The sequence below is a fragment of the Dreissena polymorpha genome, chromosome 11 (assembly GCF_020536995.1).
Source record: "Dreissena polymorpha isolate Duluth1 chromosome 11, UMN_Dpol_1.0, whole genome shotgun sequence".
Classification (NCBI taxonomy): domain Eukaryota; kingdom Metazoa; phylum Mollusca; class Bivalvia; order Myida; family Dreissenidae; genus Dreissena; species Dreissena polymorpha.
The window spans coordinates 65,889,037-65,961,125 of NC_068365.1; the positions used below are offsets into that span (position 1 = coordinate 65,889,037).

The window sequence follows — 72,089 nt, forward strand, 5'->3', positions numbered from 1 at the left end:
CCCCCCCACCCCCCACCCCCCCAATTTTTTTACACATCTTATAAATTACCCCACCCCACATTATACCTCACAGTGATTTTTTTTGCTTTTTTTTGGTACAGCCTGTGCCATATGGATTGGGAAAATTAGCGCGATAAACCATGAAATTTGGAAAAATAGCGCGATTAACCATGAAATTGGGAAACATTATAAATATGATTATAAGAACAGAATAAAAATCGCTAAGTTCATGTTTGACAGCATTTTTATATTATAAAGTGTTGCGTTCATGTCTTCTTACAACGTTTAGTTAATATCCTTCCACATGCATATTAAACTTGCAATAATCTATAGATTCTTCAATATACATGTACATGTACCATTATGAAAATTCATCATAATCTCTTTAAGGGTATGAATTTAATTCAGGATGTTTTTAAAAGTAAAATATGATATGGTGAAAACATTAACAAATATTAACAAACACGCTTTTGTGTTCTTGCTGTGTTAATGTTGTATTAAATGGAGCTAAAATAATACATTTTATTTGTTTACCTTTTAATATCTTGCACAAATGACATCCTCAGTTCAATGCTATTTCACCAAACTATACAGAGTGACAAACATAATAAAGCAGAATATGCATATGAATCTGAATATACACAGATCCACTGACATATAAATAAAATCATGTTTGTCTATTTCCATTTTCGAACGGTTCTCGTCTTAAATGCTTTAACTTTGTGAACTCCAATTTCCCAACACAGTTTTCCGTGACGCACATTCACTGTGATTATTTCTAATAAATATGTGTTGTTGTTTATCTCAAACATAGTATTTTGCGTTAATTGACACACACATTAAATTATCTCCTAATAACCATGTGATATCCGCTGTTAATTTAAGTGTTATTTATCATTTTCGCTGCTCATCGCAAACTTCTCGTCTGCTTGCCGCCATCTTGGACGTGTGTAAAAACAGGCGTTAACAATCAGGATACATCGACTATCGTCGGTATCCTCCGCAATATAGAGAGAGAGATGTGTGGATAGCAACGTAAAATCGTATTCGGCTACATCCGCGAACATTCGTAAGTCAGTTGTAATTCGTCGAAGACTCGACAAGCTCGATCGGCACTCGTTCTACGAAATTAACGCTAAATGACATTGTAATCTTATTGGCTTAATTGGGAAAATCTGGTCATTTTTGGGAAAATTTTGGTCAGATTTTTGGGAAAAAACGTCATTTTTTGCAATTGGGAAGCAGCCGAATATCGGCGGTAATTTTGGGCAAAAAAATCACTGCCCCCCTCTCACCCCCCACCAAACCCTACCCCACCCCCACTTTTTTTAAACATCTTATAAATTACCACACCCCACATTATACCCCCTCTCACCCCACCCCCCTACCCCCTCACCCCCATCCCCCTCCAAAAAAAATATTTTTTTTAAACATGTAGTAAATTACCACACCCCACATTATATCCCCCTCTCAACAACCCACCCCCCATACCCCCTACCCCCCCAATTTTTTTTTAAACATCTTATAAATTACCCTACCCTACATTATACCCCCTCTCACCCCCACCCCCTACCCCCCATCCCCCCTCAATTTTTTTTAGACATATCATAATCTAATAATTACCCCACCTCACAATGTACACCCCTCTCACTTCCCCCCCTACCCCAACAGCCCCCCTCCAAAAAAAACAAAAAACCCTTCTCTCACTCCCCCTTGATCATGACTGGCAGATGACCCCTATTGATTTTCAGGTCACTAGGTCAAAGGTCAAGGTCACAGTGACTCGAAATAGTACAATAGTTTCCGGATGATAACTTACATTAGGTCAAAGGTCAAGGTCACAGTAACAAAAAACGTATTCACACAATGGCTGCCACTACAACTGACAGCCCATATGGGGGGCATGCATGTTTTACAAGCAGCCCTTGTTTAATTGAGTTGTTTTCATCCAAGATGGTCGGTAAGATGGTTGTTAGAAACAATAGTTGTTCAAAATCTGAATTAATTAGATGTTCCGGACAATTGATTGAAATCGCACGAAATCTACGTAAAAGTAACATGTAGTGTCTATGTCTTTAAAACAACCGTGTTTAGTCAAGACAATGCATATTTTATATTTTTCAGGAAAATACACCTCAGAATGGCTACGGCATCGGATGTATGTGGGTTTTGCTTTAAAGAACCCGTATTTGGATTCTGTGAAAACTGTAATATTTCGCTTGGTGTAAGTTGCTTCTCAAATCACACTAAGATACATTTATTTACTAGTCATATTGTGTTTCCGTTGGATAACTCAGACAACGAGACATGCTTATCGGTACCCATAGAAAAAGACATACATGAACAAAAATGCCAAAAGCACGAAACAGACCCTCAGTCGATCTATTGTGGAAGGCATGACGCAACCATATGTGGTCGATGTATACTGGCTGACCACATGACTTGTAAAGATGAAATCGTTGATCTACACATAACAAAGTTTGATGAACAAAAGGCGAATTCCCTTCTGGTCTCTTTGAACGAAATCAAAGGCGAAATAAAAGACCTTCAGGTCCATGTAGACAGAAATGTTAAACTGAATGACGAGTGTAGAGCCTCATCTATTGACGCAATTAAAGATTTTCGAAAGAAGATTGATTTAAGGCTTAACCAGTTACAGTTCGAAGCAGAACAATCCACAGAGAGGAAACACAAAGAAAATATGAACAGTCTGGTTGAACTTGCAAAAATCTGCAAAGACGTTTCTCTTCGAATTCAAATGCGTGGAGAAAAAATCGAGGAGTTATCGAAGAAAAAACAAGAACGGCATTTGTTTGTATATTCTAAAAAACTGGCCATTGAAATTGATGAAATAAGAACAGCTATTAAGCAGTCAAACAACAAAAACCATGTTACAAAATTCACATTTAAAGAACACCCAACATTGGAAAATATTCTTCAGAAAACAATTATTGAAATTGGAACACTTCAAGAAGCTTGCGATGGAAGCGAAGAATTAGTTGACGATACACATGCTTCATTAACGGTAAGAGTTCATCTGTCACAGGACAAAACCGTTCAGGATGCAACCTTCATATACAACAACAATGAAACACCGGAAATATCACCAGTTCTGAACCTCCTGTAACGACCCTCTATTTGTTTATATAAGGCAACTAATTTACCGACATTCAACGCACAACGTATGCGCAGAGATTTGACTGGAACCATCTTAGCTGGATCAAATCCCTGCCTTCAACACCAACCACTTGATGTATAAGCTTTAATTAAAATCCCGTTTGGGCCCCATGACTTCATAAATTACACAATTCAAACAGTACACACATGACTTATCGATAAACAGAAATACATAACGGAAGGACGGACAACACGGTATCCAATAACTTCAGGTAACTATTATTTGAACGGTCTATGCTAAGCAAGGAGTGTTTAAAACAAAACGTAAGTGTCAATGAAAAATTCATCGCATAACGTAAATGAAAACAAATTTAAAACATCTTTTTTGTCTTTTCAGCGATTTTGAATTCCATGCATGTAGTTTCTGTTTAAACGTTATATATTTTAGAGGACTCCTGAACATGCAGATGAAAGCTGTGCGCGGAAAATAACACAACCGAAGAATTTTGCGTCCGGTAACATTTTATGTACAAACAGAATTGATCAATCGATTAAAATTAATCCATGTTGCCCAGCATTCGTGAAACCCACGGGTTAGGGCTGAGACCTTTTAAAGGGACCTTTTCACGTTTAGGTAAATTGAAAAAATTGAAAATTATTGTTTCAGATTCGCACATTTTCGTTCTGGTTATGATATTTTTGAGGAAACGGAAATACTGAAAATTAACCATGCTCTTAACTATCCATTATATGCATCTTATGACTATTTAAAAACATGAAAATTATAAAGCGTTGCAACACGAATCGATTGAATAATTTGGAGAGTTCTGTTGTTGTCGTTATATTATGTTACACTGCGAGGATTGCTTATATTAAGTATAAACTACATCAATTCTCTATGAGCACGGATGGCCGAGTCTTCCAAGCGTTAGACTTTTACTCCAGAGGTCATTGGTTCGAGCCCAGTTGAGGGTTACTGTTTTATATCTTTAATCTTATTCTTATTTGTACTGGAGCTTTTTAGATCCTATGTGTGCGTGTATCAATATAAAGCATTTAATGACAAACTTCAATACATGCCAAAATCTTTAAAAGTCCCTTTAATAGCTTTGTTACAAAATTAGTTATTTAAATATTGAGATGTTGTCGATATAAGTTAAAAATGCAGTGCAATTATTATATAACTTTGGTACAAGTAAATCTCATTTTGACAGAAATGCAAAATATGTAAAATATTATTTTAGGTAATCAACCTCCTGGAAAGATGACGGTTGAATTATACTTCGGGATTGTTCGCATTGAGTACGAGTTTTTAAATGGACAACAATCGGTATGTATAAGTCACGTTTACTAAACTACATTGCAGTGTACGTACATTTTATTTTTGTCATGCCCCGAAAGGTGGACATGTTAAAGGCGAACCTCCTGATTTCCAAAGAACCAGTTGAGGAATAAAATTTAAAATTGTGTGTTCATAATTTTCAATTATTTATTTTGTGATGCTTATATAGATTGTGTTAGAAATAAACCAGGGGTCGTATTCCAGAAGAATCTTACGTTAAATTTTATTCTTATCCTTGAATTGGGAAAATTTCTTAAGTGTTTTATTTCATATTTCAATAGTTTGGCATCAGGATTTACAAGAAAATAACATCATTAGGTGTTTCCTTTTTAAGTAAAGAAATACAAAACATTGTAATTTTGACCTTAAGTAAAATTATCTAAGAAATGACTTAAGATGTTTATGGAATACCACCCCAGACCAGAAAGAGTTTACTAGTATTTCGGCGCGCGACGCTTATTTCAAAAACATGTTTTTATCACACAAATGGCAAATGTATCGACTTAACTGTTTTTTTGTTAGCGCGAGCTTGGAATGCTCACAATTATAACATAATGAACTTAAGCTGATTTACTTTGCACACTTGGAAACTTTTCTGATGTACCACGTATTCAAATCGATATACTGTGAAACCATTTATTTTCGACAGCACAGAATTTCGTCATTTTTATAAAAATGACGATTTCGTCAGCACTTAAATTCGCCGATTTCTGATTTTGCATTAAAAAAAATGCGTCAGTCAATATCCGATTTGTGTGTTAAACATATTCGCGATCAATCGCAGTTGCGAAAAATCGTGGTACGAATGCGGGAACACACTTGAGAATCACTGCAGGAGGTGGGGCCTGTTTGTCACATGCCAATTAACTAATCTTTTGTTATCAAGGGACAGTAATGGACCCTCTTAATGTATGCCATTCACACGTTCATTGTTATGATTAGCGGACAAGTGGGATCGAATAACCGTTAACAAGTGTTTGTAACAACGAAGCCAATTGTGAATTAGTCTTATTCTATTATTATAATTGCCAAAAGTAAACTAACGGTATATAAATCAATAATGTCAATAATTTAAAAATAAATAAATTGATACATATAAAATAGTAATAAGTGTGGTTAAACGCAAAAAATCAAACAACAAACAGCAATTAAAATATATTCTTTATTAATTTGTGATAAATACGCATGTTGATCACACATCGTCATCTTTTCATTTGGTTTATTGTCTTTCATCGGCATTCGCTGCGTGATGGCTAATATGGAACACCCCTGAAAAACACAATGCACCTAATGGGTAATAAAGTTATAAACAATTAGCGCTAATTCATTACCATTCTATATAAACGAAGTCAACGCATTCGATACAGCTGTACTGCACACGCGTTTTAAAGAAGTGTAACGTGTCAGTTAAGTACCTTGTGTAATATACATCCCTTTGTGTCAAAACCGGATTAATCTTGATTACGAAACAGCAGTGAATGTGTGCATGGATTATGTTGGAATTTAATGCCTCATGTCTACGGTAAATTGAAAATATTGTTCAATTTAGTGTTTGTTTTTGTTCAAACATAGAGCATGATTGTTCGTTAGGATCTTAAATTCGCCGATCGGTCGACTTACGAAATTTATGAAAATTAATGCCTGACGATTAATAATGGTTTCACAGTATCGGTATAATGTGGGGTGTGGTAATTTATAAGATAGATTTTGTTAAAATTTAGACTCAGACTAATTCAACAAATATCGAATACTTCATGTAAATTTAATTGAAATTGATCAACAACAAAATATCAAAAATAACAAATTAAAACAATCGCTAAGCAAGTAAAATTCTCAAAATCGTACATCGTAAAATAATAATGTGACAAGTAAAACGCATTATCTTACACGTCTTAAAGACCGACCGGCTTGCAACATTGTGCTAATGAATATTCATAGGAGCCATATTATTTGTATAATGAATGTTATGTTTTCTTGGTAAAAACCCACCAAGAATCATGAAATTGAAATTAAATTGAAATTATATAGCGTTGTACCACACCAATTTTTTTTTTAATGCAGCATGTTTCAAACTTAAACATTTTAGTTATTGGTAAATATGTTTTATGTAAAATTGTAGATGCGATCATTCGATTACAGTATGTGCATGCAAACGATTAAATCATTCATCCGTGACGATCGGATGCTTCAGCAAGTAGGGAAGATATCCTATGATGTGCCGATTGCGCTGTTGCGCTCCGGAAATTTGATACGAGAAATATTGATTTTTAAATTAATTTTATTTTTTCCTGGTGGTTTAATCCTCCTTAAATTTAGAACTTGAAATAAAAGTAGAATCATATAAAGTTTTACCATTTTCACGTGCAAAAGGATGAAACCACACCTACCACTCGTGCAAAAGCGCCCGATTGTTACGAATTAATTATTGTATCGTTATCTTGCACGAAATATAGGCAAATGATTACATGTGCAATTTTAAATTAAAATCTTAACTCATCACTGAGATATTTAAGTTTGAAAAGTGTTGATTTAGTAAAGTCTCCAAGTGTAAATGTGAGTTTATGCGTGCCGTTTAAGAATATATATTATAATGTCTACTTTTATGTGATTTGTGAAAATATATAATTACCATGCCCAAGCATTGTGCAAGCGAACAACTTAAAACAAGAAGGCATATACTGGCTTTAATTAAGGAAAATTAATCAATTTTGTTTCCCGGAGTTATCAAACACGTTTTTGAAGTTTTGAAGGTTGCTTACAACCAAGAGTTTACATGTTTCTCGTTGTAAATGATCCAATTGAATTGTATTGTAGTTATAGAAACACACTATAATAACAAGTTATGAATGCAATGATTTTTTGTAACGACACGAGTGAAACAAATATTCGACAAATCACCAAAAGCAAAACATTAGTCAAGTTTATAAACTTATGCGCGCATACAGTACTTGTTATTGTTTCTTCTAGGATGGCAAAATGTATAAGGCTTTAACTCAGAAGTTGAGACTCCCTAACTCGGTCAACGGAAGAAACGTTTGCAGAATGCTTAAACTAGCCTTTCAAAGGAAATTGCTGTTTACCATTAACAGTGATGGCGCCATTGTATATAACGGCATAAAGCCTCGGAGCTCAGACTACGTAATGAAAGAGTATGTATTAACTGTATTGTGCATGCAAAGATACAAGTATGTGTAGCACAGGTACATATAACAAGAACAAATATGAAGTTAAAAATACTAAATGTTTTAGATAATATTCATTATTTAAATACTACTAAAGCATAATGGGGTTTATAGTCAATTACTTCATCGCACGTGTGGATGTGGACAATACTCTACATTGAAACAAAAGTAACAATAAGATGACGGGGACAAACCATTCATGGTGTGCGTAAAGAAACTCATTTTCCTTTCTGGTTAACTGAACCTATTTCAAATTGAACAAAATACTGGATTCATGCATACATTATCAATTTGATATAATTGAAATACACGATCAGTTTTGATGTCATAGATGCTGCGTACTCGCAATTATTATTGAGTCGTCAATCAAGGCATGTCGCTGACATACGCAAATATTTAAATATGTAATAGCAATATATGTATAAGTAAGTTTCATTACAATAAAACAATTTAGACGGAGAAAAATAAGATTATTCAAGATACCGTTGAAATTCGTACATCCGCACATTTTTCCTTATTTTTTATGTGGAGAAAACATTCTGTTACACTGGAAGCTCGTATTATATTGTCTTTATTTCAGATTCGAATGTACCAGAGTAACCACACAGTTGAAAGATAAGGGCATCACGATGGCTGACATTGACACAAACGATGACTTCATGGGAACAGTGATTGTGGACTAATTAGATAAAACAACGTGTTAAATGTTTGTTGAAAAAGCCTGTACAATATTTCAAAAAGCAACCACGAATATACTTTTATCAGATAAAAGACCAATTAAAAAATGGGTAAATATTGAACTAAACAATTCGAGGGAGCATACAAAGTAAACCAATCATTTAAAAGAAAGTGGGAAACCTTCGCTGACATTGACTTGTAATGACTTATTATAGAGATGTATGAGATAAGACTAAGCATGAATGCTTGTCGTGGCTTTGGATGAGTTTTTGTCGAGTGTATGGGCTTGAGCACGTGCTTTAGTACGTCGAAGATTGTCCGTAATTCAATTTCGCCATTAACCATGCGATTTTTTACACAACTTTCTTCAAGTGTAATCATGAGATGTTTCATCGCGTGTAAAACTCTACCTCAATAATTATGGTCACTCTTACAGGTCGAAGGTTAAATTTGTACCAAAGTCAATGACAAATTGGCATGTGCTGTGTGTTGCGCGTATCATTTATTAACCTTCCTCCAAAGTCAAGGTCACTCTGAGAGTTTACATGTTGAATTCGGGCATAGTATAGCTTTTCAGACTGAAAATTCGTCATTCAATATATAAGCTCACATCACCATGTAGTGTTAAGGGGATCTGTTGGGATATGAATATGTGTGACAAAGGTCCAAAGTCGTGTCTATCTTAAGAATCGTTTACAGAACCGTCTTTTAAACTTGAAAGTTTGAGCGCCACCGATAGAGAAGTAAACGAAAAGTTGAAAACACAAGCTTCGGGACGCCGAAATAGATAAATGACCATACTCCTCCAAAACTCCTCACATCCAACATGTCTTTCTTTACGACCATCTTCACGTAATGGTTATTCAGCGGTGAACATTATAGATATTTCCACCAGGCAGTTAAAGGGGAATTGAAACCCGTGCTTCAGGACGTAAAGACGTATGAACGGTCGAACGTACAGAAATACGTGCGGACGGACGGACAAGTGCAAAACCAATGCATCGCGCTCAGTGGGACAGAAATAAATAACTCAAAAACACCAATTGTGCAATAGTGCTTTAAATATGACTGTGTTTCATAAACATACATGCACACTTTAAGTTATGCCCCCGGATCGAATGATCGGAGGTATATTATTTTTGGCCTGTATGTCTGTCAGTCTCTCTGTCTGTTATTCTGTCTGTCATTCATTCTGTCCCAAAACTTTTACCTTGGTCAAATCTTTTGCAAAATTGAAGATAGCAATTCTGGCATGCATGTGTTGCACATTGAGCTGAACATTTTGAGTAGTGAAAGGTAAAGGTCAAGGTCATCATTCAAGGTCAAAGGTCATCCTTGAAGGTCAAAGGTCAAATATATGGATTCAAATAGGGGCGATTGTGTTTCACAAATACAGCTCTTATTTTATTTTAAAACAATACATAATTTAAACATGTTTAAAAATGGACAAATATGTTAAAGAAAAAGAGAAAATGACATACAAGCACACACAAGATGAAACCAAGAGTGAAAAAAATAACAATAGAACAGAACATAATTATGTGACTATGACCATATGGGTCGTAAAATGCCGTCCAAGGTTAGTCAGTGAAGTCCGCACAGGCTAATCAGGCACGACAATGTCCTCTTTTATGATATTTTTCGTTAAGAGAGAGTATATTCTTAGCAAAAAATTCGAGTTGGGGCTGAAAGTGTCGTCCCTGAATAAGCTTGTCCGGACTGCACAGGCTAATCTATGACGACACGTAACGCGCATGCATTAAACCCCCTATTCACAGAGCACGGTCCATATGTAGTAACAAAAACCTGTACAAAAGGTGGTTTATTTATTATTATTGCATAAACTCAATCTATAATGCCCTCTGGCGAGGTGCAGAAACTTGGCAAAAGGAGTGCTTGAACGGGAGAAATCGTGTATTAACAAGGCGATTCACGTGCCGTTCAAGCCCTGTTATGTGTTTTTCATTATCCCTATAAAGAAACAGGTGATATACATGTGAATAAATGAGTGAGCTAACAAAGTAGTTAAATTTGGGTAGAGTTTATAATAATTATAATCATTTTCTGATATATTACGTTTAACCAATCAACAAAATATATACATTGTAACACAATAATTACTCTATGCGTACACTTAAGTTGTTAAATTATTTTAACCATGAAGCTGGAAATACTTACTAAAATAAAGGTTTAAACTCAAATAGTATCTTTCTCTAAGCGGCAACGAAATAGATTATCTCTGTTCTAGATACCGTTTTTGTTCGAAGACATTATTTAATTTATGTGCTTATGCCTTTAAAAAACAGAATATTAAAAAATACATATACAAAATATTGTTTCATAATTATAGATATTCGTAAAATAATAAAACGTCGTTTATAACGACAGTATGTACAACGTCATTTTAGATTCCAAAACATTGATACATTATTATTCTACATGCGGTGTTAAGAGACGTTCACAGATGTAATAGTTTAGTCAAGTCTCCTCACCTTAGAATTATTGTACTTATGTTTTCGTAATCTAATATGAATATTACATCACGTTATGTGAATATTACATTAATATATGTCTATTCAAGTCTCATCACATTAGAATTATTGTACTTATGTTTTCGTAATATAATATGAATATTACATCATGTCATGTGATTATTACATTATTATATGTGAAGAACATACAGTTTGTCCAAAAAATATTGATTTTGAAACTGTTATTTTTATTAACACTTTTAATAGACCATTTTTTTCAAATAGAAATATTGAACTATCAAATTAATATATGCTGTGTACATACTGTATGTTTCTTTAGAAAATTGATTTTGAATCTCGGGTGGATGCGATATGTAGTATTTGTATCAGAACATTATCGTTTATTCAACCATAACGTTTTTTATGCAACACCATGTATTATGAATATATGAATGATATGCTATATGTTGATCAACGACCATAACGGCCTATTTCAACTGTGTAAATATGTATATGTATTTGTCGAAATAAAAGTTCTTCTTCATGTAGTTGGACTATATATTTCCCGCAATATTGATGAAAGCGTAATGCAGGCACATGTAGTGGGACTAAATATTTCCCGCAATATTGATGAAAGCGTAATGCAGGCACATGTAGTGGGACTAAATATTTCCCGCAATATTGATGAGTGCACATGTAGTGGGACTATATATTTCCCGCAATATTGATGAAAGCGTAATGCAGGCACATGTAGTGGGACTATATATTTCCCGCAATATTAATGAGTGCACATGTAGTGGGACTATATATTTCCCGCAATATTGATGAAAGCGTAATGCACATGTAGTGGGACTATATATTTCCCGCAATATTGATGAGTGCACATGTAGTGGGACTATATATTTCCCGCAATATTGATGAAAGCGTAATGCATGTAGTGGGACTATATATTTCCCGCAATATTGATGAAAGCGTAATGCACATATAGTGGGACTATATATCTCCCGCAATATTGATGAAAGCGTAATGCAGGCACCTTAGTAAAAACAGAAAAATATAAATATTCGACCTAAATGTAAAATCAATGAGCGTATAAAACATCAACATTGTTATAAAGCAAGGAATAACGGTTTAAAACATTTTTTCCCGAAAAAAAACAACATCAAGTTTCCAATTGGTTGAGATCGCATAGTTTTGATCGGTAACGGTTAACTGTACGACCCCGGAAGTGGCTTCTTCCTAGGTAGCTCACCTCTTAATTCAAGCTCCTCCTCCATGCACATTTGCTTCCGGTGGGTTGCGTCAAAGTCTGTGTCGTCGTTAGGACGCCGTCCCGTCGACTTGTCTATCGGATGTCGTCCTGTCGTTCCTGTCGGCTTGTCGTCATCGGTAGACATCATGCTGATGTTGCGGCCGACACACATGAGGATGCCGGCGACTATATTGATGATCATTCCTTCTATTTTAACTGAACTGAAATAAAGAAGAACAATACTAATGATTATAAGAAAATGTGAGCTTTATATGTCTAATTACTACAAGGAATTAAATGATATAAAACTGCATTCTTCGAATAAAATCAACCCTCAGTCAATTAAATTGTTTGTAAGCACATCTTCAGAAAACCTGATGTTCACGTAAGCCATATATCAAAATAATTGGACAAAGTATAAATTGGGCTAGACAGATAACAATTGAACAGTTAATAGCAAATCCCAGTTCCTTTGTTTTAATCACCGTGATGTTGGCTTTGCTATTGATTGTGCAACTGTATAGATCAGCCCATACAAAAAACATTGGAAATGCTGAAACCTATCTCTAAATAAGGGTAAGATACACTTAATGATGATGTTCATCATGTTTATGAATCAGACAACCGCGGTCAGAATGGCGATGTCATTGAGGACAGCGGTCTCAGATAATGCATGCACGTAATTGTAATACTATCTGTGTAAGTGTTCGCATCCTGTGTTCCGTTACTATACTGAGCTTATGGCATTTATCATCACATCTTTAAAGGTATTTAATAATAAAGCGCCTCTATCATTTATTTATTACTGAGACACAATATTTTGTTTTAAATAATAAAGTAACCAAGCACCATAGTCTTTCTTACTGTACCATACGGATTGGCCTGGAAATGCTAATAAGTATCATAGCAAGTCTCGTTTATCGTCGGGCATGCCATGAAGAGGCCAGCATGCGTGACGTAGCCGTCGTCCGTCCTTTCCGCCCAGTGGAAAGACGCCACGGCGGTGGTGTAGAAGACAAGCGCCAAAAGATTGACGACAGTTGCGACGACACTCCAATTAATCTTTTCACACATATTTTTTAAGTTTTCTTCTGACAATTCCGGTTCGAGGTTCAAGGCTTACTATCTCCTAATTTAAATTCTGTAAAAAGCCAGTGTGAGAATCGTGTTGGGATTCGAAGTAAAAATACAAGTAATTTTTTTGATTACATTTCTAGCAATATGTATACACTATCAAGCATTCATAGAAAAAAGGAGTATGTGTGAAGCATACAAAATAATTTTATACATGGTTTAAAGTTCCTTTAAAGATAATTTATGATGTAATGTTCCGAAACCGCAAATAGCGCGTTGCACACGTTAAAATTTATACTTATTAAATTAACAATTTAAATCAAATATGTGCAAATAAACTGTTCTGTACCTCCTTATCCACCTCACATTCAGGTCTCACTTTAAATATGTCTAAATATTCATCATACTTAATACAATTATCAACTTTTTATTATGGCCGCTTAATTATTTAGAATATTTATCGACTTTCATTAACATGTCCCTTATAATTAGAAAAGATCTGTCAAACACACCGCTAGCAAAATCTTACATGAAACGTCATTAGGTTTTAAATTTCAAATTTTCGTTCTAATTCATTAGGTTTACACTGGTTCGTTATTGTTTATCGTATTCGCGTCATTATCTACGTATATATATTTAAGCGTATAAGCCACATGCACAATTTATATTATGGAAAGGTACTCATTATGCAAAATGAATAATAACTATAATGAAACAATCGATATTCAATAATATTTATAAAAGTTGGAGTCTTGAAAAACGCATGTTTGGATGGAAGTGGTGAACAGTTGGACAGACAAAGTTGTAGTTTTGTTAGTTTGAAGCATTGTCCATTCCAAATCCTGTAACCTATTTATGTATCTAGATTTATCAACAGGAATAGTAATGTTATGTAGTCGGATTACACTGTGTGTGTATATTGTTTGATTTGTTTGTATTTGTTTTTCAGGGTGCATGATCAACGACGTTTACAAACGGGCTGGACAGAATTAAAACACACCGTTCAGAACTTTATTTTTTGCAAATATCTCAAGTTATTGAAATATCGTTGCTCGATTGCTATAGTGCTCTAAATACCAATTTCATTTTTTGGAGAAAAACGCATTTAAAGGTTTAACCTTTATTTTATCACTTATTTATGCACGTATGTGGACAAAAATATACCAGAGTGTTTATCAATAAACGGGGATTATGAATATAATTAAATATTTACTTTAGTAAAGTATATGCAAATGTTATTTGCAATTTTATGTATGGAAATAGCATTTTGCTATTTTTTTTAAATAAAAATCGTTAATTACTTTGCTCTAAGTCCCGGAGATGGTGCAGTACAGCATTCACCCGTTTGTAAAAATGTGGGAGATGGAGCAAAATAGAATCGAAAAACTTCTTCTGTTTTCTAAACAAAATGTGGGAGATAGAGCAAAATGGAATCGAACAACTTCTTATGTGACGACTGAATCTTGAATCCGATTACGGCATATAAAAGATCTCGTTCTCACGATAACAGCGATATAAAAAATTCATTTTTGAAAAAAAATGGAGATACAGCACTATAGCAATAAAGCGACGATATGTGTGCAAAAATCTTTGGTGCATAAAAGACAGTCTTTTTTGTGAAATTTTGGCACCGATTTCAGAGGTAGTCAATAATTAATTCTTAGATCTTAAGATATCCATACACACTTTTATTCACTAAAGATGTTTGCAAATGTATTTTAATAAGTGTAAATATTTGAAAACAAAATCACGTTCTTAACGGTGTTTTTACATTCCGTCAAGCCCTGATCCAGCACCCTGGTTATGTAAAACATTGACTGTCAGAATGCGAAATAAATGATACTCCTTTCGCTATCTATTAACATAACATTGTTGCAGCATACAACAGGCCTAGAGAGAGAGATATTGAGAGCACGAGCGCGCCGTCCTCAAGAGGACTAAACACGTTGAAGTTGTTGTCCCTTGTTTAGTGGTTTCAAGCAAAATGCCAATGTATATTTAGTTTCATATACGATTCAATGATCACGTTGACTTTCTATTGTTTTCATGTTAAAAATACGGGGTTGACATTAAAGGTCAAGCAAAGTATATTATTACTACTTTAATAATGTAAAACATAAAGTATGTGTATGTTTTTAATAAAAATTTTTTGACTGCGTACGTTGTAAGTTTGAATTTATGCTATATGTTACTGTTCGTTATTTTAGGACGGAATCCGAAGCTCTGAAATTGTCCTATGCGGGTAACATACAAATGAATTATGAGATATATGAAGGATGCTAAAGTGAATGACTTACAAAAAGTTTAAATACTGACGCCATGTAATAGAGTAATTTCAAATTTGACATCGTACATGTGAGTGTAAAAGTGAGAGAAATACCGTTAGTTTTTCTCTAAAAAGATGCCTCCAAACAGGCGAAAAAACAGCATCATACAACACGGAAAGAGAGGAAAGCTGGTAAAACAGCCACACATGTGGCAGGTCATTCGACAGATGAACATGAATTCTCAGTGAGACTTTCACTTGCTCTTGATTACTTAGCAATCAATGAACACGTAATCAAGTTTAGAAAGGAAAGAATGTTCTCTTATGAACGAGAAATAACACTGGTACAACAAGCATTTTGGCGTAACATACGGGCTTATATATTTGGAGTCAAATAGAGGGCACTGCAACTATTAGAATGATGTCTGACGTAGACCACTTACAACGTTTTAATATGTTTCTTTTGTTTCTTGATTCAGAAAGTCCGCCTCGTCAGTCGCATGACCATCAAGTCGTTCTTAAGGTGAGCACAAACGGTTGTGTTTCACAATAATGTGTTTTAACAACTATTGAACCATCAACACAGGCAAATCTTTTTAAACAAATAGATCCGGATCAGTTTAATGTTGATTTCGAAAGCTTTTTTCGAAGGGATTAGACGAAAACAGACGGCATGATTCCACAAACAGTTATGTTCGATACTATAAACAAACATCCCGTTATACTTAAGATAGCAAAACGACACGGTCCTACAGAAAGTATTGGGAATACAGACAGTGTTTATGCGTGTTTCTGTAAAAGTCTTCTTAAGCAATGCAAGTTCGTTTTCGAAAAGCCTCGCCCCGGTCACTGGCCTTTAGAGAAGACGTTGAAAAAGGCCAGAAATATTGCGTTTTTATAGTTCCGCAGGGACCCCCCCCCCCCAAAAAAAAAAAATACGAACATATGTACGTACTATTATTTGATTACTATTGGCGAATTTCCACAAATCTAACAAAGCGGCTATTTATGTTCAGTTTAAACAAAATACATCTGAAAGCATATGCTCTTACAAAAATAATAAGAAAGGAGTTGTTTGTGCCAGAATATCGCGACAGGCTGAATACATTTCATTTTAAAACAGACTCCTTTTTTGCGGTCGAGAACAACCGGCCTGATGTGTGGAGGGAAAACAATCTTTTCAATTGTGTTAATTACATTTGTTCAACTTTGAGGTGCTTCTGGACACGCCGCAATTGTCCAAACCTTACCGTAGAGAATGTTAACCTATTTGATGCGAAAATTAAAATAAACGAGTTCCAGAAATTGTCGGATCAAATCATATATGTTATTAATTCACTACGAATACAAATCGATCATATACATATGGAAAACATTTGAAAGTGGCTGCATGTGCGCATGCGTAACAATCAACGCCACAGATATTGTACGACTGGTCCAGCACTATTTAATGATGTATTCAATATGTGTCAGTGAACGACGCATTTTTGTACGGATTTGAATGGTTAGAAGTACCGTCAAAACAGGAAAACTGTACTTGAACACCAATATACACAATTAGAAACTCATTATCGCGCCGCGTTGAAGAGATAAGGAAAATATGACTATGCATTGCATAGCGTTATGTCAACTCTGGCTAGTTTGGTTGCTTCGGCGTATTTAGAACTGAAGGCAGAAAGACGTGAATATAATGAGGATAGCATCAATAAAGCTAGACAAATGTTTAAATAATCTCTAGAGTTTGATATTATTGGCAACTACATGAGATACGCTTCATTCCTTTTCTTCAAGGGAGAATATGATGAAGCTTGTAAATATTATGACTTGATAGAAGACAAAATAGAAGACGATAAACACTCTAATCTCATTTACCAGTTATTCAAATCCCTTTCGGAGTTATTAGCATTGCCGACTGCACAGCAATCATTTGGAAACTCTTTCAAATAAAGATGGTCTGTAGTTTTGATATTTATACAACCAGAGGTGATGTGTGTTCCTGAATTCTTGTGGTGCGAAATGTACCGAGGAAATATCGGCACCTCCAATTCATCTGGTTGTATGTTGCCATTTGATGGAATGTATGACTGCATTTGTTTGCAAATCGAACCCTATCTCTACTATCTACAATACCTTACATACAGGGAACTCAATCAAGAACCCAAACCGTTGGAAACTTCGAAGAAGTTATCGAAATTCACTGAAATCATGAAATCCGCAAGATTTAAATCATCTAAAGGCGAGGCCTTTGTATCATGTGGCCATCTTGATACCTCTTTGAACATGCTAGGGCACTGCTATGAACTAGAGCAGAAGTGGGAATCGGCTCGGAAGTCTTACGAAACTTCTTTACGTATGCAACCTCAAAGAAATGCGGCCGTTTTGCATATAACTAGACTTCAAACTACTTTGCCTCAAACAAGAAGAAACACTGATGGGGATTAACTCCCCGACATACCGTTTTGACAATGATGATGAGCTTTTTTTCCAATAAATGCTATTTTTATTAACATCTCAATAGCCCCTTTGATGTGGATGCTGAGGTTTACAAGTGCGTATGTACGCTTTGAGTCACGTGAGCGCCAATTTCACGTGATTTCCTCTTCCGCGCATTTCAAAACAAAGAAGAACTACTAAATAACACTAGCAATTTACCAACGAATTAAGTCGAATTAGCCCTACCAAAGTGATAATAAAACCTGTTTTTGTCTAAATGGTTAAACGAGGTTCATTGTGTAGTGAATATCATGTTCGTAAAAAGTCAGAATGCAAGCTGATTGCATAAAACGATTTCTCAGATCACTGCAAATTCAATAAGGCCGATTTGTTGATTGAACACATAAGGAGTTTGTAACAAGCTTAATGAAAGTTTATTGAAATTCGTCGAGTAATATGCATAAATATTGACAAAAAATCACGCTGCAAAAAACATTACGCTGCCATGTCATGTCTGTTTGCTTGTCGGATTGTAAACGGGTAATGACATGATTATTCATCGTTCATGCAAATGGCGTTGTAAACAATGATGCAATGGTCACGTGGTTTTACATGTAACCCGCGCCTGTTTGAATTTAGATTATTTCTGTGCATGCACAGAAATTGAAAAGGCCTATCTTTGTAATGAATTTAAGCATTTATTGACCGATTTTGACCAACTTTTATGCACATCTGAAATAAATACAAACACATTTGACGCATAATCACTTGTTTGCGACACATTAAACAAATGGGAAAATATACCAACATCAACTCGGGCGACTTTAATGCCGAAATATTGTGGTTCAAACCCTCTTTCTGGAATTGATATTCTTATAAGCACAGTTTGTTATAAATAAAATGGTTTTGACTAACACATTTCTTTAGCTAATTCGATATATTTTATTTTAGATAAATTGAAAATAATTCTTTATATTTTGTATAAAATAGTGTAATATTCAAATAATCCATGAATTCTCAGTAGATCACAAACACTGTTAATAAAAAAATAAAATTCATTTGTGTAAGGTTTATACAAATAATTCTATTATTATGTATATCCTTTACACATATATGCACATCCTATTGTTTCCAAAGGGAAAATTTAAAATACTCATATTGGTTCTTTATGAATAAATAAAACACATAACAGAGTAGATTATATACCTTATAAATTTATAGAAATAAGGAAACTAAGGAGATAAATTCTTGTCGGCTAGACTTGAACTTGAGGCAATTGGCTATACCATGCAAGACGATACACACACTTAGCCCAGAGATAATGACTTAAAAGGGAAGGTTAACTATTGGATTGTTGACTGTACATTAGTGTAACTAAACTAAATATGATCTTCATGACATTATATTACAATATGTTCATAGAAAACGATGCAAAGTAAGAGACACAAATATGTTAAAAGCCATTGGAACAAAGATGACACGTTTTTGTTGAAAATTTCTAAGGATAACGAAATACTATTTTTAAGTAAAGAGTAACTATTTTTATAACATTGTTGTCATAATTTAGGTTAAGGTTGGTCGTTTGAGTAGTTCAGACAGCATCTGCTTGCAATAAAGGAGTGATCTGGGTACGTGGAAACAACCTGTAATAAAATAAGGTGTATATTATAGTGTCCGTTTAATTATATATTAATTTCAAAAACTCTATACAAGTGTTGTTTCGTTATATGTATGACCGAAGTGCAATCATTTAGAGTTAGTTGTGCAATGTCATTGAATCGAAGTTGCAATGTAAACAGTGACATAATAAAACATATGTTCTAGTTAAATATAATGTGTTTGTTGATTGTTTTTCGTTTACTTATATTCTCATTTTATATGATTTATAAATATTTAGTTTTGTTATTGATAGTTGATTTCGTGATGCAATTACATCGAAGTTGAAGTTTAAAAGGCGACATATTTAAACATATGTTCTCGTTACAATTTTCATTATTCTCTTTCTTTACAGTTCGTATACTATCAATGCTGTTATCATGATAAAATAGAGATTTAATATTTTATATATTATATAACAAAAGGTGAAATACCTTATATTTAATTAATTTGTTATACCTTAAAACTTATTTAACTTTTTTGCTTAAGTAAAACTTCTAATGTACACGCTTGTTAAGAAATGACAAACGTGTCATACGTATGACTAATTAATTTAAAGGTGCCTGCTTTTGAAGGCCAATACCTTTCCATGGTCCACCTTTAAACCTCATTGACACAGACCCGTCCCTGTTCAGATATCCGAACCATTCTCCTCGCTTCTTGTCAACGTGCTGAAAACGTGAACCACACGATTAAAAAAGCAAATAACAGGAAATTGTCCAGGTACCGAAAAAAGGGTACAAAATAACAGGTACTTGTCAACGTGCCTAAAACTAAAAAGTAAACCAAACGTTCTGAATTTGTTTTGGTATTTTGGTTAATTGCAATATAATTTTTTCTGCTGCTGCGACTATTACTGTGGCTGCTAATGCTGCTGCTGCTACTACTACTGCTACGACGACTACAACTTCTTCTACTACTACTACTACTACTACTACTACTACTACTACTACTACTTCTACTACTACGACTACGACGACTACGAAGACGACTACTACTACTACTACGACTACTACTACTATACTACTACTACTCTACTCTACTACTACTACTACACTACTACTACTACTACTAAGATACTTACTACTACTACTACTACTACTACTACTACTGCTACTACTACTACTACTACTACTACTACTACTACTACTACTACTACTTCTTCTACAACTTTTACTTCAAGAACTACCTAATAATAATATAATAATAATAATAATAATAATAATAATAATAATAATAATAATCATCATCATACCAATAATAAAAAAAAAATAATAATAATAATAATAATAATATTAATAATAATAATAATAATAATAATAATAATAATAATAATAATAATAATGATTATGATAATAATAATATCAACAAAATTAAAATACTATTAATACTACTAATAATAATAATAAGTATAATAATAATAATAAAAATAATGATAATAAGAATAATTATTATAATAATAATTACTATTATTTAGGGATGCAAGAGGTTAACCGGTTAACCGGTTAACCTACCGAACGACCAGTTAACCGGTTACATTTTCGTCAAAAGGTTAACCTGAGAACAAAATTGATTGTGTTTTTTTTATCGAATAACTTTTACATTTTTACTTTTTTCGCGTGACATACTGCCAAATTGCGCTGGCGACTAGTTAAAACAACATGCCGCACAGTCGACGGTAATAAATAACGTGTCAACAAACACAGCAATAAAGCAATAAATCAATACCTTTATGATATAAAATAGGCGTTAGTTTTGATAATTTGCACCATTGTTTTGTTTGACTCGCGAAAATTTAACTAGCGAACTGCGGGGAGTGGGGGCTATTAGCGAAGACGTAATTGTCACGTTTATCGAACTCGCGATAAAAAAACAGTTTAGACAATGCACGGCTTTTTGATGTTTTGTTAACCAATATCCAACACTGATTGCTCGCGAAAATACCGTGTTTAATAAGTAACAATTTTATTAGGAATGCATTCGTAGTTAAAATCTTGTCGAGTTAACGTCGAATTTGTTTCTGAGAAAGTATTACCATTATTGTAATTTACGTCACCAACGATGCCACCATTACCGTCCGAGGTATGGAAACACTTCAGAAAATCGGCAGACAAGAGCACTGCATCTTGTCTGTTATGCAGTGCAACAATTCAACTGCATGGCGGCACCTCAAATCTTCGAAATCATATAAAATTTAAGCAACCGTCCGTTGATAACAACAAGGCCAGTCCGGATGTGGCAAAGCAACAGACGTTACACCAGGTTTATGGCCCCCGTCTTGCTTCGAGCGACGCGATCAATCAGGCCCTTGCAAATTTCGTGGTCCAGGCATACGTGCCCATGAAAATCGTGGAACACGAGAGTTTTCGTCATCTGATGCAACTTCTGAATCCGCAGTACGAGGTGCCTTCTAGAACAACCGTCAGGGCGCGCATTGACCAGCAGTATAATGACGCAAAGAAGTCTCTGCTGTCCAATCTTCAGGGAAGCACGTCAGTCTCCCTCACAACTGACTCCTGGACATCCAATGCCACAGAAGCATACCTCACAGTAACCGTACACTACATCAAAGATGACTGGTCAATGGAGTCGCGCATACTTATGATCCGCGCCAAGCCAGAGCGACACACCGGCGAAAACCTTGCAATTCGCCTTAAGGATTGTGTGGATGAGTTTGGTCTGAAGGGACGTGTTGAAGCATGTGTTCACGACAATGCCAGAAATATTGACTTAGCAATTGTGTGAGCGATATGACGCGAACGTAATATAAGCGGCCCAATCAAAAATAAAATAATGACGCAAGCGATCTCAAATTAGAAATTACTTTCGTTTCTATAGAGCGGTTCGAGCAGTATGACATTTTTATGTACTCTAACATTGAAACTACCTAACGCGTTTCGGTTAACCGGTTAATAACCGGTTACGGCAAAAGGTTAACCGGTTACTGATTTTTGTAACCTCTTGCATCCCTACTATTATTATTATTATTAATATTATTATTATTATTATTATTATTATTAGTTTTATACCAACAGTAATAATACAACTATTACAAATAATAATAACAGTTTTAATAATAACAATAATAGAAAATCATGAAATATATCGGAAACATATATAATATAAATACAGCGTAGTAACTTGTGACATTTAAATGACAAAATTATTAACCTTTGAGTAGCAGTAGTCATAAACACGGGCAAACGTATCGAGGTGGTCCCCGTCACGCGTGTGTTGATAAGCCATCAGGAAAGCGACCATTGTCTCCGTGTGTACCCACCACATCTTCATGTTCCATTCTAGCTGCACTGGACTGCACATGAACATATCGGAACACGTAAATAAACAAAGTAAATACCTGAGATCATTTTAAATAATAAAATACTGACGGATGTTAGCAAGAAAAAGTCGTCTGACAATGTTTTGGTGAGTCTCTTTACTCATATATTATGTATACTTCTTGCCTGCTAACGTGTGCGTATAATTAGTCAACACTCCGATATGATGCGTTTTAAGCACGAACAGCATAATTGTGCGAGGTATTTGGTCAAATGTGTTTTTAAAATACGACGTGTCTGTGTTGTTAGGTTGTTTTTTTTTAAAGTGAGATGTGACCAAACAAAATTATTTCTTGTTTAATTGTTTTAATTGTTTTTAATTTTTAAAGAATGTCTATCAACGAAAAATGTCCTGCTTGCATGTACTGTTTTAAAATTGAAATGAAAGATGTCGATTTACAGACATTATCGTGTAATTCGCTTGCAGAAAAACTGGACGAAAACAATGTTCACTTGTATATATACCAACACTTTGTTGTGTAGAGCAAATATGGAGTAAACAGAAGAGTTGTTCGAGCTTATAACAATATCGGCGGTGATATGCTTGACATAGGGGTACACCTTTTATAAGTTGGCAGTCATTTTGAAGTTTAACAAAACTGTATGTGTTCTGTTGAGTGTATAACATATTAAATGCTTATTATGTCTGAAGCGAGACATATATCGATATATACATTGTATTGTTACTCTTCTTTTGTTTTGAATTGTTGAGGACGTTACCGTGAGTGATAAAACATAATGTTGATGTTACTACGCATGGTTCTATTCAGTTAATTTAATATGTGGAGGAAATATCTTTTAATAATTTAACGCAAATATATTGATCATCTCATTAAAGATTTGTTTCACAAAATATAACATGATAAATAATATGTAAGTGTAATTGTGTATTTGAGTGTATCCAACTCATCTCAGAAAGGCTTACACAGCGACCTTTTTCAACTTGTTGCATACACACGAACTTTGAAACATCTCTTAATAGATCATTGTTTACTTAAAAGGATTTCTCGATGACATTTAGAGTGATGGTCCCAGGTATAATTGTTTCTGTAACCTGAGTCATAGTATATGCCATAGTCATGTACAAACTAACAAAAGGGTGGATACGAATCCTAATTCAAAATTCTCTTCTTAGTTCTCGGTATTAGCCCCGGTATGATTCAGTACCTGTATCTATCGGCATCTAGAAAGTAGTAAAGTCCCCCGCATTCATCGTCCCAACCTCTGGCAAAAGGGCCATTCATAAATTGGTCGATTGCCTTTTGGGCAAGCTCGTCCTGACCGTTTTGTTTTGCGTACCTCAAAAGGAACCAACCAGCCTCTATTGCATGACCTGTTTTCATAGAATAACATTTTAATGTCCATGGTATGGTTATATCTTATACAGAAAATAAATTAATTTAACATACATCGTAAATTATAAATATTGTATAGCAATAATTATCTAGTTTCGAGTTAAGTTAGCGTTATATTATTCCGGACAGAATTTGAATTTTCAAAAATGTATAGTTTCTACCTGAACAAATGTTCACCCACACAAACTACCAGAGGTAAATGGATTTTCAAAATAATCTTTCCAGATAACTTTACTTTACAGTTCTAGCTGGCAATACCACACTACCTGGTATCATGAGACGACCCAGTGATCCCGGAAGTTCCGTTCCTGAAGTGCTCACGTTTTCTAGGACCACAGTCCCATCGCGCTGAAAATGTTTTACATAAAAAACCGTAAATCGATCGTTGTTACCAGAGAACGAAACTTAAGATTTGAACATGTATGAAATAAAGTAAACAAAGCCTACGCTACGTGCATGAATATCTGGTATCCTTAAGGCAACAGTTCAATGTTGAATGATATCTGGTATGAAAAACACATATTAGATCATTGTCTATTTAAAACGATACATTACTTTGATTGCATTACGAAATTATTGATCTGCGTTATATTGTCGACACGCGGATCATGACATATTCTAGACACTGGTTTTAGGTTCGGAAATAATGAAGTTAGCAAATGAACAAATGTTTTGAAAGAAATGCATGTGTTAAAATATAAAAACAACAACAACAAACAACTACAACAGCAAAGCCAACGTTTGCTAATATAACAGTTCACTCTCGTTAGAAGTTGGCCACTTAGCGGTTATGACATACCGGTATATGTTATTTCATGATTCCACGTTTTAGAATACAAAAGTAATCAACTGGTCAAATGTTCGAAATGTTCGAAATAAATGCAAATATTGACATTTGCAAAACAATGAACAACACATTGGTAACTTGAATTCGATGTATTATGAAAGTAGTTTTATATTTAAAGCTGATATATTTATCAATAAATAAATAAATAAATCCGAACCAGTCTTCAACTTGAATTTGTTGTATAAAAGAAACATGTGATATATTATTAGCTTATATTTGTATATGAACAGTCGTCAATCATGTTAGAAGCCAACAAATAAAGAAAAAGACTACCTTTGATTTTGAAACATGTATTGGAAGCTTAAATAGTTCAGTTTCTACTACGTTGCGAGTAATAGACATATATATAATTGTGATTCAAAAATCGAGTTGAACATGTGTGACGTTAACAATTCGATTGTAATTCAGCACATCGATGAATTTCCATAATCGATTACTTCAAATCATTGGAAAGATCATTCTTCCATAAAAACAGAAAGGTGGCAAACAATAAATTTTGATATATATGACTAGTTAACTGACTGTGTGTCTGTCTAGCCAATAAAACACACCAACATTTAAGTGTAATGGAACAACAGGTCTTCATTAATTTCATTTCACTACAACTACATCTAATTTTTCACATATTTTAAATGAAAACCGGAACAAAATGTTCACTTAGTGCATTCTACGCACCTGAACATGCGATAGTGCCTTCTGCACGCTCCATTCCTGTATGTCGCGGTACCTGGCACCGAGGGACGGGTCCAGGGTAAGAAGCTCGTGTGTCACACACTGCAGCATCATGGGTACCGCAAGAGACTCCGACCTCGCCTCACCAGCCAGCGGCGGACGCCCTAGTCGGATATCCGTGTCGTCCTCGCGTACCCAGTGAATGAGTCTGTCCATCATTTGGACTGCCTCGGTCTTTTAAGATTAAAGTCTAAACTTTTTTTGTAGTGAACTTAATTGATTTGGATATTAGAATATTAACATGACGCGAAAATAATATTTTTTGATATACAAAATAACTAGCCTTCATTACTTTTCTATATTTTACGCAAGTAATAGTGTGTCAATCTAAAGCACGCGATCAACAGGACACGAATAAAAAAATGTAGTTGTATAAAGTTGTTCATACTGGAATCTCCGTATGAATTTCGAATGCCTTCAGCGCTTTGGTTTTAAATAATGAAATGAATGACGTATATCGTGTGACGTCATTTCTATGACGAAACCTACTTGTCTTACCCCAAACGATGCCCTGTGATTGGAACATCTCAACACAGTTACATTATTGTTGTAAGTTTAGAATATTCTCCACCACCATCAGTTATTTAAAGTATGAACACGTATAATCACACCTTGTACAATGCTTGTTTTGTTGCCTTGGCCATTTCAGACATAGCCATGGTGTAGAAGCATTCCGAGAATATCGTACGCTGCATTTTGATTGGTCTTCCATCTCGTGTAAGAATAAGATAACACCTGCCCGTTGACGCGTCTTTTGCGAACTTCATAAGAAACTCCGCTCCTGATTAAAAAAGAAGTTCATTGGAACTCCGCTTCTGATTAAAAAAGAAGTTCATTAGAACTTCGCTCATGATTCAAAAACAAACTTAATTAAAATCTTAACTCCTTATTTAAAAACAAAAACAAACTTAAGCCCTCGGTTAAATTGAAAAAAAAGCAACAACAAACAAACGGACTTTATTAGAGACTCCGCTACTTATTCATAATTCAACTGTGATGTGGATGGAAATTGCGATGTCGATTCTTAAGAAAGTGTCAGCCTAGTATTGCTACCTTTTTCTGCGGCTTGCAGCACAGCTTGAGTAGTAAACTTTTCCTCTTCGTTATACAACTTGGCGTACATCCACACCTGTAACAAGGGAAATGACATCTTGAATATTGCAAAATCATATATATTTGACGCCATTACATTAACGATAGAAATATAACATTTTTTATTGCTAAATCATCTTTATTTGACGTCATGACATTTCGTGCTTTTAAAGAATGACTTTTTCGTGTACACGTAGAATTGCTAATTTCTGTTTTTAGAAAAAAAGGAGGAATTTGTTTTGGTCATTTACCGATGTGTTCGTGTTAAATTTCACGCACGAAATCAACGAAAATTAATGTGCCGCGAAGAATTAAGATATACAGTATCAGTCGAATTATCATTTAATTTTTATATTTGTTAGTCTAGTACATTTATGTTTTAATGCACGTTTTCTTATTTGACATAAACGAAATGCATGTATCATGTCGTTGCTATTATATATGAGCATATTGGATAAATTATAAGTGTGCACGGTGTTCTAGGTTTACGAATGGTGGGGGAACATTATAAATCATTTTTAACATTTAAAAGCAATTATATATTTGCATAATAAATCTTTAGTGCGAATTTTCATACATATTATCATTTGAAATATTATATAGTATTTTCATTTGCATTCGAACCAAGTTATCACAGTACAAGCTCGCTCGTATCTAAGGCTGTTCGTACCTGTCGGGCCTGAAGCCAAATGTGTTTTGTGTCGTCATAAACGGTTCCGTTTTCGTCAAGGCAATTGAAAAAGCCTCTATAACAGATGTTTGAAAAAATGAACCAATCTTATTAACACACTTCAATTAAAGTTCTGAAGTAATATTCAAGACACGCTCTAGGAATACGGTGCTTAAGGCATGTGCTTAAGTGCCATCCCAAATTAGCATGTGGAGTCCTCAATATTTAATTTATTGGAAGTCTCTGCAAAGAAAACAATCAGTTGACTAGAATGTGCGGACATCACAGGCTAAAACAGGCAAGTATGAGATGACATCATATGGACATGCATTTAGTCCAGTTTTCCGAGAACCCAGAACGAGGCTCATTTACCAGATATAGCAAAACACTCTCAACGAATACACTAAGTATATATCATAGAAACATAAAACATCAGTAAGTAAATATATACAAGCGTGCTTTTTAAAGTTTCTCGTGAGAATTATGAATGTGATAATTCACCTGTCTAATAATGAAATTCAAGAGAAATCACAAAGGATAAACTGTTATAGCTAACCACTAACCAAGAGTATTGTGTTCAAGATAAGATACCTTACACGTATTTATCATCGCGCGACCTTTTGCAACCATACCTGCATACATCTTACCCGTATTCATTGTCGCGTGAATGTGTCAACCAGAACTGCATACATCTTACCCGTATCCATTTTCGTGTGAATATTACAACCAGAACTGCATAAATCTTACCTGTATTCATTGTCGTGTGAATGTGTCAACCAGAACTGCATACATCTTACCCGTATTCATTGTCGTGTGAATATAACAATCAGAACTGCATACATCTTACCCGTATTCATTGTCGTGTGAATGTGTTAACCAGAACTGCATACATCTTACCCGTATTTATTGTCGTGTGAATGTGTCAACCAGAACTGTATACATCTTACCCGTATTCATTGTCTTGTGAATGTGTTAACCAGAACTGCATACATCTTACCCGTATTTATTGTCGTGTGAATGTGTTAAACAGAACTGCACACATCTTACCCGTATTTATTGTCGTGTGAATGTGTCAACCAGAACTGCACACATCTAGTCAGATCCTCACTGATCTCGTCGTAAAACTCTTGAAGTCTTTTCTCAGCCATCTTTAAAAAAACGAGTTTTAAATTCAAGAGTAAATCCGCTGTTTTTACAAAGGGATTGCAAATGTTTGGAGTTAAATTAAGCTGATATACCGTTTAAGATACGACCGTATCTTTCGCGTTATGAGTAGTTGATAACAATAATCGTTCTTCACTGTATACAATCAAGTGGTCTGCTCTACTTGCCGTTATCAGCTATGATCGACTTTTCTATCGGGACTCATCGGCAATCTCCGGAATCCTCCGTAAAATACAATCAAGTGGTCTGCTCTACTTGCCGTTATCAGCTATGATCGACTTTACTATCGTGATTCATCGGCAATCTCCGGAATCCTCTGTAAAGTAGATTTATTTATCAAATCGTCTTCTGACACAGTGTTTCTATTTAAGTAACCGTAACTTTTACAATTAGTATTTGGACGTTATTGGTTTATAGAAAATATACATTATTACGTTAAATGATACAATAAGATGACTTAAGGTAGCGCACCCCTAATGGGCACATATCCAAATATAATTTAATTAATTATTTTCTTAATCAGCATCAATTCACTTAACTACATGCAAATGTGTAGGTAGGCTTTCCATGCTTTTTAAAAAAAATATACCGATTTTTTCAAAACCACCCCCACGCTCGGCTTTTGTCCAGTTTATTTTCACCACTGGGGTATATAAAAGTTCCATAATTCATTCAAATTTCCAAATATGGGCATGCAGTTGGTGTGTACAGATGCAGTAAAGGTGTTTAAAGTTTAAACACGATGAAATAAGTATTCTTTTTCAGACATTTATTTTGTATAAATGTTTATCTATGGAAGAGCGCCATGAAATGTAAGTGATTTCAGCCATGTAAAAATTGGGTCGGTTAAAAACAAAGTGTCATTAAATTCAAAATAGTATCATTTAAGTTATATTTTAAACTTAGTTTTTATAGAAACACTATATACAGCAAAAATACCAAGAAATACATGTAGACAGATTTACTGTTTACTTTTTGAAATAAAAATAAAAATGCAACATGCATTATTCGTATTTTCAGCAGTAAATTACCCAATTTAGCCATAACGTTGTTTTAATTTTAAAAATCGAAGGATGTGCATAACATTTTCAACATATTTAACAATAAACATAGCTTATATGCTTTATTAAATCAAATTACGTTAGAAAAGAAATAAAACGCGTCGCAAAAATTATGCGATGTCGGCAGGATTCCAACCTGCGCGGGAAGATCCCAGAAGATTTCTAGTCCATCGCCTTAACCACTCGGCCACGACAACTTCATATCAGTGTCACCTTAAATTAGATATGCATAAGTAAACAGGTAAAAAGGCTCGTCGATCTTTGAAGAAATCGCGAAATCGTATTTGTCAGATGATATTTGGATCAAAATCCAAGGGAAGTAATAAGCTTAAAAATGGAGGTAAGTAAATAACCTGCCAAATGATATAAAAATTGTAAATAAATCAAAGTGGCGCATAGAGTTACACAGTTTTGGCGCAGAGATGTATTTAGTTTTCAAATGTTTGTGTTAACTCATCTGTGAAATGGTTTAGCTCATCTAATGTTTATACAAGGGATTATAAAATATTGGCGCAAAGGGACACCTGTATACGCGAGAAGAGATAGAATGCAGTCGAGCATAAAAAGCATGAGAAACTCATGGACTAGAGCCTCAAGAATCTATAAAAGGGCTGAAACTTTCAATTTGTGCAATTACAATTTTAGACTTATTACTGAAAATCTGTCAAAATGTTCAAGTGGGAAAAATGTGAGAAACAATTTAAAGCAAGATGTATTTTGAACATGAACATCAAAGACAGACATGAAATTCAACATATTCATTAATGTGTACAAGATTGCGATAGAAAATTTCTGAGACGCTACGATTAAGTCAACCATTTAACCTCAAAACATAACTTTTCCAAAACAGAAGCAAGAAGACAGCATGGTTAGCCATCTCATAAGTCATTCCAATGAGGATGACATGTACATAATTGACTACGGTGAAGTTGATTCATTATTAGATTTATTAGGAGAGCAGGATGAGGAGAAGAAATTAGGGTATAGATTTTCAATCATTTTTTAAGTTATTTTACATTAGCTTCTTCATTTCTACATTGAATTACTTCAAATGTATACTGAACATCTCTTATGACAATACGGTCAATCTCAACTATGCATAGCCCCATTATCAACCCTGGGCGCCCCTGTGTCAAACATGCGGCGTGGGGATACGCGTCGGCCTCTGCCGCCCAATTTAAAGTATGAAGTATAAATTACGTTATTAATATATGCTTGGCAGAATAGCCGAGCGGTCTAATTAGTTTTTACTTCAGGACTCCAGGGGTCACTGGTTCGAGCCCTGCTGCGGTCTATTTTATTTCCCTTTTTAAATTTTATTCTTGATATTTTACTGGAGCTTTGTAGATCTAATGTTTTCATTTATCATGATAATGCATTTAATGACAAACTTCAAAACATACCAAAATCTGTGAAAAGTCCCCTTTAATATTTGGCAGGCTCCTTATTGCACCGTTGCTGTTCTGAATGCACAAATACGGCACCTCGTTAAACAGAAAAAACCCTGAACATGTATAAGTATAAGTGACAGTTCCAGTCATTTACAAAATATCTAATAATATATTTTAAAATTCAAATTAAACCATGCGTTACAATGATGTATGAATTTTAAATCTACAGGTTAAAAGACTCACGAGTCATGGACGTACTTGCAGTCTGTTGAAATGTTAAACAAATGTGCATGTGTTTCTTTCACAATTAACGCTTGAGAGGAGGTTGTCTCTAACTCCTCTTTATTGCAAATGATAAGGTTTTCAAGTCGCATTTGATTAGGCTTGTACACGTTAAACTAAACCGCTATATAAAAGAAGAAACAATGAAAACAAATAATTCATTACCGTGAAAATTGAATTGTAAATTTAAGAAAAAATACTTATGTCGGTCGTTTTAACTGTATCCAATATTTCATGGTATTTATAGTTGTTCGTTTTTTAAGCAACATTACATGATAAAATAACATGAAACGCTAACATCAACAACTTAATTAAACCTAACATAACGGCAAAAGGCCGGTTTTTAATATTTATACCTTTAGAAACCGTAAAGTATGGTAATTTTACAAGTGTTCACATGTGCTTTTTTTGGATATTGAACAAGCTATACAACTTAACTTAAGTATGTTCCACATCAGCACACGAGCAAATAAGAAGGAAGCAGAATAACGAAATGTAGGATTATATTGAAACTACACTGGACATTGAAACATGAGTACTGAAAGCTTACTTGCTATTTAACACTATATTGTATGAATGGTGTGGATGTGAATTTATACATCACGTGACTATATCAGCGTAGTAGGTATATATATATATATATATATATATCTTTATTGCCTCCATTTTCTGAAGATGTACATGATACAAACAAACGATACAAACATAGCACAAATACAAAAGACAATCAATGTAAATAAATAGAGATTAAGTCAAATTGTTATATACATGTATATATGCATGTGAATACAAAATTTGTTTCCAAGAATGACATTGAAGGTCGCAAGGGTGTACTTTATTTCTCAGGTCTTTGAACGCGTCATATTTATACCCTAATCAGCGTCCAAAGCACTTCACTAATAAAGAAAGCGAAATTTGGAAGTGCCAGGTTTAGGGTTCGACGAAATGCGGGGAGTTCTCTTGATGACTAACCCGAGAGTACCGATTGTAGAAAATTCGCGCAGTTAATCAGAAACTCTGGGTAGAGTGCTATAGGCATCAAGTCTGCTATGACGTCATCGATCATACCCATAAGGTACAACACCAGTGTTGCAGGCTCTACGTTTTTCAAGTGTTCGTGCAGTGGTGCGCTTAGTGGCCGAACGGTTTCTATGAACGTTTGTAGACGAGCCGGCGAGTCGGTAAAGGGGCACTCAAAAAGTGCGTGTACCACTTCGATGTGCATATGCTGGTGTGTGCACTTTGAGCATAGGACGGGTTGTTCAGGAGGTTTTTTGCAGCATAACCGAGACAGGAACTTCATGAGCGATAAGCTGTCTGGGCGGATCTTCGCGACTCTCCATGTGGTAGCCGGTTCCAGGCTCTTGTGTACTTCTTTGAAAAGCGAAAAATCTTTATGTTGTTCGAGCCTCGTACGCCAGTGACTGGTTTCGTGTTGGCCCACTGCTTTTTTGCAGACAGATTTCCATTTCTCTTTTGACGGGAATAAGCTGTTGGTCTTAAAGGTCGTTAAGTAGTCTTCAAGGTTGTATTTTTGCAGAATTTTCACAATATCTGGAATAAAGCCAATTTTCCGGTTTTCGCACAAGTCAAACTGACACAGTCTTAAAATGAAAAGCGTATGGCACGGTTCGCCTGTAGGAGCGTGGCATAGTGAGCCAAGGAATGCTAATTTTTGCAGGTCGATAAGCGCTTCGATGGAAGTCATTCCCGCAAGGCCGAGCACCATGTCTGAGCGCGTGAGATGGGGGAGACCTTGGGCACGTTTCAAACAAAAGTGGTGGGCTACCTCGAGTTGTTGCATGTCGGCAATGGAGATACTGTTCCACAGCTCGCAGCCAAACAGCGCTTTGGGAATGACTGCGGTCTTGTACAGTTTAATCGCAGTGTTTGGGTTTGCTCCGGACCTTCCGGACACTTTCTGCGAGAGGGAAAGGAACGTGCCTCTTATTGTCTGTTTCACAGTGTCAATGTCGTAAGGGTATTTTCCACTGATCGACTGTATTATACCTAAATGTTTGTAATTTACCGCTTCGGGTATTAGTGTTGAATCATAAGCGATCTGGCGGGCGGGTATTGCTTTGGATCGTTGTCGGCCCATGGTAATAACGGCACATTTGGAAGCGTTGTAAGTGAAACGCCACTTGTTAGCGTATGAGTTGCACTTCTCCGCTAGTTCGTTTAAGCCGCGGCGCGAAAGCGACAGGAGTACCACGTCATCAGCTTGGGTTGGAGATCATAATGACTGGTCGCCGATTTTAAAGCCGTATGGGGATGTCATGAGTTCGTTAAGCAGGTCGTTTATGTAAACGATGTAAAAGAATGGTGCACATATGCTGCCCTGCCGGGTGCCCTGTTGAATCGGGAAGGGTTCCGAGACAAATCCGCGTGATAGTACGCGACTGGTGCAATTTTGGAGTGACTCAAAGATAACTCGGAGTAACTTTCCACAGACACCAAGTTGGTGAAGTTTGTAAACCAGCCCGTTGATCCAAACTTTGTCGAAGGCGGACTGAGCGTCCAGATAACACGCATGGAGGCTGCTTCCACGTTCGCAGCAGTAGTCGCGAGCCTCTTGTAGCATGTATGACACCATTTTGCAGTTTTTGTTTTTCTGGAACCCGTATTGTAGTTTGTTGAGTTTAGACCATGCTGCGGTGTTTTCTATGCGTTTCATTAGAAGCTTTTCAAATAGTTTTGCGACCACAGGAATAAGTGATATAGCCCGATAGCTGTTGGGGTCGGTCGGTTGCTTCCCCTTTCCTTTATGCAGGGTGACGATGAGACCATGTTTGAAACCGTTAGGTATTTGACAGTGGGTCAAGATTGAGTTAAAGACTTTTACAAGACACTCTGTTAAGGTTGGGCCGCCATATTTCAGGTGTTCATATGTGACGTTGTCGAGTGATGCGCTTTTGTTGTTTGGTAGTTCCTTGATTATTTGATCCAGTTCAGTTGTGTTTGTTTCGTAGGCAATTTCTGTGTAGTCGTGATCGACGTCTGGAGTTTTGAGGTACTCTTTTACTGAATTTTCAACTAGTTCTTTGTGAAAAGGGTCGAACTTGGGGTTCTCTTCGAATGAGTATAGGCGCTTGAAGTGGGAGTTCCAACCTCGGAGCACCCCATCGATGGTTGTCTCCCGCTTCCCATCGAAATCGAGTTCGCGACCATTTTGTTTGCTTTTTGCGCATTTGGAGTTGACAACTTTCCAGAAAGCTTTTTGATCTATTTCGGCTAAAGTGTCTATTCTATCCATTTCCTCTTCATCATAACGGTGACTGGCCATGCGAAGGTTTCGTCGAAAGGTTTTCTTTATTGCTTTGTAGTGCGCATATTCTTGTGAACCAGTGCGCCTACCGCTCCAGATCCATGCAAGGCGTGCTAGGCGTAGTTGGTGATGTTTGTTTTTAAGTTCGGAAGACCAAAATGGTTTGAGGAAGCGTTTGTATGTTCGTTTTGAGACGCATTTTTCTGCCGCAGAACTTATACATCGGACTATATGGGAGTACGTCTCATTGACGTCTGTGAAGTCCAACTGAGTCGCGCACAGATGCTCACTTACGGCGTTCTTGTATTCATTGATTTCATAGGAGTTTGACCAACGGTATGTCACCCTTTGTAGTGCTTGAGAAGAACATGTTTCATCTTGGCGTATATCGATAGAGAGGCTAATAAAAACTGGGAGATGGCGAGAAACGTTCAGTGGTGCATCAGGTATGACCCCGCAACTGTTGACTGTATGTGATAAACGTTCGTCTAGTAGTACATGGTCAATGCGTGAGGGATTGGCGTCATTGTAAGGGTAAAACGTAAATGGAGGACCTGTGCATGACACTGTGTCCGTAGCAACATATAAATGGAGAGATTGAGCAAGTTCCGTAACGTACATGTCACGTGATCGGAGATGAGTGGTGACGTCTGGTCTGGGAAATCTGGCGTTGAAGTCGCCCATTATCAGGATGTAATTAGATTCGGTGTGCACAGTACATATGTACCATAGTTGGTCCACTGCGCATTTGAAGCTGCTAATGTCATGATTAGCTGCAAGGAGGTAGACTTGTAGTATGAGGATTGAGATAGAGCCGCAGCATATGCGTATGGCTGCAATTCTGTCGCTGTTTGTGTCTACGATTTCAACCAGGTTATCAAGATCTTTATGCCACATGATCGCTACGCCACCTTTCCCGAAGTAACGACCATTGGCGTAGGCTGGGTTGGCGCATGTGATGGTATTCGCACGATAGTTTTTGTCAATACTGTTTAAAATGTTAGCGTTGTTGTAAAGGAGCCAATGTTCTGAGATGCCACATATAGATATTCGTTTGGTGTTCAATTCTTTCAGTAAATACGGGATGGCCGTCATTAAGCCTGTAGCGTTATATGAAAGTAGGCGTAGATCCATGTTATTTCGTGAAAGACCTGCTGCGGTTTGTTTCGTGTCGAAAACGACGCACGTATTCCTTGCGCTGAATCCATGGGCGGCATGACATGCCTTCTGGCCAAGTGATGCCAGCTGCAATTTTCTCAGCCTGCTCGGTGTCAACTACAATTTGAGCAACTTTGCAGTCTTCGCGAGATGTTACAAGGAATTTCACGGATCTATATGTTATTCTCATATGATTTGTGAGAAAGTCTTCTAGGCCTTCAAGATCGCTGTCTAGGCCAATGCCCTTCAGAACATAGGATTGGTAATGTTTTTTTGCGACTGTGCTGAAACGACCGCGACGCCGGTTTTGTTGCTGGAAGCCATCCAGATGCGTCGCAACATAGAGATCATGTTGTGAGGTGTGCTGTAAGTTGTGTGAGTCGGGCTGCTCGATGACGCTCTGGTTGCGCAATGGGCTGCTAGTTACAAGCAGATGCTCTGATGGAGGTAATGTGTCGATGAATATTTCGCGTTGTTGGCGCGCTCCTGTGGTGTTGTGTTGTTCCATTGAGCAGGGGTGCATAGCTCTGGGAGCTGGTTTCGGGCGCACAGTCTGTTGGATTTCGGTCAAGCATGACATGGTATTTGTGTTGGTTCTTATGTCTGCTGGAGTTACTTCTCGTGTTTTTGATTTTTGAGCGTGCAGATCAGCCGCACTGTCTTCCGCGACAATCATTTGGGAGTATGTTGTTGAGCACGCGCACGTTGGTTTCATGCCGGAGAGCCTTAGACTATCTTGGATGCTGTTACACACTCTATCAAGCTTGGAGCTAATGGTCGATGTGAATTTTTCGAGCACCGATTCTACTCTTTCGCCGAAATTGTCAGAGGCAATTTTATGTTCACATTGTTTGAGACGTGTATGAACAGATTTCAGTACTGCTTCGTGTTCCGACTTACTTATAGTGTCGCTTGTGGAGCGCGTAATGTCGTCTTGAAGCCTTTGCGTCAAATCGTTTACCATGATTTTGTAACTGTTTTTTATTGAGGTTTCAGCATCCTTTAACTGTTCGATGCAAATAGAGTTGTCGCGTACCGTTGTTTGTAGAGCAGAAATATTATCCGAAAGAGTGTTCCGTGATTTTTCAAGTTTCATTAGTGTTCGCGATATGGCTAGAATTCCATTTGACAGAACCAGATTGTCGGTATTCGAGTTGCTTTCGTCGAGATGCTTGCTAATGATGTTTGAGCATGATTGTAATTCTGACTTTACTGTGTGAAGATCGTTATGTAACGTTTCCATGTTCTCGTTTACTTTGCACATATTTGTTTTCAGTAAAGAAACTTCTGCTTTCAGAAACGCAACAGTCTCTTTAAGATAAATCATGTTCCGATCTTGAGTTTGGTTCCGAGCTGGTGTTGGTTGTGAATTGACTATCACTGCGTGCTGGGAACGGTATAGATCATCGACGTTAGTAACATTTCCATCTAGGAACTGCTAAAGTAGGTAGCAGTCTTTCGAGCGGTTAGCTCCGCGGCGTTCCTTAAGAATTCCGGTCGGGCAATGTTCACATAGGCGCGCTCGTCGAGATAAGTCTTGGCGGTATTGTGGCAGAGTGCTGTCATTGTTTTCTGACATGTCTAGCAGTTTAGATATGTATGCGTCTTTAACCAAACCAAAGAGTTCATTGTTGAGGCGATCAAAGACGACGTCGTCAACTTGAAATGATGATTCAAGGATCTGCGATATGAGTGATTGCGAACTTTCTTCAACGTTTTGACTAAATTGTCTCGTTTTTCCGCATTGAATATCTGGTGAAGACGGGTAACTTTGCACAGGGTTCAGTGTCGTAAAGCACAGGTTATCCCCCGTGAATGACATGCTTTCATAATGATCCGCGATATTCATTTGCACTGTTTTTAAAGATGTTTGGTCTGAATCGCGGTATACTGATTGGTACGCTTGGTCGCTGATACCGTTAGTAGTCATTGTTATTTGCCAGCGGCTCTGGGGATTAATAAATACAGTGCACGACTATGCTAATCTGCTGCTCAGTCATGCGTGACGTTTTTTGGGTCATGACCCTTCTGCTGGCGGTTCTTTTCAATAGTGCTCCCCACCCACAACAAACCACGGCGAGAGCAAAAACAAGTCTGTATTTAATAAATTCACGCGATCACTAACTCACAGCTTAAGTGACTCAAAGCCAGTGCTGTTCTTCATATTATTTGTCTTTGTTTCGATCCAGAAGTCACTTTATTCACTAGTTTAAAGTTATAATTCAGCGACGCTGAAAAATGTCAACATCCGCCGAAGGTTACACAACAACTTAGTCCGGGAAACACCACTGTGCCCTTTGGATACTCACATACGGTCGCTCTCGGCTGTGCACTGTGAATAAAAGCGCTTTAAGTAAAAAACATTGAGATTCGGACGATTTTTTCAAATAAAATTTGTCTCATCAAGATAACCTGTGGCTATACGAACTATTTAGCAGCTTTTACGATACTGTTTGGTACAACCAATTCTAACTGCTCAATAAAACACTGAACAACCTTGCATAAATAGTGTTTTAACATCTGTCAAAATGGGTGTCTCTTTCCTAAAATTTGTAAACAAGACCATTTTGCTTGACATTAAGTAGTTTTAATTTCACACGTCTATTTCTTGTTTTAATATTTATTTGACGCGTGTAATCTTAAGAAATGTTAAAAGTCGGCGTATTGATGGGATATTTATCGATGTTTTTTTAGTCAAATGTGCATTCCATATATGTTTTACTTGGAACTAGCACACGCGTTACTCTATATGGTAGAACGTCCTTAAACCACATTTGGAAGTAACGTACCCTGGATAGTATAAGTAGACTGATTAAAAAAATATATATTTATCATGTTTAATGAGAAAAACAGATGACTAAGAGCCATACAAAAATCTCCACCCTCTGATATTGGAATCATAACAAGGTCATTAACTACCATTTATCATAGACCTGTCTTCGCGGGCCGCACAAATGTCAAAAATAGCTTTAATCAAAAGCATCAATTATTCCTCCTACGGGCCATTGGACAACCTTTCACATAAAGTTTACTTCAACAAAATCTGTCCAGCCGTTAACTCGCAGTCGATCGATAACCAAGCAATATTTCGAGTCCGTTTGTCAACGCGAATAAATCTTCGACAGACTTACAAACAATATTTTTTAGCGTTTTCCTCTTAATCGATTGCGCCATATTCCTGTAAAACAACGAGGCGTGTTACATAATACATGCATATGCAATCACTTACCCATAAACACTAATTCCAAAAGTTTCTATTTTCTTTCCAACAACTGTTTTGACTCTAATTTTGATTTGCTTAGCAGAGAAAATATTCATCGCTCTTGAACCCGGCAAAGCAGTGAATTACACTGACAGAGCCGGGCACAGAAATTTTCAATCAACAACAACAACGACGATTTGACAAATGTAAATAAATGGAAATTACTAATCAATCTGATCATATTGTTTTAAGGGGTAAGTGGTTGCATATGCACGTTACGTAACTTACACCTGTGCCTTAAACGTGCACTTATAATTGAAAAGTTTTTTCAAGTATTATTTTATGTACCTTAAAACATGGACAAATGATGTCATGCAAGCGTTACAATATTGGTTTTAAATGAAACGCATTATACTTGGAAAAGTATCAAGTTAAAATGATACAAGACATAGGGTAAGTATTTAAGGCTGGAACATTTACTCGAAACAATTATACATTAACCGCCGTGTCGTCTTCTTTTTGTCAAAGTAATGTTAAAGTTTAGTTTGTATTTCTTTATATTAAAAGTTACTTAAAATACGCCTCAATGGATAATTTATCAAGCAAGGATTTGTTTATAAAAGTGCCTGTGCAAAAGGATAAACTATTGTATTACAAACTATAATAAGGTATATTTGACATTCTGCTTGTGATAATTGTCGACCGCAGATATCCTTCAGACGGCACATACCTCATATTGATTGCTCTGTCGCTCTGTCGACGGTTTCGAGATCGGCATTGCCTTAGACATTCTTTTCAGCAATGTTGTGTTCGGGTAGCGATTTTTATTTCAGGTTAACAAATTCTAAAAATCTTTAATTGTTGGTTCACTGTAAAACGGCCAATGCCAGTGTCAGATGCCGTTTCTTATTGAAACTTAAATACGACTTTTAAATCTGGACAAACCTATCCAAAAAACGAATGTCGCGACTTTATCGCATCTCGACGGTGGCATAGAAGTGGCATTTAGTCCGCTTTTTGTAATTTGCAATCGTCTTTTTTCTATCTTGTTCCCACGACATACTCACTCTAGGGAACGAGTGAGCTTTGTTGTGGGAACGACTTACTAACTCGACGGTACGAGATATAATAAAAGAATTGCAATGAAAAGATGAGCGGCGCAGTACATTGTTTAAAGCATTTCTCCTTTATTCAGTACATTACTCTTCTTTTCTTATTGCCCTACCCCCCCCCCCCTCCCTTCTCTTATTTAATTTTCCAATAAAGTGTTTTAACACAAAAACATGTAAATATATATATATAAATAAGTAATAATGCCTAATGTGAATCTGCTAGTTATTTAAAATAGCATTATATGACTTAAATGCAATATATTGAGGGAAAATGAATAACAACTATGGGAAAATGCAGTATATTAATAGGCCAAATATAGTGTAGATTTTTATTGCAAACATGTAGAAAATAAATAAAAAAATGACACGTGGGTCCTTTCGCGCTGCCCTGCCGCTGTGTCCTGGGTAAATGGCTGATTGGAGAGTAATTGTGCAGATAAATGAACATTTTTAAATAAGTATAATATATTCACACTTATATTAATCAAGTAATATGTTTATGAACTACATTATATTGTATGTCAAACCAGTCTTGTTGGTATTTTGCCTGATTGGAGATGGAGATCAAAAACAGTGAAAGTATCATCGATAAATGGACTCATGAATGTTCTGCAAGCAAAGCGTAAAGATATGCCATTTTACTGACTAGTAGCCGGTAGAGAAATCACTACAAATGTATGACATCCACTACTAAGTCATATAGACATACACCTATAAAAAAGGATAGAGACGTTCATAGCCATAAACAGGAGCTCTGTCAGAGCCAGCAAACAACATTCCCTTTACGTGATAGCGTTGTCTGAGTCAGAAAGTGATCTCTATAAGTTCAAGTCACATAGCTTGAGAATGTGTTATTTGTTCAGGATCCTTTTATAAGTTGTCAGTTATTTGTGTAATCATAGTAAACTCAACTTTTGCAACTCTACATACCGAGTTTCACTAATATACCTTTTGAGTTGCCCTAAAATCAACATTTTAATTTTCACTGATGTCTGTACCCATTGCAGCCAATGTTTTTGTCCAAAACCTATTAAAATGACCTGGATTGTCCACTCATATATCTCTATCCGCATACCCAGTTGAGAAGCGTAAGTACTATTTGAGTTTTGCACGGTCCATGTTAAGTGGTTTTTTTCGGTAACCAAAGTAACCTGAAGTTGTGTCGTTCACAAAACTATACTGAAGTGAATATTCATTAGATGGCCATTTGTCAATACGCCGAGTTTTATTAATCGATCTTAACTACGTTATATGATATTAACCATCATAGACATATTTTGTTGAAGTACAGTAATATCATGTTTGTACCAATTTTTAAACAATATAATGCTTTTCAGTAGAATGTATATTCCGCTGCTATGTTGAAATTGATTTAAATGTGTGTACAAAGAGATCGCAATTGCACTCGCAAACTCTCAAAATGCGAGTAAAAAATCAGTTTTGATCGTCATCTTTTTGTCACTTGCAAAGTAAGTCAAGTTCATGTTTATCATAACAAAAACCTTCGTTACGCCTAATAACCTGTCATTTATATAATTCAGCCACTTGATTTAAAGAGAATAACACACTATGGTGTGGGTAAATCTAGTTTGGTTGAAATGTACTGTATAATACAAGGCGGTTTGTGTTAACGTGTGTTTACTCATGACTGAACAAAAAAAATCTAAATAATGTTATGTAATGCGTTAATATATTGGCAACATTTTGCAATCAGTCGTAACACTTTCTGTTTAAGATCAATCATTAAACAAAACATTTGTATCATTCTGTATTGGTATAGTGCATGTTTTTTAACCATAATTAAAGTGTATGCAACACTTGCTGTTAAATACAGTATAAACACGTATTAAAGCATATTGTAACAAAAAATCCTTTAAAGACAAATTAATGTGATGTTGCTTGTTATAACTGACATTGCATTGAAACATGATTTTTTTTAGAGTTGATAAATAAATCATTCGCAAAAAATTTATTTTGACCAAAAACGGTATTTGAGTATTGCTGGTACATAATGGAATATAAAGAAATGCACAACATTGCGAAACATCACGGAACATAGCGCATTGTATGCAACTTCCATACAGGATCTGGCGGCTTTGGTTCGTGTTTAAACCATTACTCGGGTTACATGCTTCAATAGAAGCCACGTCAAGATTTATTTGCTGATACGTAAACCTGTGTAAAAGTAATAAACACCATGGTATTCATTTGGAAGTTTCGATGGTATTATATTTCCTGTTTGCATTTAGTTGCATTCAGGTTTTAGTAGTTAAAATACCCTTGCTTTTCAAAAGGCATTTGTAAAAACTTCCTGATGCTTAAGATAACATTGAACAAACTCAATTGGGATGGAGGGTTAACATTTCTTTTGCACGTAAAACCATTACAGCGCGACGGTTAATATTACCTCCTCAAATGGGAGTTTTCAAATTTGCTATTAAAGTACACATCATATTGATGTGCCCCGCACATTGTTGTTGTTCAATAGTTTACCATATGTATATCATTTACATGTAACATTCATAATTTGTTTAATGTACTTACCTGTTTACTTTATTTCCTGAGCTACACATTATCCAATTTATCTGAGTGTCCACAGCTCCATTGTTTTGTTGATAGTAACAACTCACAAATACATTTTTACCTCATGAGCATATTGTATAATCAATCATTTAGGCAAAATGTAGAGTGAATTGTGTTAACTTTTCCAATGATTTTGTCGTTTCATATTTTACACTTGTTGATTGATAAAGATTATTCATGTGTTTTTAATTTACGACGCTATTCGCTCAAGTTTTCCATAAAACTAATAATTATACAGATAACTGCTCAGTGTTTATTGTGAAGCACTGTATTTTACCCTTTAAATCCAATGTTATTGTCCGTAAGTTTATGTTTGCAAACATGTGTTCCACCATTTTGTCTTGAATGCTGGGACGTAGGTTAAATTCTACCTTATTTGCATCGTCTGGTCTATTGTAACTTGCGGAGAAAACATGAAAAGATCATTCTCTATTATGAATTCAGTAGGTTTCACTGTCAAATATTGATTGTTTAAGTAATTTTGATAGATTGTTAGCAATTTCCAATATGGCGACTGTTCCTGCCCGTTTCCTTCTGGTATCCATGGAGCGCGTTCCATAAATGGGTTATTTTTGGGACTGAGCGTTCTTTTTGTTGGTCATTATTTGGGCATTTTTGGGGATGGGACAAAAACGGGTTTTAAGTGGGTTTTATTTGGTCTTAGTCCAGTTTGGGGTTTTTGCCCATCCATGGGTATAAAAGGAGCGGTTTTCACTATTCATGGACACACTTAAAATTTTCATAACTTTGAGCACTTGTCGCATTACATCTTAAGAGAAATATTAAAGTAACGGAAACGATCATTGTTAAAGTACGTTTTATTGATAAATCTGAATAAGAATAAGAAACATATTTAATTTAATTGTAAATTGTTTTACGCTTTTTGCTACTATTTTATAATTATTTAATAAGCCTGTGTCATTGCACTTAATTTATTAGTGGACTGTAACCTATTTAAAAGACGACGTGGACACTCAAATCGTTAAAACACATTGTTTATTTGTTAACATTTTATGCTAAGAACTGTAACAGTTGAATTTTGACGCTATATAACAAGCCATTAAATGGCAGAGAAATAAAAAGTAAAGCGTCAAACAGACTTGTTTTCCATTTATATTGACGATATGAAATAACAATTACAAGCCCTATAGAGCTGGGCGCTACAATATTATCAATTGTTATCGATGGTATGCTTCACAGCTGATGGTTTGTCTTTTTAAGGCCTTACATATTTTTTACTGATGAAACAAACAGGCTGTGCTAGGATCAACTGTAGGAAAATCATGTATGACTTACTTCAGATGAATCTTTGTCTAAAGCTTTATCAAAACATGTTATGACGATTTTGATCAAAGTCACATGCGTCCAAACCTAGATCAACAGGTATAGTCTAAAATATGTATCTATATATGATATTTTACTATTCGGAGTAAAATACTGTGATTTATTTGTTCCCACACACGCATGTAATATTTTATCGGATGAGTCGATAGGTTCGGTTGCCATGACCAAGCTCGGATTGCTATGGAACAATGAAAAATAACCGGCCAATGTAATTGGCGGTCACAATGCCTTGATATTGGTGTTTTCTCTAGGCACTCGGTCGACCCCCAACCCACTCAGGACTTCAGTACAATTTAACAAATGTTATTTAAACAATAAAGAGATGACATTGTATATATACTTGTATTTAAATCGCCAGTCAATGTTTTCATGAGTCAAGTATCATAGATAGAAATGCATAAATACACTCAATGTCTTTGAATTTTGCATCCGCAGTCGCAAAAGGACCTACTAATATTATTACATACGCTGTTTATTTATATATTTAAAAAAATGAAAACAACTTAAGATATACTGTATTGTGAGAATGAGTCTTGCCTGTGATCATAGACGAACAACGCTACAAACACGTGTGCTTTTTAATTACTGGTATTTTTCCAAATGCGTGTTTAAATGAATACTTCTAGTCGATTAAGTGTCAAGGAAACTACACTGCATACTTTTGGAATTTCATATTTTACTTTATTTGGCATTAATTATTTTGGCCGTATGCGTATGCCCGTAAACAATTATACGAGTACCGCAATTCGTCTCAACTATTGCCGTCTCGACAAGACCAGTTGATTGTTATTGTTCATCATCAGCATTGTTTCGCGCATTCGCACTTACTTGTTTGCAATGACAGGTCGAGGTTACGTAAAACATATGTATAACGGGCATAAGTGTTTAGTAAATAAATCGATAAGAAATCCGAGATAAATACTTAAACGCCTACATATTAATTGCAAAATATCATATTTATTATCAATGTTGTAAATTTCCAAATGTGATATCAGTTTTTAGGAAAATTAACATAAATCTGAAGGTTGTCTCTCTACGAAACCTCATTTTTTTATTAATACATTAACTTTATTAAGCGTGAAACAAGTTCGATTTCTGTTTGTTGTTTTTTCTTGTTAAATATTTGTCACGAACATGTGTCAATTGCTGAAATGTTCGTTGTAACCACATGAAGACCAATCACGTACAGAATGTGTCATACCTGGTTTATTAACAGTAAAAACAAAAAATAACAACATACAGGTGTCAAAATGCATTTTCTGTCGTACATATCTCTCTTTAAATAAGTCATTAGTAACAAAATATTTGTTACATCGACTTGAAATAAACATAAGCATTGATTATGTCAACTTGTCTATTCGCGTTTATATTAATACCACTACCTTTTGCCAACCAGTAAGCGGACTCTAAACTGTGCGGCTGCGTGCGAAATCACTCCTCGTTAACTCCTCTATTGAAAAAATTCTTCCTCATACAACGCAAACAAGCGCTCAGCTTAGTTGAGAGGCGACAAATGTGAACACAATGCGTTTGTTGATAAAACAAAAACTTTGAACAAACTTGTAAGTTGTGTATTTTCTTAAAATTTATTTTAAAACGTCATTTTAGCCATGATTTGTTAGATGCGTAAATAGGAGTTAGATTTTACCATGTAGTAGTCATACTACTTAGTAGACGAACGTGTACAATATATTATAATATATTATTCAAAATTTTTAATTCGAACATTTGAACAATTAGATAAAACTTACGACATATTAAGAATGATAATGAAATCATATTGTTTTAAAATAGTTTGGATTATTAGCGGATTGTTTAATTAATGAGTGTTGATGCGTTTAAACTAAACGACGAGTCGCGTCGTTGAATATATAGACAATAACACATAGTTTATCATGAGAAAAATATCGACATCATGTGCATTACTTCTACATTATGAACAATAATTGTGCAAATGACAATTATTTTTCAGGTTTGTTTGCTCAGGCTTGTGGCCACTTTGTGAGGTGCTTATTTTTATTACAGTGATAGCTTTTTTTGTTATAGCTCACCTGAGCTAGTAGAGACCATGAGGACCTTTTAATATACCGTCATGTTAATTGTCCGTCTTTGCATTTCCTATCTTCTTCTTATTACGCCTTCAATTGAACCCATGGGATTATTCTAAGGAAATTTCACATGAAAAGTCTTCGAATTACACTATTGTATTTCGTCACGGTCTGTTGTAGGTCAACGGAGATAAAAAAGATTTAATTGTTATAATTAAAACAATTTATTTGAAACCGCAATCGCCTTTTTTTAAATTGGTGTGTAACATTGTCCTTTGGTCCTCTGCTTAGTTTATTAAAAGCATCTGGTATTTTAAACTAGCGTGTTGATTTCCTGTGTTGACAATGGGTCCGCAGTGGGAATCACCTATTTCCTTAATATGTATTAATTTAACCAGAATCATCTGAAATTTTTATTTCAAGCGGGTTGGAATCTGGCAGGCAACAATGAGTACTGTTTCTGTAATATATTTTTGTAATCAGGGACCTGGATTTAATAATGGTGTTAATTTATAGCTTTGTTGTATATTTCGTTAGACAGTAATATAGTCTGCGTTTATTAATGATACAGACTTTGTTATAATGCAAATGACTCGAATGTACCTGTTAATAAAATTACAATGTAAATGTATTACCAATCACAGCAGCATAGGTATTACATGATATATTTTCAAATTATAATTAAGAAGTTTTGCATATGTATTAAATGAACACAGGAATGTATAAACTCGTTTTATATTAATTTAACCTTTTTTGTTTGCAAAATAGTTATGATTGATGCAAACTCTAACAATCAACTGGTACATGAGATAATTGTTTTTTAACTTTGTGATGACATTTGTCCGTCGTCGGTCGTTCACCCGCCTTGCGTCGTCAACATTAACTTTGTTTCAATGCATTAACGAATCGAAGCATAGGTCGTACATTATAGCCTTGTTATGCGATACATTGTCTAAATAATTATCTATTTTAAATTGATTACTATTTAAATTTCAATATTAAAATAAAATACATATTTGATATACTTTACCATGATTTAAGAACAACAACACTTGCATGTATCAAACCAGAAAATGCGTGTGAATTGTGTTGGGTAGTACATGTTAATTAATTATGCTTGATTGAGGGTTGACAGAAAAATGTAGGTTACCTTTCCTTACATAAACATACAAAATAAATCTTCTTCAAACGGGGCATATTAAGATCTTACTGTTTAACAACGCAAAGAATTTAAATAAATGTGTTATTTGCAATATAAATTTCGTTAAAAAAGTGTAGTTACCATATGTAATAACCATATTTAATACAAGGCACAAACACCGATGTATCGTCAGTATAAATGTCTATTGAATTATCAAAGTAGGTTATCATACTGTTTGTGGACACATCAAATCGCAAAGAGTACACGTACACGTTAATAAATCAAACATAAAAAAGAACATCTGCATATTCTAATTGGTACAAAAAGCTCTGATATTAAACTGTAAAATCTTGAGAAAAAATATGTGAACGAGAACATTACTTGTTAAAATTAAGTCAATTTCTTCACACGTCTTGATACTGACTTAACATTGATGTTACGTGTGTGATCAATTCAAAATAAATGTTTTATCGGTATATTAATTTAATTAATTCATAGAGGGCTTGATAAATTGTTACAGCTTAATTGAACGAGAAATACTAGAAAGAACAAGCTTTGAATATATTCGTGGCGACTTGATTACTTGTTAAGTTTTCTAATCAAAAGGCAGGCAACCTGAGAAAATTCATTTAATTATATTGTTATTTTGTAATGTTATTATACTTTTGAAGGCATCAGAAGGCACATCGTTATTTTGAGGTCACGCACATAGCGCTCGGTAACGGCCTCATGAAGTCGGCTATTTGTTACATATGACAGAAATTTATAATGTCACGTTTTACCGAAACCATTTCCAAAATGGTGAGAATCATCGCTGGGCCTTGCATGCCAATCACGTGTCATAAATAAAGGCCAGTGAGAATAAAGTAAACTGTTATTGAAGATTTAAATTTGAACTTTGGACCACTCATGTTAACATCAATGTTTGCACTACAACGATTGAGACAAATGAACAATTTTGCTCCATAAATCACATAAAATTAAAAAAAAATGCATTTAATTTCATTGAAAGCTCACCTTTCCGAAACAATATTGTCCACTTAAAGAATTGAGTTAGAATTGATGTTTTGTGATTAAATTGAATGTTTAGTTATATCATATTAATCACAGTGCATAATGTTTTGGTTTTAAATAAAACTGTATTCACATGGCTTTATATCAAAGGTGCACAATCTTTGATACATGTTTTGCTGGAATGTAGCCCAATAGTTTTTCTTTATTACTGTATAACATTGTTCTCATTTCTCATTTCAAGTCCCTTACAAGGTTACTGAGCGTTTGTATTTGGTGACATATTGGTATCTAAAGGCATAAGTATAATCTTTATGATGCTTCAAATATCATTGAACAAACGCAACGTGAATGGAGGGTAAAGTTGGTTTATTAAAATAAATTGTGTACGTCCTGTACCAGCTCAACGCGATGACACGGTATGAATGCGGTTTAAGATCGGTCATGTGAAACTTAGCTTTAAATGCATTGAAATCCCCTTGTTTCGGTGCATGTTAAATCGTTATCAAGACAAATTACTTCCCCGACTCGGTCTTTGAATTATAGTTAAGGTGATTATAACTTCCCTGAATTTGCCTTTGCTAAATTGCCATCAGAGTCACCATAACATTATCTATTGTGTGCAATGCTACTCAAAACATAGTTTGTCTTTTGTAGTTTATAAAATGTATTATGAAGGTAAAATACAATGTTATACACTGAAAGAGATATAAATAACGCAACCTCCAAATATTGAATGAATAAGGATCTTTGTCACAGAGTGACACATAACACATTTCATCAGCTGTTCGTGTTAGTCTAAAACTAATAAAACAGTTTCTATATGAGATAAATATAGCATATTAATTGACGCAAACTCATAATGCATATGTGTTAATATATTATTATGATTTGAAAATGATAATTATAAAAAGTGAACCAAAATAAAACCATAGATTCCATATAATGATTTTGAGTGTTTCTATTGTTTTCGTTTTAGTTTGTGTGGTTGACAACTCTTACAAAAGCTAAATGTACAATTAAATACAACTGTTTAACTTATAAATGCAAAATATTATACCAGTTCTGTAAATTGATACTCGTAATTTCATTAAAACAAAATTTATTGTCATTAGCATCATAATAAACGGTGTCACATGAACAAACACCGATGCTAGCACTATTTTAAGTATATAAGTTAGCCGTGGAGAAAGCTGATATATTAGATAACTGCATGTGCAACTTACATTTTGCATCAAGTGGTAAGAATTTTATGTTAACAATTAATAATAAAACACAACATTTGTATCGTTCTTTATTGCTATAGTGCACGCCTTTTAATCATGATAAACATATATACAGATTTTGGTGTTACTTGTAGTATAAGACGTATTAAACTATTTTAACTATAAATATCTTAAGGATAAACTCAAATTTGTTCGCTTGTACACATTTTGACCAATATAAGTAATAAACATGTTGTTATTTATCTAGTGTTTTTTTTTCTGATAATACACTTCTTGTTTTCATTTTAATCGAATACAGGAGTTCAATTGCCCAGGAGTCGCCTTAAATGTCATTTAAAGCATAATAACATATAAGAAAGTCACATTTCACACAAAGTATATAATTACTTTACTTCTTTTTACATAACCAATAGGAATGATTGATGTTGATGTGCATGTGATTTGCATTAGGTATTCCTTATCCATGTTTACTGTTAAGTAATTAAAAAGTATATTATCAATAATCACTGTTAGGAGGAAAAGAAAACTGCATATCAGTTTTGCCATTTTAATGATTGCGATGTATTGCTTAAACATTTTTTTTAAAACTCCTTACTACATTGCCGAGGGTTTGTGGTTAGCTCATATTGTAAATTAAAGACAAACGGATAAACTTCCTGATGCTTCAAATAACATTGAACATACGCCATGTGGATGGAGAGATATGAAAGTTTATGAAAAGTTAGTTCGTAACACAATACTTTCGCAACGTGATGACATGTTGTACAACTTTAGATCTCTTTCAAGTGAAACTTTGCAATGAACACATTGAAATATCCCTGTTTTGGTGCATTCTAAATTGTTATCAAGATACATTACTTCCCTAACTCTGTCTTTAAATAATTGTTTAGGCGAATATAACTTCCCTAAATTGGCGATGTTAAATTGCTATCAAAATACTCATCGCATAATCTTTTGTGTGTGATGCTACCCAATAGTTTGTCTTAAGTTATGTCTAAAAGGTATTATGAAGCTAAAACAAACAAAATGGTATAAATTGAAAGAAATGAAATAGCGCTAAATCCGAATGTTCAATAAATAAGGATCTTTGTCACAGAATGACAAGTTACAAATTCCATCAGCATTTTGTGTCAAACTAAACATTAATATAACATGTTCCATAGGTGATACATATGCATATGTGTAAATAAGTAATAATCCTTTGATTTGATCATTATAAAAAGTAAATACAAGTGAAACCATGAATATATAATTAGATTGAGTGTTTTTATTTTTTTCGTTTTAGTTTGTGAGGACGACGACAAATTTATCTCTTACGAAAGCTAAAGTTTTACAATGAAATACAACTGTTTGGATGGTTGAGAAGTAATCCATACATGAAATGTAATTGATCTAATGCAAAGAGTGAACACTTTGGTTTTGAAAGGTGATCACGCATCGCAGTGATGTAATGCTTATCTCCAAGTATTTTGGAAAAATACAAAAAACGAATGCGTAATTTCGAAAAATACTTGAACATAGTGTACACGAATAAAAGTTTCGATCAAATAGTTATACCCTCCTATTAAAGTACAGGATGGTATACTTGAATCGCTAGTGTCCCTCTTTATGTCCGTGTGTCCGTCCATGGATTTGTCCGGAGACGATTTCCTACACTTTTCAACATACGATATTGCTACTAAAACTTTGAGGCATTTTGCTATGATATGAAATTGTGCATGTCCGATTTGTATCATCCTTCGACATGGCATCGGGGATATACTTCGTTAATACTTTGACAGATTCGTGTTGCGGTTGTGATTTAAAAATATTTAAATGGTTTTTATCTCGCATATAGTTTGTTCCTGTATTTTGCCCATACCAGATTGCTTTTATTGAACATCTATCACTTCATGCTTTTCAGCGTAAAAGAGAAGCGTCTCCACCTCAAGAAGACCACTCTCTGATGTATGTACATTCCTGCTTAAACATAGTTGTCTGTTGTCAATGAAATTCATTGAATTGTTGGATGGTAGGTTATTTGTACGATCTACATGTGTTCCCTCATTGACATTAAGAGTGGGCTTTGTATTTATCAAACATAAAGTGAATTCCAATGAAATGTAAATTTCCAAACTATAATTATACATGTGAAGAAATAACCGGGGAATAAGTGAGTTCCAAACACCACGAGCAACTGTTTGCCATAGGAAATCCCCGAACAATCCTTGTCTTCTTACTTTCGATTTTACTCGATGGCACTTTGGATTGACATTTTACAAAAATTTGAACGAACAGGCATGTATAACTATTTAGTATTACTTGTTGAGTTTATTAAAAATGTTAATTTCGCAATGTGTATTTTTTTAACGATTTAAGGGTTTTAATATAAGTAGTTATCTTAGCAGGTTTTCAACCGTTTACATGTTATAGTTGTAAATTTTATTCGTTATGATAATACAAAAATGCTGAGGGTTAAATTAAAACATAATATTTTAAAGAATGTATTATGAATTCATATACTTTTATTCAAAATATAATTAATTAAAAGTGGATTCATTTTTAACATTGGTATACATCCATGAGCATAAGGGTTATAATTCGCCATTATTTACATGGTTGACAGAAATCCCCGTAACATGTACATGTCATAGGTTTTAACTTACTGCTCTATATTTAAGAAGAATAACTTTTTTATAGAGATTCTTCCAATATATGTATTTATTAATAGTAGATAGTTTATAATTGCTTGTCTGCACTAGAAGGGAAATACATGTTGGAAGCATCTGGACAGTCGTGTCGCTGCGACTTGGCGATTTTATAGACGATGCGTCTTCTTTTTTCTCATATTATCAAACGATTTTAATTTGATATCGTCTATAATAGTTAACACTTCAAATTTACTTTGTTCTTATTCATTGCTTATCCATTGTATTATTACTTTTCAGTATGGTCGCCGTGTTACTCGTTATTTCAATTTCAATGTATTTATCACAATTAATTAACGTGATCAATCCTCTAAAGATTTATTTTAAAAATAAATATATATATGTATATAGTAACCTGCTTATCATTAGATATATGCAACTTGATATGTGCACTAAACATATATCGTATAGATATATATATATATATATATATATACACACGGAGTTGAATATGTTCACCGACAGTCAAAATCACTTACATATGAATGGCATGTTCAAAGTTCTCAAAAGTTTACCTCTGATAATATTTAAGGAAGGAATGTTCAAGTGCAATATAAGAATATATTTATGTGTTTACTCAAAGGACTACTTTCAACTTGATTTCTTAGGTCTCAATTATATATAACATGTTACACGCAATCCATAAGACAAATATCTCTTGCTGCCCTATTGTCTTTGTTTACGACGATAAGTAATAACTAGCGCCTTTGTATGACACTGTGCATATAGAATGAGTTTATATCCGTGTTCAGGAATGCAAAATTTTGATCAGTCAATTCGCGGCATATTAAAAAACAATGCATGCCAACGCCTGATACACACCTGCATGGGTTTTTGTTATTTAACAAGAGAGAAATAAACACATTTTGGAATGTTTGGCATAACAATCGACTGATTATTTGGCATATGATAAACAGGGCTCACCTTCTGCAGTAAACCCACACACCAGATATATCGGTGACACCTGTTACAAGCACATCAATGATTGATCGGTGCAAATTTCTTTTTTTCAAAATAAAAAACATTATTAATTTACGTGGAAAAATTATTTAATTTTTGAAAAAGAATTTTTCTTAGCATATGTTATAAACGGATATCACCTTGAAACTTCAAACGATGGTATATCTTATTAAGAAGACAAGCAGCTCACATTAAAATAACCTTTACGTACATATGTGTATAGAATGAAAATTGTTAATTTGTGTACATATGTTTAAATGAGACGGGAACCGTGTTAGATGCAAACAGTTCTAGTGTAGATGTTTTAAAAAAATCATCCATGTTTCCATGTGTTAAAGAAAATACATATCACACATAAAAACTATTGGCATCAATTTAATCTATCTGATAGTATCATATATGTTTTTATTTTTAAAGTTCGCTGATGTGTTGCCTAGTTTTGGTTACTACAATTGGTTAAAATGCATTTTGTTGAAGTCACAGAATGGGATTATTTTCAGATATGGAAAGTCGATCCGGGGTAGATATGATCATTTTGCCCGACAGGATACGAATAATGGACCGCACGTGACGTCATTGTGTTACTATTGATATTGAACGATATGGAACATTGTCCATTAATTTAGTTAGTTTTATCATGTTTTCGATTATTAGGGTAGTATTCCTGTGAGATAAGCATGCATGGAGTTCACTACATCAAAGCGGGCCAACACAGAGCGAAATCAAAACCATGAAACACATATGCAGGTGTATCTGTTACGTTTTTTGTTGTTCATGTGTAGTTTATACTTTACATAATAAATACAAAACAAAGTTGTCGGACAGATGAGAAAACCAACAGACTGACTAATAAGCCGATAAGCATACCGTTCTGTCAACACAGGCATGGTTAACAAAATACATACATCTTTATACACATGCAGCAGATGGGCTATTCAAGTGATAGGCAAAATAGCGACATTCAGGCCGAGACAGGTATTTTTCGCTGTTTTATACCCTTTATTACATGTACATTTGTATTCATTTTTATAAATGCCACTCACTGTCCTGCCGTTTCAGCAAGGGAGTTACTAGCGTTTATTTCGTATCGCTATATATCTCGACTTTACTCGCTTTCGCAAATTTTTTAGAGGGATGACCTAATCACAGCTCCACTAAAAAAATTCGCAGCGAGTAAACATATAAAGCGAATTTTTATACGAAATAAAAGCTCATCAATTTCTTACTTATATCGCTGGAAAGTAGGCGTCATTTAAAAATTGAACAAAAGTTAAAACAGGTATGACACGGCAAAAACACCTGTCTCGGCGTGGTCGTCGCCATCTTGACTATCGCGTGACAACCCCCTCTGATGCAGACCAGAATTCGGAAATCGGCAGGAAGGCATTCAGAAAGGTAGGAAGTCAGACATAAGGGTATTGTTCGAGCTGGCAGGCCATTTAAGGATTGGCGGTCGAACAGACAAACACGACAAAATAACTGACTGGCCAAATTTTAGGCTTGCTTATAAACAACGAAAATCACTATTTAAACACATAGTTCAACCAATTTATATTTGTATTATAAATGATTTATATGTTTCTGCGACTTCACTTATTTATCAGTTTTCGGGTACATATTAACCGATTAACATAATTTAAATAAAATAATGTACTTCAAAATATGTATTTCTAAATACTATTAATACACTTGATTTTATATATTTAAACACTTATATGTTTATACAAACTATTCTGTACCTTTGAACATTGCAATAATAAATACAAACTTAACACCACTGATCAAAAGTGAAATATTTTGTTCATCTAGATTCAAGAGCACTTCACCGAATTGTCTATCAGGCTGTCGGAAGTTCTTGATAACAGTGGAGCTGGAAAGGATACTGTAATGGTGCGGAGAGGAAGCTACTTGTGGCTGGAGCGCATGGCGAATTTACATACGCAACTAACAGGATACAACTTTGAGTGTTTCCATTTCGGTAGCCAGTCGGAAGGTACCACCATTCCCGGTCTCCAGTCTGATATTGATATCCTATTCAGTAACAACAGTGTGAATATCATGAGGGTCTGGGGAGACTGGGAACCGGGGATGGAAAACTTTATGATGCTTCACGACGAAACCACTCCTCCTCAACAGTACTTGCTACAAGTCATTAGCAAGGAAACACAGAAACCAGAGACTGGTCTATGTGATGACACGGTAAGAAAAGATTCTAGGCAAGTACTGTATAGTGCTGAAAGATATTTATCGGATCTGGAGAATACGGCTAAAAATATAGCAGAGACAACCAAAAGTGGGCCTTCTGTGAGTTTTATTCCTAACTGGGATATGGTATATGCATTTCACGTGCGAAAACCTCTTCATGAAATACTACATTGGATAGACAGATGTAAATGTAGACACTGGCCGCCTGTCCTGCTACTAGAGGCTGCAAGTGTATCTCCGTGTTTTCTGGTCCCTTCTGGGCACCCAGACAGTGATTACAAGCGCGAAGAATGGCGCCTTTCTCCGAATCTAATAGAAAGAATGTTAATATTTAGCTTTAATATGACACAGATAAAATGTTACATTGTTTTAAAACTAATTAAAAAATCGTTATTTGCTAAAATTGTGGGAGATTCTATCACAAGCTTTCATTGTAAAACTATAATGTTTTACACCATGGAAAGAACACATCCTTCTCTGTGGTTCGAACATAACCTTATGTATCTACTGTTACATTGTTTACGCATGTTAAGAACATGGCTGCGGTTTGGAAGACTCCCGCATTATATCATACAGGGAGTTAACTTGTTCGATGGAAAACTATCAAAGGTGAAACAGAGACGCCTTTTAGTGTATATAGATTCCATGATAAGAAACAACTTACAAGATGTATTTAATATTGATATAGAGAACATAGGATGTCGGTTGCAAGGGTGTTATATACGACGAATAGGACAAACTAGAGAAAGTGAACGTTTGTTCGTATGCAACAGCATAAACATACAGCTAAATTATGAGTGTTTTAAAACCTTTCTTGGTTGGTGTAAAAGAATAATACAGGTAAATCAAATAAACAATTCAAATACAACATTCGAGAAAACTATTCAATACGTATTACGCAATGCTGTCGAATGCTCCACGAATGCCAGATTGAAAAATGTTGCTTTAGTATTTCTAAAACACGTGCATAGGTTACAAAATTCAATGCAATCATCTGACTGTTTGCGATTACGAAAAGTTGTTACCAAACAACTTATAAGGCGTTTCCAATATTCCTTAAACACAGATGTAGCTTCTAGTCACTTAAAGTTGGCTTCTGTATTGTACTGTAGTGGACATATTATAGCGGCAGTTAGAGTGTTGGAGGATGTGGAGAGGAGGTTTCACAACAGAGTCAAGGCTGTGTGCGAATGTAGAAGTATAGAGGGTCAAAGTGATCTTCATGTATTTGCAAACATGAGTTCGGGTAACAGTGACAAAGGGTTCAGTGAATCGCCATTTTCATTATGCGTCAAATTTGTAACGGAAGAAGCTTATTGCGTTCCAACCATATTGTTGTTTGAAATGAATCGCAATATCACTAAAGAAGAAGTGACACTGAGGACTAACGTTGAAATTCTCTGGATGGGCAGTGCTGAGGTGGATGCTCGTCCGTTCTTACACTATCTACAGTACCTCACGTATGGGGGACTCAGCGATCGTGACAATCAGCTACATGCATTGAGAGCATTGGGTTCATATATATATAATATAAGAAATATAAATAAAATCAACCTGTATCACCTCGAGACTGCACTGAACATGCTGGGACACTGCCATGAAATGGAAGGAGAGTATGACAGAGCGTTAGATAACTACGAGATATCGTTGGGTATTTGCGGTACAAACAATGCCGCTAACTGGCATGTCCGGCGTGTTCTGCGTCTTATAAGTGGTTAAACATACGATGGACATATGTTGCATGCTCATGATAGTAACACTATAAACACATAAAATATACACATACATTTTTTATGAAAGCTTTGTTATCAACTATTCTGTAATGTTTCGTGTATTTTATTTTATCAAATATAATAATTCGCAATGTAAATGTTTGTTTTGACATTAACATCGTGATTATGTCTGTAATGTACGTATAAATTGCATATAGAGAAGATAAAAGCCTTAACAATTTGCTATATTGTTTTGTTTATTGATAAATGACTGCTATATACGTGTGCAGATTAATATTTGCTCGAAAGTAAAATACTTTATAAGCATCCACTAAAATATTAATAAAACTCTAACATTTTCAAATATTTAAAAATAATATGTGTGAACATCAAAAGTTCGGAAACAAAATTACGATATTTGTTAGTATTTGATATTTTATTTTCAAAAACAGAAAAGTATATATACTTAGAATCTCAGTCGGTCCATCAGTACTTTTACAAAATAATTGAAATAAATTGAAGTGTTAATTTTTTTTCCTTAATTAATAAACATATGTTTATATAGTGTTTATATACTGCAAGAATACAAAAGCTTAATTTCCTTTCTTTTAGCTCACCTGAGCACGAACAGGTCATGTTAAGCTAATGTGGTCACCATAATGTCTGGAGTCCGTCGTGTTTGGTCATTGTTCATATCGATAACACTCTTAAGACTGCATGTTCAATAAAAACAAAATAAAACATAATCAGACTGTTTATCCGGTTAATTTATAGAAACAAATTGTTATTACTCAAGAGGCCCTATTTATGAATCAATCAAGAAGAAACTTATACAAATTATGTATCTTGACAATATGAAGGATATGTTTGAATCCGGGTCACGTTCGACGAAAAAAAGGTCAATTCCTATAAAACCTGATAACCACTGTAAACGCTACATTTATGACTTAATTTCCATGAATTTTTGTTAGAATCTTTATATTGACAATGTATATGCCCAATTTGAATCTTGGCTTGGTGACAAAAGCTAGGGCAATAGGTCTTATCTAATAGAAATCTTGTTTCCATACCGGATTTCCACGTTAATGATTCAATCTCGGAACTTTGTGTTTCTATATAAAGGCCGAGTTTGATGTTGGGTTATATGCGTTGCGAAACTATGTGACCAGGTCAAATCAAGGAACACTATTTTTAACAGAAGCCACATTATAAAACTTAGTCAGCAGGTTTATCTTGAAATGTTATCATGAAATTATGTTTTTACATGTCAAATCGACACAAACTGCATAAAAAAATCTTTATCAAATTTTATACAAATCATAAAAAACAACATTACCGATGTTGACCACATTTCGAATGGACTAATTTGTACACTTACCATGTTTTTCATATCTCTAAAAGATAATTTAGCAGAATTATAGTCACATTTGGTACATTATCGTATTTTATCATTTAAAACATAATAGCTTACATGATTTTAAAGAAAGACTGTTCATACTAGATGCATTTAATTTAGTGCAATTTAAACATGGTCATTTATTTGTAAACCACCATTAATTTACAAGTGTTTCCTTGTGAAGGTATCCAAGACAACAGAGATGTTTATGAACATACCGATTGCTTGATTTGATAATATTTGCAGTTGTAGCTGATTCAGTGATGTTTTCTTGAAAGATACACTGTGTCTTTGACATTTTGAATCGGATGCAGATAATCTTATTTCTCTACAGTTACACACAATAGTCAATCTTACCTATGTCTTTTACGGAACAGATGATATATCGGAAAAAAAATGTTCACGAGAAATTTAATAATTTACTGCAGAGGAGACAAAATACTAGCTCACAAACTTTATTATATTTGTATTTAAGTCAGTGGCATATCTTTGAAACAACACAAGTTATCAATTTTTAACAATAACGGCACATAGCAAACATGAAAATGAGATGACGATTGTTACTGGCATATCTGGAGAAATAAACAAAGAGTGATACACTTAACATTGTGTATGTATAAGCTATGTCTTTTACGAAACAGATGATATATCGGAAAAAAAGATTGTAAACTATATATAGCTCAACTAATAATTAAATAATTAACTGCAGAGGAGACACAACTTGTATCGTTCATTTGACATTTTAAACGTTTTCCGTAGATCGTAAACATTTGCATAAGCAAATGACACGTATTATACGCCTAAAGAATTTATATTGAATAGGACAGTAATATCCAGTTTCTCCATCCGTTTCGAAGGTGTTACTGTCGAAAACGCTCATCATATTTGACTGTTGCCATGCAAATTACAGCAATTTTATAATAGCCATTCAATTTAATTTCACCTAAGCAGGACACAATTTTCCTCATGCACTTTCCTTTGTACTTTTATATACTTTGTATATAAAAATAAACATGTAAACAACTTAAATGTCATCCCCTCCCAAACAAATGCTTACAGTAGATAATTGTTTGGTTTAGGGATACAGAGTCGTATACATGCCAATCTATGCTGGGAATGCATGGATTGGCGCTGGTTTAAAGCATTGATATTTATGTTAGCCTCGGAAAAAAAACATAAAACCCTATGTTCAGTTGATTGTTGAAAATAAGACATTTATTTCTTAAAACTGAGTGATGACATATTTGTTTGTGAAGCTTTATATGAGAATAATTACGCTAAAATGTGGCGTTAAAAATATACAAGTATTGTGGCTTCTTCTCTATGAACTTGCTTTACAATGATCTGAGTAATTAACGACATTGGATATATATCTAAACTATTTGATCAAAGACAACGCGTCGTTGATTTGTAAGTATTTGTTCATTTCATCGTGAGTCATAAAGCTACAGTATTTTGTTATGTATGTAAACTACATTATTTGTTATTATTTCGGTTGATATTTTTCAAAACCACTATACCTATCATCGTTAAAAGAACGCATACATGTTCCACGAGCGAATTGAAGTAACATCAATTTACTGACTTGTATCGGGTACAGTAATTAAAACGTCTCTTTACAGCCAATTTCTTAAGTTCACTACTAACTACTAACGGCGTGCGCCAGTCGTCCAAAACAGATCGCGGCGTTTATCGCCATACAACAAGAGCAGTTTTTTTGAAAATATATATCCCGTTTGCATTTAGTCGAACATAGGTGTTTCATAGTTCTGAATGCGTCTTGCATGTCTAAAGGCATTTGTATTAAGTTTTTGATGCTTCAAATAACATTGAACAAATGCAATGGGGTGAAGGGTTAGACTGGTTTCATAAAATATATTTTGCACGTAAACCCATTACAGTGCGACAATAAATATAACTTCCCTGAATGTTTTTTTCTAAATTGCTATCACATCACATTATATATTGCTGTCCATGTTATGCTTTCCAAAAAGATAGTGTGTCTTTGTTATGCCCTAAAGGTTTTAAAGATGAAACAAACATACTGTGCTAGCTTGATATTGCATAAAATAACGCAAAATCTAAATATCCCATGTTTTAGGATGTAAGTCACAGTAGGACTCATCATAAATGTTATCAGTATTTTGTACGCTTAATAAATAAGCGAACATTATCCAGGTTAGAGAACTATAGCAAATTAACAGACACAGACACACACTGAAAATACATGTTTGTTGATTATTAATCATCCTTTGAAATTGATAAACGCCGACAGTGTCTTTCATTTAAATAAAGTAGGGATGGGACCGAATATCCGAATATTCAAATATTCGAAATTCTAAAATTCATATTCGAATATTCTATTTTTTTGCAAAGATACTTCCAAAAAAGTTATAAGTACATCTTCAAAGTCGCAGCTTTGGTTTCCATTATACGTCATAGATTTGATAACAGCTTCCATCAATGAACGAGATGATAATTCGCAGACGGGATGTTATAAAGAGAGGGACCAATCGTCGATTTACTATCAATCATATTTATGCAATATGTACAAACTATTTTCTGAAAATCAGTCGAAAATGAAAGTAAATTTATGTAAACATTTACGTATATTTATAGACATTAAACAATTGTGTTTTGACAGGTTTTTTAACCTCAGCGTTCAATTGTATAAACACGGGTTAATATTAACTTTAGTTACTTGATTAACGTTGTTATTTACATGGTTATGTTACCGCAAGATAATTGCATTTGTATAAACGATGGTTAACGGTGAAAAACGGGCTAAACCCTTTTCTTGACCGAGAGGTGGGCGCTTTTTAGAACTTAATGAAATAAAATCTTCATAAACTCAAAACAAACCAAAGCGACCACTCGTAACCTAATAAGTAATGGACACCATGCTCGTTGTAGTAAGAATCTTGGTACAATACATTATTTAAAGCCCCATTAACATTCAAACTCAACTAATATTTCGTAAAATATAAAAATAAAAAAGTTAACATACAAAATCATTGTTCCTTAAAGCAATAGCCAAAATGTGAACGCTAGATGTGGTCTGGTAACATAGATTTAACAAGATAGATTGTTACCAGACCACATCTAGCGTTGAAATTTTGGCTATTATATACGGAACACTGTTTTTGTATGGGTTAACTTTATTTACGAACTAATTAACGGAATATTCATTGTTTTTGAGTGTTGATGGATCTTTAAAAGGATCTGTCTGGTTATGATGTCTACGCATTGAATCGCAAAACTCATTAATTTATCGTGATGATATAACTATTGCGTTAAGTCTACATTAGCGACACGGTAATTCACATGGACCGAAGTAGGGTGCAACGAAGTAATACAACGAAACGAACACATACTTTTTAAAATATGTTGGCACAAGATTTATTACCGAAACCCGGGTGAATACTTTTGTACATAAGTTCACGAACTTTATGATCGAAACCCGGCTGTATAAAGTTTGAAGCAATAAAAGTGTGCGTTTTGCAAGATAGAATCTATATTTGAAATATTAAATGAGTAAAATAGACATAAAATAATTCTTTGGAACGAAAGCACTTGCATTGATTATCAAATAAATTGACGTTTATATTTAAAGAGCTAATCTGTATTTAATGTTCATGCCATTAAGCATTAAATATTTTGGACTTAAAATGATAACTTCATTCGTTTCAAGTTACCTAATTAATATACGTAACATCACTAAAATTATGTTTCAATTAAGCTTTATTTATTTTCATTTTTACATAGTTGATAAGTCTACTTATTGCTTTGTTCACTTCGCTTACTGTACCTTATACATATTGATGAGAACAGAAAACAGAACATTGTTTAAGCTTTGAAAATGCTGATTTTTCTAGCGACTGGTTAACCTTAAATCTTTAATGCAGTCTAACAGAGCTGTCTACGCCTAACATACCGGTTATGTTGCACTCCAGAAGTAGAAGTAGGTTGTCAATAGGGGGCAATAAAGGGATTAGCGATGGTAACTTTAAGCAAGACAGAGCTTGAATAGCGAATTTTATTGTGAATTTATAGAACGTATTAACGAATATCTGGACAAATTTTCTCATATTGGGAAGCCAGAACAATCACCAAACTGGCGGGACTGTCCCGTCGAGATCTGGCATGTATGTTTTAATTTCGTTATCAATATATCAAATCAATGATTATCTTATCAGAATTAAGTTTCTTAAATCTAAACAAATTTAATCGTTCTTAAATGGTTCTTTATTCCAGAAAAAAATTGCGAAACCAAAAGCATAAAAATTATCGATAGAAAGTAATCCAGATCAATTATAAGTATTGAAATAAATTAGAATTACGGTGATGTGTTTTCCTGAAATATCTAACATCTAATGAAACTAAACAGTATTTATTTTAAAAAGTGCATACTAATAAATGATCTTTAAAAAATATATTACTACATCCTGTTTTTCAAAGCCGCACATAAGATACGATTTATAGTGGCATTTGTGGCAATCATGCATTTTAATATAAGGTTTAAAAATCGAATATTCGAATATATTCGAATAATGACAAACCAATATTCGAATATCGTTTCCAGTATTCGTTCCCATCCCTAAATAAGGTAAAATGACTCTAAGCAGAACGCTTGTAATAGATTGCTTTAGAATGTTGGAAATTGGCACTTATTTTACTTCCTTTCTACACTAGAATATACATCGTCTGCACCGTTTATATATAATCAAGTATCCAAACATTTTTCACTTAAGCGTCTATATCTAAGCCTTAAATGTTAGCCCTTTGTATATATTTGTAAGTATGACAATTTTCCCCTGGAAACTAGTTATTTTTTAGACAGAGATTAGACAGAGATTAGAATGTTCTTTCAACAACCCATATGATAACTGTAAAATGTATTTGACAGACCACCAATTTTTATATGAATTGTATGTTCTACAGCTTCTACATCTTCTACAGGGATAAGATTAAAACTTCACAAATTGCATTTTAATGTAGTGTATGTGGCTGAAAGCATTTCACGATTTCATTCATATTTTATGCGCCTTTTACTTGCAGTACATCAGTAAGATACTTGAACAGTTTTTTGTTCAATAACCATTTCCAATTAATTCATTTTTTCATATAACACTTTGTGATTGACCCCTGAGCCAGACATTTTGGACTTTTAAACTGTGTTAAGCGGTAGACATCAGTGAGTCTTCAAACACTTTATAAGTGATATATATAGATTTGACATAATATTTTCTTTGACAGAAATCACAATTACTTACGGACATAAGTCTTGGATTCAGCATTCATTCAAATTTCGTTAAGTTTATGTTCGCTATTGAATATTACTTTATAATATGTTTAAATGTTTCTGAAATACCAATACGAAGAACATTTAACAAAATTAAAATATAAAGCTTACATTTGTTAAATTAATAAGACATATAGTTGCATATCTAAAGTTCATGTCTTGATCATATAACTTTAACCATGTAACAATTATCTTCCGCACAATGAGGAAGATCGTTTCGTTAATTGTGCTCAAGTGTTTAAATGCAGACACATGCTTGCACACTTCATCCCCTACATGTTAGCTCTCCCTTATAAGGAATAGGTAAGGCGACTGGTATATTGATAATATTACGTATGCAAATGCAAGAACGTGATGTCTAAAGCACACAAGGAAACTAAACAATGCCACCATGTGACTATGTACTTGAGAATTTGTTTCCTTAATGCAACCGCCTTTTTGTTGTTCACGAGTGTTTTTGAAGATTGAAATTATACACTTATACAAAGCTTGATACAATCCCAATACTTTCTAATATTTACATATTTATAGTTTATTAACATTCATAAGTTAGTCATATGCTATAATAAAACATAAATATTATATGTTTCACCCCCGTTCTATGACAAGAAGTACATACACTTGACTGCATACTCGTTTGTTAGTATTATATTGTAATTTTTTGTTTGCATTTGTGTACACGATCAATTCGACTATCGATAGTTGTCTATATCTGTTTCTTATGACAGAGTAGAAACGACTTAAATATTACATATTATTCCAATCTCCACTCGACCATCTCAACAGATTATAACTAAATAGTCGAGTATTTCTTACCTGATCCTAACCCTAATTAAATCCTCGGCCCTCAGCCAGACTTGCAGCCGACGACACGTCCGCCTGCTATAGGTCGAAACCGGGGGATAACTCTTGTTTGTATGAAAAGGGACATTAAAGGTACACACCCATTTACTGGAAAAAAGTCTTTGTAAATCTCTTGACGAAAATCTTAAATGCAACCCCTGCCTTAATACTCTATTACAGAATAATATCAACTCAGCGCGTACATAACCAAGGGGACGTACAAATATTCCCCCATTATGTGCGTATGAAAATCAATCAAGTGTAAATTACACATGTTCATGGGCGCTTAGGAGATGTTGCCTTGTTTTAAAAGTTGACTCTTAAAAAGATATTCAAAATTATCCTCGGTGTATGAACTGTCGGGAAAAATACGCCTAATTTATGCATAAACGCCGTCTTAATTCATAAATTTGAAACATGCATGACGCCATATGCATGTTAAGATCCTAGCGTCGTAAATGGATGTTTCTATCTAAAGGCATACATTATTTAAAGACATACATAATTGCCTCTATGAATGCTAACGAAAAGACCTGTTTAGCTAAGCTTCAGAAAACTATGTGAGTGATAAGGTTTTGAACAACCATTTGGAACGAGTGCTTTGAAAGTGGTTTTAAATACTTTAGGCCACAACAAATTGATGATTTGTTCTACGGATTTTAGCCAAAAAAAAATGGAGCGAGCGAGCGAAATAAAAATAAATTAATTTTTATTCTATTTTTAAAAAAATCACAGGCGAGCGAAGAGCGAAAAATAAAAATTAGATATATTGTCTCTGTAAATTGATATTTGTTGCCAAATAAATGCATGATATCTTCAAAATACAAACACAAGGTCATTTAGTAGTACTAACTTATTTTAACTCTAGTCCAATGTTTGTTAAAGTATGATAAACAAAATATTCTCCAATAGTTATTCTGCTTATTCACAACAGGTAGTGACTACTTAATGTTAACATGGTACACTGTACTTTTCACTAGCAAAGTTATATAAGAAGCTCAGTCTTCTGTCAATGAAAGTTAAATAGCATGACAATAAATAATATGCTAAACATCAAGCGTAAGAAATATCTTCAATTTGTATTAGTTCTAAATATCATAGGTTATAGTAGTATACATTATACTCAAATGCATTACTTTGGTTAGTTTAGCAATGTTAAAATTAGAAATGAGAAGTTTAAGTTTTGTAAAGTAAAAAAAAACATAACTTCCTAATGAAAGAACAATAAGAAACAGATAGTTATTTTATTTTAATATAAAACACATGCCTTTTAATCAAAACTATTTATAGATGTGATTAGTAGGAGCCCTTTATTTTAACATAGCACAGTGACATATATTTGTCTAATTTGAGTGCCAAACAAGAGATGTGTTTGTCAGAAACACAATGCCCCCTACTGCGCCGCTTTGAAAATATATATTTATTTTTTTACATGAACTTGACCTTTCACCACTCAAAATGTGCAGCTCCATGAGATACACATGCATGCCAAATATCAAGTCAATATTGCAAAAAGTATGGCCAATGTTAAAGTTTTCGGACAGACAGACGGACAGTTCAACTGCTATATGCCACCCTACCGGGGGCATAAAACGACTAGTATCAGTTCTAGTATATTTATTAAATGACTAGTACTATAATATATATTTATAACAATAGTAGTAGAACAATATTTAGCGTGACTATTTGTAAAACACATCAATTTACAATAAAACATACTTTTCCAAGAAAAGTGCAATCACAAATGACTAGTATCAACTTTAATCTTAACACAAAACAATTAAAATCTGTAGAAATAGAAATTAAACTGGAAAATACGAAACACTAATATTTTTAAAAGTTAAAGCATTTGCTCTTTATTCCAATCCATGATTTTTCATTTTCAATCACAACATGTTAACATTTATAAACATGATGATGATGGTCATCATAAACACATACTTTTGCTTTGGTCTCATTTACAAACCAAATCAAAGTAAGAACTTTTGAAGGCTTGAATGAGTTCATTTGACTTTTTGTTTTTTTAAAAACTTCTTGGCGCCCCATGTTTTTGCCTCTTTTCCAGAATGTCGACAAGACACACAAATTGGCCTGACAATGGAATATTTTGTATACAAATCTGCAATATATGCATCGTTGTCATCTAACAGACAGTCAGGAGATCCACAGTGGATGCACACTGGTGGTAGGTAATGCCGACACTTGGCTGAGAAATAAGCTGTTTCCACCTCAGAGCTGCAGGTCACGCATCTCCGAACATACAGGTCAGGTGCATCTTCCAACTGATCTCCACAGATATACGAATGGCATGCCTTAATGTTCCGCAAGAATTCCTCCTGCAAGGAAGTGAAATGTTATGGAGCTTTTCACAAAATTGACAGTCATCATTATTCGCCCTATCCAAACAGAAAAAATCTATGGTCTTTTTTTCAGGCTTATAGAAATTCCCAATTTTACCAGCCTAAAGTGCTTGTAAAACTCATAAAACAGATATTAAACAATTTCTAATTTTCTTTTCGCTATTTTTTTTCCAAAAAGAATTTGAGCAACTTTAAGCAACTTTAATCAACTGCCATTAGAAGCTTACTTTCAGAAAGATGAAAGTACGAAGAAAATTGCCATGTATTTGAAGGATTAAATAAAATTAAAAAAAAATTGTGTCTGTTATTTTGAACAAAATGTACACAAATGGCTGCGCTCGAAAATTCTGACTCAGGCTAGTAAAATTTCCCATATTACTAAATTTCTATTACTGTAATACTTCTCCAAAGCCTCTTCATAGACATGGAATTGATGGCAGCTATGTCTTGGATAAGTTCAAGAGCACATACATGTAACTAAGGAATAAGTGAATCAATATGTGTGAAAATTGTGTCATGTTAATCTACACTTCATGGTGATTCGCATGCAAACAAATTGCCAGAAGGATTGACCGACAGAGTGACTCCAATAAATTGCCTCCCAACCTTTGTGTTTGCAGCATTATTAGACTTGAAACCTATTCAAATCAAAGCAAAAACGAATGCATTTCCTTCATATTAAGATTATCATTTACCAATGCATTTTTTGTTTTACAACTATTTATATCTTGAATGGGCCTTTGATGGTATGAAATAAAAAACAATGTTTTGCAATGTCAATCTGGTGATATATTAACACATACCGTGTTTGATCAGACATTAACAAAAAATATTCGGGCTCTAAGTTGCAAACCAACAAGCCAAAGAGCTTTTTTCTGATCTGTAAAAATATGTATCATTCATATCAATTTATTGGATCAATACGTGTCTTTTTATAATCCTGCCAAACTGTGTATAACTGTGATGTTTAAATGTTAATTTAGACTCTTAAAAATTATGTAACCAACATGTTATGATCCTATAATGTTGAAACACGCTGTAGATTGTATTTTTACAAAACGTTTACCTGTTGTCGGTCAAGCTTGTTTGGACTGAAGACACATCTTGGCCTGCTACATTCTCCGCAAAGGACAGCATCTCGAAGCTTCTCATTCTAAAACAACATGGAAAGATATAGTGTAATGAAAGCAAAAATATTTAAAAAATGCTTTTTATGGCAAAATGCCCGCTTCAATTTCCAGCCTGCAAAAATGTTGACAACATGACATCATTTTGACATGATCACTTTTTCTCTTGGTGTTGCCAATTGCCAGGTGGAAGAAGGAACGGATGTATACTGCAACAAAAATGCACTTGGAATATTTCTCTGATTTTTATTTTAATATCACAGTTGTAATTCAATGAGGTTTATTTGAACCCGTGACCTCTCGGTCGCTAGGCGGACACCATATCCACTTTGCCAAGGCGACCTTACAATAAGGTTTGACAGTTTGACCTAAATATAATAATATAAACATGAAATAAAGTGTTAAGTTATTTGCGAGCTTCTAAAATATTATAATTATCATTACCCTCAAAATTTCTCGATTCTCTTTATCATGGTTTTGTAATTCCTCATCATAGGTTCCACATGGTCTGGTTGAGGGTCTGTACTTGTCACGGGTCAGGGCTTTCCCAAACAACTGGAATTATTATTATGTTATTATAATTTATATAATTGAATTGGCATGTTTAAACCTTATCTCAAATGTTGCTTCCAGTTTCTAAACACAATAGTCACACATTATCATTTAAATCATTAAATTAACTACATGTCAGCTGGACAAGTTAAGTTAACTAAAATGTCAACAAGGTATATAGTTAAGTATATTTATGCCTTTTTATTAAACAAAAGGCAGAACATAATATGTTGTCAGATCAATGAAGTAAACATGAGTAAATTGATTATTCAAATTTAATTGTAACTATTGACCATTTGCACAGGTACACAACCTTCAAATGCCAAAGTAAGTTTCCAAAATATATTTGTAATTTACACAACTTCATCCATTCAATAAATATGTCATATAATGGAATACAAATGCGATAAATTTACCTCACTGAATGGTAGGTAGTGTTCACCATTTTCGTCAGGCTTTGGTTCAGGGAGGAACCTGAGGCGGTCAAAAACATCCTGATCTCGGACTGGGTTAACGGAGCAGTAGCCACATTCATCGGATGAACACTTCTTTAACTGGAAGCAGTAGTGGCTGGATTCTGCATGCCTCTCAAAGAAATCCTTTAGAAGAAAGGACACTGATGTTTATAGACGCTCTTCCATATTAATAACATGTTGTTTTTTTGTCATTTTTTAAACAAGATGTATCTTTATACATAGGTTGATTTTTCATTATAAAATATAATATAATAATGTTGCCGGCTTACTTTTAAGTAATTTTTTAAAAAGTATATTTTTTCCATGTTTAATCTGAAAATATCTGGAAAAAAATCTTATTTGTTACCGCTTCAGATTGACATCTCTTGTTGCCTGCTTACTTGTACATAACTTAAACCATTGATATCGCTTGTTACCTACTTAGTTGTACACTACTTAAACCTTTGACATCTCTTGTTGCCTACTTAATTGTACATAACTTAAACCATTGACATCTCTTGTTGCCTACCTTATTGTACATAACTTAAACCAACAGTCGCATAACCACTGTTATCGATTTTTGTGTAATGCTACTATTTTATGTATAATTTGTAAATAGTCAATTGTGGCAATTATACGTTAATTTTTTTGATCTTATGATCACATGAAATTAACAATAATCTTCCATACGAACTCTAAAAGTGTTTCATTACGTGTGTTTTTTGTTATATATAGAAACAAAATTATTTATTTCGTATTAACTTGATATTGGTTCATTTCTGCATTTAACAAATGCGTACAATGAAATAGCATAATATTAATACATTTTTGTTATTTTAAAAATAAATCGACTTAATAAATTTAAATAACATTATATTGATTGATATCTGCACTTAAAAATATTACAAAAATACTTTATTTCAACATAACTATTCGAAAAATAATGAAAAAATTTACTATCCACTGATTGCATATGTTCTTTTATTCTTTTTATCTTTGTAATGTTTAGCCAAGCTACCATTACATTCATTGTCATTTTCACATTTGTGTTTTTCTCTGTCTATTATGTTTGTTTTTTAGTTTGGACCAGTGGTCCATTGTGTTTTCTTCTCACTTCTGTGATTAATTCTTTTCACTTCTTCATATCTATGGAATATCCACCTTTCTGTATCCCTATTTTTTGTTTCCTATTTTTGTTTGTATGTATGGACGTCCTATGTCTTATAAGAGAAACAAACTTGACATGTTTTAAGATAGAAACTAACTGGACAAGCACACACAAACTATCATTAACATCACCCTCCACATTTTTAAATGATTAAATTATGTACTTTAAATGTTAAAGGGCTAAACAACAAAGACAAACGCATTAAAATCTTCAAATGGTTAGACGATAAAAAATATAGTATATGCCTTTTACAAGAAAGTCATTTGACACATACCTTAGCACAAACCTTAAAAGATGAATGGGACGGAGAAATCTATCTCAGTGGAGAACATACTAATAAACAAGGCATTGCCTTTCTGATAAAAAATAATATAGGGGTCACAGCCGATAACTTTAAGGAAATAATAATTGGCAGACAAGCAAGTATAGATATCAAAATACACGAAACACAAATAACATTAATCAACGTCTACGGCCCTAACATAGACGATTCCACATTTTACGAAACATTACAATCCTTCATAATTAATAACCAAGATAAAAACATTATAATCGGTGGTGATTTCAATACTGTCCTGAACCCATTATTAGATAAAAAGAATGGAAACCTTTATACTCATACTAAAAATAGAAACATATTAAATAACATAATTGAAAACTACAATATGATAGATATCTGGCGTACAATATACCCAAACGAAAGCAAATTCACCTGGCACTCAAACACAAAACCAACAATATTTTGTAGATTAGACTATTTTTTAATATCTGAATCTCTTTGCAATATAATTGACACATGTAACATAAAACCAGGATTCATGACTGACCACTCTCTAGTTGAACTTAAACTGCACAACATACAACCTGAAAGAGGCCCAGGATACTTTAAAATTAACAACAGCATCTTATTAGATACACAATATCAAACACAAATAAAACAGGAAATATTAAATACAGTTCAAAATAATAAAGACGCAAACCCAAACACCTTATGGGAAGTAATTAAAGGAAATATACGTAACACAACAATTAGATACACATCATTTAAACAAAAAGAAACACACAAACTTGAAACCGAAACCATCAAAACCATTGAAACACTTGAAAAACAATTGCATCAAACAAACACAAAAGATACCACCGACATTGAAAACGAAATAACATTAAAAAAACAAATATTAGATGGAATCTATCATACACATCTCAATGGAATAATACTAAGAGCGCGTGCACAGCATGTTGAACACAATGAAAAAAATACAAAATATTTCGCAAACATTGAAAACGTAGAAGTGAACAAAAAACTGTACACAAATTAGTAGTCAATGGCAAAGATATAACAAACAGAATTCAAATACTAGAAGAACAACGTTTATTTTTCGAAACCCTCTATAAACGAAAAAATGTTGAAAATAACACCCTTTTTAAAAATACACATCACGCTTTAAACCAGGAGGAAACACAACTGTGCGACGGATTGCTTAATGAATATGAATGTGGATTAGCACTAAAAGAAATGCAAAATAACAAAAGCCCAGGATCTGATGGCATCACAATCGAATTTTATAAAATATTCTGGAATGATATAAAAACACATCTTATTAATTCACTTAACTATTCATTTAACAACGAAAACTTAACTACGCTACAAAGACAAGGTATTATATCACTTATTCCAAAACCCGGAAAAAACTTAGAATCCTTATCAAACTGGCGCCCGATTAGTTTACTGAACAATGATTATAAAATTGCAACTAAAAGTATAGCAAACAGAATTAAAAAAATATTACCATCAATCATTTCAAAATCTCAATCTGGTTTCATAA

General features: G+C 34.3%; 3 protein-coding genes across 5 annotated transcripts in view; 1 reads left to right on the plus strand and 2 right to left on the minus strand.

The window, feature by feature from the left end:
* Window positions 1–2,128: 2,128 nt before the first annotated feature.
* LOC127851358 (uncharacterized) lies at window positions 2,129–11,334 on the plus strand. Its single transcript, XM_052385088.1, has 5 exons — window positions 2,129–3,025; window positions 3,566–3,632; window positions 4,362–4,447; window positions 7,427–7,608; window positions 8,222–11,334. Exons 1-5 carry the CDS (start codon window positions 2,141–2,143, stop codon window positions 8,322–8,324), a joined length of 1,323 nt encoding a protein of 440 aa, XP_052241048.1. The 5' UTR covers window positions 2,129–2,140; the 3' UTR covers window positions 8,325–11,334.
* Window positions 11,335–18,233: 6,899 nt separating this feature from the next.
* Window positions 18,234–28,801, minus strand: LOC127851317 (N-acylglucosamine 2-epimerase-like). Of its 3 annotated transcripts, none has more exons than XM_052385023.1 (10): window positions 28,553–28,801; window positions 27,506–27,581; window positions 26,797–26,872; window positions 26,355–26,524; window positions 25,687–25,917; window positions 24,431–24,512; window positions 23,977–24,142; window positions 22,643–22,784; window positions 20,039–20,142; window positions 18,234–19,458 (listed from the first exon to the last, which is right to left on the minus strand). In XM_052385023.1, the coding sequence occupies exons 1-10, from the start codon at window positions 28,651–28,653 to the stop codon at window positions 19,407–19,409; spliced, it is 1,200 nt and encodes a 399-aa protein (XP_052240983.1). In that variant the 5' UTR covers window positions 28,654–28,801; the 3' UTR covers window positions 18,234–19,406. The 3 variants fall into 3 exon arrangements, with proteins under 3 accessions (XP_052240983.1, XP_052240982.1, XP_052240984.1); XM_052385022.1 differs by having other exon boundaries at window positions 20,055–20,142; window positions 28,553–28,800; XM_052385024.1 differs by having other exon boundaries at window positions 20,055–20,142; window positions 28,503–28,567.
* A 37,036-nt stretch (window positions 28,802–65,837) lies between these two features.
* LOC127849912 (uncharacterized) overlaps window positions 65,838–72,089 on the minus strand; it is an 11,772-nt gene continuing 5,520 nt past the window's right edge. The window contains exons 2-5 of the mRNA XM_052382662.1: window positions 69,057–69,239; window positions 68,533–68,643; window positions 68,028–68,114; window positions 65,838–66,937 (exon numbers count right to left, since the gene is read on the minus strand). Coding sequence (XP_052238622.1) covers window positions 66,605–66,937; window positions 68,028–68,114; window positions 68,533–68,643; window positions 69,057–69,239 — 714 coding nt within the window. The 3' untranslated portion in view covers window positions 65,838–66,604. The remainder of the gene's footprint in view (window positions 66,938–68,027; window positions 68,115–68,532; window positions 68,644–69,056; window positions 69,240–72,089) is intronic.

Coding starts and splice junctions, on each gene's coding strand:
- LOC127851317 (XM_052385022.1), bottom strand. CDS start 28,653: ATGGCTGAGAAAAGACTTCAAGAGTTTTACGACGAGATCAGTGAGGAT. Junction 24,513..25,686: donor AGGCACTATCGCATGTTCAG/GTGCGTAGAATG, acceptor AAACATTTTCAG/CGCGATGGGACTGTGGTCCT. Junction 24,143..24,430: donor GGGTCGTCTCATGATACCAG/GTAGTGTGGTAT, acceptor CTATGAAAACAG/GTCATGCAATAGAGGCTGGT.
- LOC127851358 (XM_052385088.1), top strand. CDS start 2,141: ATGGCTACGGCATCGGATGTATGTGGGTTTTGCTTTAAAGAACCCGTA. Junction 3,026..3,565: donor ATACACATGCTTCATTAACG/GTAAGAGTTCAT, acceptor TATATATTTTAG/AGGACTCCTGAACATGCAGA. Junction 4,448..7,426: donor TTTTAAATGGACAACAATCG/GTATGTATAAGT, acceptor TGTTTCTTCTAG/GATGGCAAAATGTATAAGGC.